The following is a 72,089-nucleotide window of genomic DNA, read 5'->3' as shown; positions in this document are numbered from 1 at the left end:
TTGGAATCGAAGATTTATACTTCGGTTCCGGTTCCTAAAAATAAGGAACTAAAATCGAAACCAAAGTCGGAACATGTTTAAATCGTTAAAAAATAAATTAAATAAATAAAAAATATATAATATAATGCACAATAATTGATACTTCAAAAAATAATTATGATTAAGATAAGAAGATTACAAATTCAAATGATAAGTGAACTAGGTGAATTTTGATTCATTTAAATCCCAAAAGAATATATAAACAACTTAATTTATATAAATTAAGTCTAATTTTTTTTTTTTTTATTAAATTGATTCGAACCAAAATCAAACCGTTTGAGAATTAGAACTAGAACCATCTATAATGGTTTGGTTCCAATTTTGGAACGTGGTCAAGCTTACCTAGACCAAGACAAGGAGGCATCTTTACCCAGTGCCCACCTCATGTTTTCGCTTGTCACCTCCACAAACCTCAATTCTCAATCTCATTAAGTGTAATAGACAATATGAAGTCTAAACTTTCTAATTATCTCTATCTATAATTATATGTTTCGAAACACCATTAAATATGCATAGGTTATGTGCTACAAAGTGTTCTTTAATTTTTCTCTTCTACCTCTTTTGCTACATTTTACTTGGTCTTACAAGGATACTTTTTCCATGATTTCGCCTGTTTCGACAAGCAAAAAACAATGGAGGTATGTTTCCTCCAGGAATATGTGGCCAAGCAGTACGAAGAGAATAGTCTTAACTTCCAGTCAAAGCACGCCCCTTCCGCCCACCAACTGTCCAGCGACTCACCGTCCTTTCAATACACATATTACTCAAAAAAGCCATTTTTAACATGAGATTCACAAGGAGGGGGATTGGAGCTGCGGGAAAATTAAAAATACAAGGCTTCCGCATGTGGCGCCGATTTAGACACCATGGATATAAAGAATACTTGCAGATGGGTGTAGGAGGGAGGACCAGCGAGAGAGCTTCCCTGGAGTGAAAAGGGTCAATATTGAATTGTCGCACAGAATGGGACATGCAAGTATCATCGGGAAGTATCAACTTAGTCGAACGCTTGGAGAAGGGAATTTCGCCAAGGTTAAGCTGGCTGTGAACACAGAAAATGGACAGTATGTTGCGATCAAGATCATTGATAAGCATATGGTCATGGAAAATGATCTCATGAGCCAGGTAAAATTCCAGCCATTTCTGACTCTGATCTAAGTTTCTACCACTAGACCAGGCTTAAAATTTGGTGTTATTCTTGTTGTTTGCATTGAACCATGGGACTGCATGTTTCTGAGACAAGGAACTTGGTTTAATTTCTAAGGTAAAGCAGGAAATAAGAACGATGAAGCTTCTGCGTCACCCAAACATTGTAAGGATACATGAGGTAAGTTAATTAGTTACAATATATGGATTTGATTTACTTCAAAAAAGATTCTTGAATTTGGAATTCATATAGTCGATGACAGGTTATTGGCACAAGGACAAAGATTTACATGATAATGGAGTACATATCAGGAGGGCAGCTATCTGACAAGATGGTGAGTTTCAGAAGGTACTCCGGAGTTTTAAGGTGAGGTTTGAGAGGTTAGAGACAATCCAATGACCTTGAAGCTTTTGTTGCTTTTTCCAGTCTTACGTCAAGAGGTTTGATGAAAGAGAGGCCAGGAAATACTTCCAGCAATTAGTTGATGCAGTAGATTATTGCCATTGCATGGGGGTTTATCATAGAGATCTAAAGGTCAGAACAAAAAAACTACTTTTTCACTATTCTTCACAGGGCAACTAGGGAAATTGACATGGATCCTGGTATTTCATGTACAGCCAGAAAACTTGCTTTTGGATAACAAAGGAAATGTAAAAGTATCAGATTTTGGACTTAGTGCTCTGCGAAAGGTAGAAACTTATAGTTTTGCTAAGTTGGATTTGTTTCTAGGTTTTTGAAGAGATTTCTCTGTATTCTTCGGGTTTCTTGCTAACGATAGGTGGCTTAACAGCCTGGACACCTGCTATCCACCGCCTGTGGCTCTCCTAGCTATGTTGCGCCAGAGGTGGGTAACAATGTTTCTGTTGGAATGGTATTTGTAACTCTCTCACCTTCATTAAAATTTTGTTCAAGAGGAGAAGGAAACAAGCAACTATTAAAGGAAACAGAAATGAGAGATGACTATACCTAACATGGAAAAAACGTGCATACCTAAATCCTCTCGAGTCAAATGGTTGATACTTCATTTTGGTGAACAGCTGCTAAAAAATAAGGGTTATGAGGGGGCAGCTGCAGATGTTTGGTCCTGCGGAGTAATCCTTTTTGAATTGCTTGCTGGTGATCTACCATTTGATGATCGTAATCTGATGAACCTGTATAGAAAGGTATTCCTCTGATATAGATTAGATAATATTCATGTTTCAGAAAATAGGAAATTGTGACAACTGATGAATGTGTCCTTTCAAAGATAACAAAAGCAGAATACACATTTCCAGAGTGGTTTACAGAGAGCCAAAAGAAACTGATCTCCAGGATACTTGATCCAGATCCCTTAAAGGTATTGGTCTAGATCATATACTTAAAACATAAACAAGTTGAATTAAAATGAGATTACAGGAACTCCTGGTTTTATCATTGCAGCGAATAACAATGGCAGAGATTATTGAAGACCAGTGGTTTCAAACAGATTATGAGCCTGCTAAACGAATTGAATCCGATGAAAATATCTGTTTGGATGATGTTCATGCAGCTTTCAACTCAATCAAGGTAACAAGCAAATAAGTTAACAAAATAGAGAGTTACATGAAGTCACATAAATATGTTGCTCCTTGTGTAGGAATGTGAGAGTGAGACTGAAACAAAAATATCCCTCGCTCCAAGCTTCATCAATGCTTTCCAGCTAATAGCAATGTCACATGACCTCGATTTGTCAGGACTATTTGAAGAACAGGTAAGTTTTACATATCTTAAACCAAAGTTCAATCGTTACAAATGCTTCTTTATCAAGTACAAAATCCCGGAATTTTGCTCCTATTTAGGATGACCAAAAGCAGAAAACAACTCTAGGAGCCAAGCATACAATCAATGAAGCAATAGAGAAAATTGAGGCTGCTGCAAAGGATGTCTCTCTCTCAGTTGAAAGGATGAATAACTCCAAGGTAGAATCTCCATAAATATGTTGGTTTTTATTTACCAAGTGGGATATACCATGTCCCTGATCAGCTAGTCCAATTCTTCTTGATAATCTCAGGTGAAAGTTTATCCTAAACAGAAGATGACTAGATGTTCAAGATCATGCTTTAACCTATCAGCAGAAGTAAGTAATTGTCATAATTTCACATCAAAAGCAGGATATCATATTCTCACAATTGTATGTGCAAAAATTTAGGTAATTGAGGTGGCACCCACACATTGTGTTATAGAAATATCAAAATCAACAGGGGAGCTGGGATTGTATAGAGAGGTAATAAGTCCTACATACAAATACGCACACTCTTTCTTACCAAGTACATAGATAAGCTTTTTCCTTTTTTTATTAAAGTTATAAGCCTATTAGAGAATTCAAGATCATTTATTTTGCTCATATTACTGATTTGAGCAGTTCTGCAAAAGTTTATCAAGTATGCTGACAGAAGAATCGGGGGTGTCAACCGAAACACAAGCACCTAGGGAAACAATTGTCAACATGAGAAATATTCATGGAAGTGAATGGTAGTCTACATCCTAATCTAAGATGGTATACAATGCATAACTTACTACCCACCTCACTAGCACTTTTAAATTGTGCATATTTGTACAGAAACATGAGATGGATAATAAAGAACTAGTGGTTATTCTTCCAGTTGATTGCTGACCTCTATCTCAACATTCTGTTTGAGCGGTTTTGGATGGGATTGGAAGGAAGTTGAAGAGAAATTGAAACTAATACAGAGCAACCATTACAGCAACATAAGAGGAGATAATGGGATGCAAGTTCCTCAGAAACCAAGTTTGAACTTGGATGTTCATAAGCAACAACAACAACTATGTTTGTGTGTGTGTGCATGAGCTTGTTTTTTGACTGAAAATATTTGGTCTTTTTACTATTTGTTCAAAGATAACAGGTAGTCATGTATGTTGTACTAAAAGATAGTGGATTGAGGAAGAATTTCTTCAGTTACTCAACTTTTCCACTTACGCCCTGAAGTCAGATTCCACTGGTCAGATTTATATCCAACCAGTCTCAAAATCATATATTGTCCCAAGGCAACCTCCGCCAGTCTTTTAAGTAGGACAATTTTCCTCAACAACGGTCAATGTTATGATAGGCTTTTCATAATATTAAGCATGGTTATTAAAACTGTACTGATCATCAAACTGGTTGGGTTACTGGTTCATCACTGGTCCAATCCGTGGCTCACTTGTCAAACCATTGGTTCAAAAATTCATATATTGAATATAATAAATTAATAATGCCACTATTCACTACGGTTCAGGTTATATGAACTCCAATTAAAATAACATTAAAAAAAACATAAAAACATGAATCAGTAACTAATTAAAAGCATGATCAAATTTCTTTGTTACAAAACTAATTAAAAGCACAAAAGATCAAATAAGATGTTCAAATCTCATTGTCACAACACGTGCAAATTGAGTTTGACATAAACTTTTAATACAACAATTCTTTCACCTAACTTGAGCTTTAAAAATCAAAACAGGTATTGTACCATGGATTCAAAGATTTTGACTCATCCTTCCTGCAAGGCTGTATGGTTGGATTGAGAATCAAAGATGATCTTTAGGAAGTATTGTTCCGTCTTCCTGGTTGCTTGAATTTCAATCTTCATTCTCCTCTTTTTGAATCTTTTTTTCACAAAAATTAATGGACTCTTCTATTAAAGAAAAAAATCTTTAAAATTTGCAAGGTGTTGGGAACTTTGGATAACAAAAAAAAAAAAAAAAAAAAAAAAAGATCTGTTGGTTATTTGGTTTTACTACTCGACTAATTCACAAAAAAAAAAAAGAAGAAGCCAGTTTTCATTGGTTTTGGCTGGTTTATACATCTCCCATCTTTTTCTTAAGCCAAATGAGTTCACAGTTCAATCAGTCTAACGGGCCAAACTGGTCCAGTTTGAATAACTAAATATTAAGCCATGAGCTTGTTTCTCAAAGGGTTTTCCTTAACTGGTTTGAGTGTCATGTTAGAGTTTTCATAATATTAAGGCAAGCAAAAGAATGCAAAATTCACATCCTCATACTTGCATCCAGCCAAATCTTTACATGTTAAATCTCTTTCTAATTCTATATATACTTCTATATATACTTGGGTCATTCTCACCCCAACTTCTTTCATCCTAAGCTGACATTTGTTTACTGTTGTTATTATCACCTAATTGAGAAAATTGAATTCATATAGTATTGGTAAGTTACACAAACAAATGAATGTAGTGAACTTACAGTTCAAACTAACTAAACCTACACATTAGCTAAAAAGAGAACAGAAATCATAGATCATAATCTAAAGAAACATATCAACCCTTGTCAAAATTAACAATAAACATCACAATTATAACATAGTTGCACCAATCATATAGTTCCACCAAATTCTTTCATTCTAAGCTGACATTTGTTTACTGTTGTTATTATCACCTAATTGAGAAAATTGAATTCATATAATATTGGTTAAGTTACACAAACAAATGAATGTAGTGAACTTACAGTTCAAACTAACTAAACCTACAACATTAGCTAAAAAAGAGAACAGAAATCATAGATCATAATCTAAAGAAACATATCACCCCTTGTCAAAATTAACAAAAAATATCACAATTATAACATAGTTGCACCAACCAGCATCAATGAAGTAAAATAATGGTCTCATAAAATCCTTATTACATGTTGTATTTTTCTGTATTTCTAGTATAGCTGGAAGTAGTAGTTTATGATTGTGCTGGTTAGTTTCTAATGCTGTTAGCTTCGCTATTATACCTATTTAGACTCTGGTTTTGGCCGATTATTCAAGAATGAGAATTGAAGGTATTTTTTCCTTACTTTCCTTCTCAATAATCCTAGCATATGGTTTGACTACTTTTGTCAAGTCTCTGGATCGAGACTTGAATTTCCGATGTTTAAGGGTAACGAGAAAGGAAATATTGGGAGGGAAAAAGAGATAGAATTTGGAGGGAGAATTAAGAGATAGAAATTGGAGGGAAAGAATTCAATGTTATTATCATGAATGAATTCCCATCCTCATGCATATAAGCCTTTTATAGGCCATGCATAGGCGGTAATAGCCTACACGTGAGGTATGACAGTCCTCACCCCTACAACAAATCAGTTAGTTACACTGCTACTTGCAAGAAATTTAAAAAATGACAATATAGACCCTTGGGTCGTGACACTCCCCTCCCCTTCAGTAGCATTCTTGTCCTCAAGAAGTCTTCAAAGTAGGCTTGCCGTTCTTGGAAACCTTTTCAGTAACTTTGACAGATATTCCCAAGTAGTATGGTTTGGCCGAAGGTGTGACCATCGGACCAAGACTTGGATGAGGGGAGATGTGCCTTGGTAAACCACCCTCCAGTCTAGTATAGCTCGGGGCTCTTTGTGTTCTTCCAGTTCATCTTCGACCTCAAATAGTTGAGGGCTTGTGGGTGCTCCTAGTTCAATGGACTTCTTAAGTAGAGACACGTGAAACACGGGATGCACCTGTATCCCTTCTGGTAGTTGTAACTTGTAAGCTACCTTCCCTACTTTAGCTTTTATGACATAGGGCCCGAAATATTTGGGATTGAGCTTGGATATTGGTGTGGAAGTGAAAGGTTGTTGCAGGAACCTGTTCACTTTCAAAAACACTTTGTCCCCCACCTCAAATTCTCTATCACTCCTCCTTCTGTCTGAAGCTTGCCTCATTATGTTTTGGGTGTTAGTTAGCTCTCTTTTCAGGATAGATAGCATTACTTGCCTCCGCTGTAAGTAGTGCTCCACCATCGACAGATTAGATGACCCGCTTGCTATAGCTGGTAGGAGAGGTGGCTTGTAACCAAACATTGCTTCGAAAGGGCTTCTCTTGATGGCACTACGAAAACAAGAGTTATACCACCATTGGGCCAGTGGTAACCATCTGTTCCAGCTCCTTGGTTTGGTGAAGCACATGCACCTCAAATAGGTTTTTAGGCACTGATTCACCCTCTTCGTTTGACCATCGGATTGAGGGTGGTAGGCAGTTGACAGGTGCAATCCTACTCCCAAATTCTTAAAGAGTTCCTGCCATAAATGGCTGGTAAAGATCCTATCCCTGTCGAACACAATGGTCTTTGGAACAACATGCAGTTTGACCACTGAATCTAGGAACACCCGGGCCATTTCTTGTGCCGAGAAGGGGTGCGTGGACTGAGGAAATGCCCAACCTTTGTCAATCTGTCAACGATCACTAAAATTACATCTTTACCTTCAGACTTAGGTAGGCCTTCCACAAAGTCCATGGAGATATCTTCCCATGCTTGCTCCGGTACTCCCAGAGGTTATAGCAGGCCCGGGTAAGGAACTTGTTCATGTTTGCACCATTGACATGTTTCACATGCTAGTACAAAATCTACTACATCCTGCTTTTGCTTCGGCCAAAAGAACAATTGTCTTTGTTGAGAATCCCACATCGCCTGGGCTATATATAAGGAGGAGGATCCCTCCACCTGTTAAGTTGGCTTTTCAGATTAGAGTTCTACCTCTAACTTCTCACATAGTATCAGAGTTAACCCTTGGCTGTCGTGGTCATGGACCAGTACCGTGCCCGATCACATGGGCATGTATCAGTTACTGGAGAAGCTTCGGCGTGGGGGGGAGTGTTGAGAATCCCACATCGCCTCCACAAGGGAGACTTGGGCTATATATAAGGAGGAGGATCCCTCCACCTGTTAAGATGGCTTTTTAGGTTGGAGTTCTACCTCTAACTTTTCATAGTCTTATTTTGTGATAGGTAGCCCGGATACCTGAGTGATCCCCTATGGGTGAGCAGTGTAGGGATTTCAGAATCTTCATCTTCAACTCCTTGTCGTCCCCTATCACTAGGCGCCCTTGGAATCTGAGGAGGCCATTAGATAGGGAGTAGCCCTTTTCTTCCCTTGTTTACACCGCTAATTTGGTCAAGAGAGACTGCACCCACCCGGTGTTTTCATAACTTTGCTCCACCTCCTTTACCCACTCTGGTACTACTGCAGTGATGCCATAACAATGACCCTCATTTTCTCTCATTTCTCTCCGAGACAGTGCGTCATCCACCATATTTTCTTTACCCTTCCGATAGAGGATAGTGTAGTCCAACCTCATTAGTTTAGACACCCCATTTCTTTGTAACTGAGATTGCAGCCTCTGTTGGGATAGAAATCTTAGGCTCTCATGGTTTGTCTTGATTATAAATGGATTGCTCTCTAGATAGTGTCTCCATTTATCCACCGCCTTCAATACTGCCAATAGCTCTTTGTCGTATACACTCCATCCCTAGTGTTTAGGCCCCAAAGCTTGGCTTATGTATGTGATAGGTCTCCCTTCTTGCGTTAATACGACCCCAACCCCTTTTTCACACGCATCCGTCTCCACCACAAATTGTTTGCTGAACTCTGGTAGGGCTAATATAAGGGCTTGTGTCATAACATTCTTTAGGTTTAAGAATGCTGCTTCTGCTTGGGGGTTCCAACCAAATCCTTCCTTCTTGAGCAAGTCCGTCAAAGGTCTGCTGATCAATCCGTAGTGCCTAATGAACTTGCGGTAGTAACCCGTTAATCCCAAGAATCCCCTTAATTCCCTCACTGTCCGAGGTTTAGGCCACTCCACCATTGCTGTGACCTTGCTAGGATCGGTTTTGACTCCTCCTGAAATGATATGCCCCAAGTAGCTTACTTCATCTTTGGCAAAAATACATTTGGATAGCTTGACATACAAATGGTTAGCTCTAAGGACCTCAAATGCAGTTTTAAGGTGGTTTAGGTGTTGGTCCATGTTTGGGCTGTATATGAGGATATTGTCAAAGAAGACTAGAATAAATTTTCGTAGATAGGGAGCCAATATCTGGTTTATAAGGGTTTGGAATGTGGCTGGGGCATTGGTAAGCCCAAAGGGCATAACAACAAATTCATAGAGGTCTTGGTGAGTGCGAAATGTAGTTTTTGGGATGTATGCTGGTTTCATCCGGATCTAATGGTATCTGGATCTCAGGTCTAGCTTAGAAAAAACCTTGGCCTCGGCCAGCTCGTCTAGTAGATCATCAATGAGGGGAATGGGAAATTTGTTTTTGATGGTATGTGAGTTGAGTTGGCGGTAGTTTGCACAAAATCTCCAAGTTTCATCCTTCTTTTTAACCAATAAAACAAGGGATGCGAACGAACTTTGGCTAGGTTGTATAAATGAGATGGCTAGCATGCTAGAGATCTGTTTTTCAATCTCTGCCTTTTGTGTAGGAGAGTATCGATAGGCTCTAATATTAACTGGAGTGGTTTGAGGTTTAAGGGTTATGGCATGATCCAAAGGCCTTTGTGGAGGTAGGGAGTTAGGTTCTTGGAAGAGGTACTTAAAGTTTTCCATTAGTACGTGCAAGCTATCTAAAGTAGTTACCTCTTGATGGGTGGCATGGGACACTCCCTTCTTTTCTGGTAGGTACTCATCTGTTTGATCTGCTTCTTCTCCTTCGATAGCATGTATCGAGTATAATTAAGATATCTGTCCCCTTTTCTTTATCAACAACTTCTGTAGCTTGTCTCCCTTGATCATTTTGCACTCCCTTTGTTCCAGACTTCCCACTAATGTTAACCGTTTGCCACCCATTTCTAGTATAACTTCCAGCTTGTTAAAATCGAAAGTTAGGGGGCTAACCATCCTCATCCAATCCACCCCTAGCACAATATCACAGCCGCCCAACTCTAGGATCCTCAGATCAACTTTGAACTCGTTACCCTGCATCATCCAAGCGAACCTCACACACATGCAGTGGCTATACATCTTATGTTTGTTGGCTACAGTTACTGACAAGGGGTTGGTGTGGATCAGCTTACATCCCAGTTCCTTGGCTGTAGCTTCATTGAGGAAGCTATGAGTACTTCCACTGTCTATTAGTACCATGAGTTTCTATTTCCCCCGTTGGCCCTTGACTTTAATTATCTTTCCCATCGGTCCCCCTTTCAAGGCGTGGAAAGAGATCTCCCCACCTTCTGGTCCTTGTTCTTCCTCCAGTATTTCTGATGGATGCTCCTCTTTCTTCTTGTCTTCTTCTTCCTCCTTATCCAACTCTTCTTCTTCATTCCCATCACCACCTTCTATCTTAAACAATTGTCTCCTACACTAATGCCCTGGGCTATACTTCTCACCGCACTTGAAACATAATCCCAGCATCCTCCTCTGGTCTAGAGTGGTGCTCCTGTTTGGCCCCGCGCTGAATCCTCATTTTTATCCCCCTGTGGTGACTACAAGCACCATAGCCTTTGAATTACCCCCATTGAAGGGACCTCCCATAGCGGATGATTTAGCCATGGACTTGTTCTTTTTGAAAATGGCTTCAAGCATTAGTTCTTGAAGCCTTACCTTCTCTACCGCCTCCATCACCGTAGCTGGCATCATCATCTTCACCATTGATTTCAATTCGTCTTTGAGGCTACTGATAAAGCTAGACATTAAGTATTGGTCGGTTAAGGTGGGCTGAGCACTCCACATGAGTGATCCCAATCCTCAAACTTCTCTTGGTACTCAGTCACGATTCCCTCCTGCCTTAACTTGTTAAATTCCTCAATTACATCAGCCATGTTTCTCTCCCCAAACCTCACACACATCTCTTCTGCAAAGTCTATCCATCTCGCCCCCATACCTCTCGATCTCGACCAACCTTGGTACCAACAATCGGCTACGTTGTTAAGATAAGCTGAAGCTATGGTGATCCGCTGATTCTCGGGAACGCTGCAAAATTGGAAGTATCTCTCACACCTCCGGATCCACCACCTCGGTTTAGATCCTTCAAACAGAGGTATCTCCAACCTTGGTACGGGTCCGTGATTACTTCTAGGGGAATTAAGATCCTTTACCTGATCGCATGTCTCTTCAGTGTGTACATTATCAGCCTCTCTCGCTCCTGGGGGCCTAGGAAGTATCCCTTGCCCCGAAGTTCTTGTCTCCGGTGTTGATCGAGGGGGAAATTCAGGTGGTAACCTGAATTGAGGAAGCGCGGACAACATGTTGATCACACTGCTAATCCACTGCTCCATTGATTCCCTTTGTCGGGCTAATTCTCTCATTATACCATCTTGGGAAGCTGCCATGTCCTGCTGCAATTCTTCTCTAATGGATTGAACCTTTTCTCGGCTCTGACTCACTGCTTCTTGCATTTGTGTCAACCTGAACTCCATTGCTTCCATTCGATTCTCCAGTTTCTTTGTTCACGTTCCTTCAGGCATTCTAAATTACGTCATCCAAGTCGCCTTCGATGATCGGCCACTAATCCGGAATCACAGCCTAAGACCACCAGCTTTGATACCAATTGTCAAGTCTCTGGATCGAGACTTGAATTTCCAATGTTTAAGGGTAACGAGAAAGGAAATATTGGGAGGGAAAGAGAGAGATAATTTGGAGGGAAATAATTCAATGTTATTATCATAAATGAATTCCCATCCTCATGCATATAAGCCTTTTATAGGCCATGCATAGGTGGTAACAACCTACACGTGAGGTATGACAGTCCTCACCCCCACAACAGATCAGTTAGTTACACTACTACTTGCAAGAAATTTAAAAAATGACAATAAAGACCCTTGGGTCGTGACAACTTTGAAATCACCAATAACCTGGACATATATATATATATATATATATATAACAAAATAAATTAAAAACACACACAGATAAGTGCAGAGAGAGAGTGAGAGAGAGAGAGAGAGAGATGTTGGAAGGAGAAAAGGGGAAAAAAAGATGAGGAGAGAGTGAATGAAAAGAGAGATCTCAATTAACTTGGAGGAGAAGCATTGTGGAGAGGAAAGAAAGAAAGAAAGAGTTATTTTTGCTTCAAACTCTTGTTTTGTTAATGCTCAAGCATCAGGATACTCTCAAGGCTAGAAACACATATACTTTTGAAGGCTGTTTGTTCTTTATACACTTGTATAGTTATCGAAATATAGTATGTTAAATTAAGACTTTAAAGTGAGTATGGTCTAGTAATTGACTTGAGATCTAAATTAACATGACATGAGACACTTATGGTTTTGTCCTGGATTATCCACATGATGCCGTATAAGATTATGCAAGTTGAGTCATGACAAAGTCAATACGGTTTCTAACTCTGGATAACATATCCTGCTACAATAGCATATGTCAAGAAACAGAAAAAAAAGGCTAAATATCCTGCTATAATATGTTTCAGATATTACTGATAGTAATTAGTTAGTTGTTACAAAATATAAAGGCTAACCTTAAGTTAAAGCTGCTGGATATAAACACCCAGCACATATTACGTCCACCAAAAAGTGTTATATTTATACTTTAGAGCTTGTTGAACTTCTGTAAAAATAAATCAACAGCCTGGAGTATATCATTCAGGCTATACTCTGATTGAGAGAAAAAGGAAAAAAGGAATATCCAGAAGAAAAAGTTGCTTCAGTGACTTGATGTTGGTGAGGAGTAATTTAGTGGGTCCTCGTGGAGAATTGCCATAATGGGATTCCAGTTTGTAGAAAATAGGAGAAGAACAGTGGAAAAAATTTATGTATTCTCATATCAATATGCACGGGATTACATTCCCTATTAATAGGGGAAATGACTAAAACTTTAGGAAAGTATAGATTAGGAAACTACAGCTTTTAGAAAACTACAAACAAATGGAAACATAATCTATACATTGTACAAGGAAACAAAAGATACAACACAAAATTAGGAAATCTCTAAAACTGAACAGCTTTCTAAATATGGAGAATAGTATTAGGACTGATTTTAGAAAGCTCATTCCATACTTTTGTGATTTGTATATCATTCCATACTTCTGTGGATTATTCAACACTCCTTAAACTGGTGAATGAATATCCATCATTCTCAGCTTGCTTATAATTTGTTAGTAAATCAGCTAGCTGATTTTTTTAGGAGACAAAATGTATACAAATCATCTTAGCTTCTATCTTTTCCTTGATAAAATGACGATCAATCTCAACATGTTTAGTGTGATCATGTTGCATCGAATTATGTGCAATGCTAATTGCTGATTGATTGTCACAAAGTAATTGCATAGGACCATTGATAGAAACCTTTAGATCATCCAGCACAATCTTCAACCAAAGTAACTCACATAAGCCAAGTGTCATTGCCTGAAACTCTACCTCAGTACTAGACTTGGTTACTACAGCCTATTTTTTACTTCTCCAAGACACCAAATTTCCTCCCAAAAACATACAGTAACCTGTAGTGGACCTCTATCCATAAGGGAGCCTCCATAATCAGCATCAATGTAGCCTAGGACCTCTAGTTCCTTCCCTGATTTGAATAATAGACCCTTTCCTGGAGTTGCTTTAAGATAACACAAAATTCTTCTAACAGCTAACATGTGTTCTTCAGTAGGATGATGCATGAATTGACTCACAAGACTAACAACAAATGCTATGTCAGGCCAAGTATAAGAACGGTAGATTAATCTACCTACTAACCTTTGGTATCTCCCCCGATCAACCACTGGATTGTCACTATGACCTAACTTCAAGTCAGGTTCCAAAGGTGTGCTAGCTGCTTTGCCACCAAGCGTCCTGGTCTATTCCAACAAATCCATAGTGTATTTTCTTTGGGAAAGAAATATACCTTCCTTAGAATAGGCAACCTCTATCCCCAAGAAGTACCCAAGTCTGCCAAGGTCCTTGATATCAAACACACGGGCTAATTCTCCATTAGTAACTTCTGTTCATCACAGTCATTTCCAGTGACAATTATGTCATTTACATACACAAGTATGGCTTTTAGAATACCTTTCTTGGAATGCTTGATGAATAGAGTGTGATCCCCTCTACTTTGCCAATACCCCATTTCTTTCATTGCTCTTGAGAATCGATCAAACTAGGCCCTAGGAGACTGCTTTAGCCCATAAGGGCTTTCTTTAATCTACAAACATAACCTACATCAACTCCATTAGTAAATCCTGGTGGGGGTTCCATAAAAACCTCTTCCTCTAGGTCACCATACAAGAAGGCATTTTTTACCTCTAATTGCATCAATTCCTAGCCAAATAGAGTAGAATCCTTACTATAGTCATCTTAGCCACGGGTGTAAAAGTTTCCAAATAATCTATATCGTAAGTTTGAGTGTAGCCCTTGGCTACCAATCGGCCTTTGTACCTTTCCAATGTTCCATCAACATTATATTTCACATTGAACACCCATCTGTACTCTACCAGTTGAACCCCCTTTGGTTTAGGCACCATTTCCCAAGTTTTATTCTTTTCCAAAGCCCTAATCTCCTCATGCATAGCTTGCACCCAATTCTAATATTGTAATGCCTCTTCTATAGTTTTAGGAATAGCTATGGAATCAAGAGAAGTCAGAAAACTCTTGTGATTTGGAGAAGCTTGTGATAGGAAATGAATTGGGCAGTAGGATGCTGTGCATAGCTCATTTTCTAAAAGCAATAGGCAGATCCAAATCAAAAGGTATAGGATTAGAATAATTAATGGATTGAGAATCTTTAGAGGGAAGAGTGAGTTCGAAACCTGACAGAGGAATAGATGATGGGCCCTGCTGAGCACATGGATTGGGTTGTTTCTCTTGTATACGAACGGTGAGCCCTTGAACTTGACAGGAGACATTTTGGTCTAAACAGAGGGTGGAGAAACAAGAGATGTTTGCTGGTCTCCTATTTATGCTGTCTTTGAATTAGAAGGAGTACATAAAGTTGAGAGATTGGGAGGAGAATGTGGTTGATATGGTTGAGACATTTCCATGATAGGTAAATCATGATCGCCAATAGCTGTAACCTCTCCCTTAGGACTAGAAGTAGAAGACTAGAAAAAAAACCAATTCTCCACAAAGGTGACATCCTTAGACACACGAACTTTTAGAGTAGGAGGGTGGTAGCACTTGTATCCTTTTTGGGTAGGAGAATACCCCAAAAAGACACATCTAAGGGCTTAGGGATCAAACTTATCCCTATGATGTTTAGAGACATGAACAAAAGCTAGACACTCAAATACTTAAGAGGAAGGGAGTATTGAAGATCAATTTCTGGGAAGTAGGAAGAAGGACACTAAAATGGGGTAAGCTGGTTTAGGACTCTTGAGGGAACCCTATTGAATAAGTAGGTTGCAGTCAGCACTGCCTTACCCCAGAAAGATTTAGGGACTGAATGTTGATGCAAGAGTGCCCTAGCAACATTTAGGAGATGCCTCATTTTCCTCTCAACAACTCCATTTTGCTAAGGGGTTTCAACACAAGAGGATTCATGAATAATTCCCTCTTGTCGGAAAAAGTGATTAAGATGATGATTAAAATAGTCTCTTGCATTATCAGTTTTGAATTTTTGATAGAGACCCTAAATTGAGTGAAAACCATCCTATGAAACAAGGGTAGGATGGTGTTGATGGCTGCTTTGTCTTTGAGTAAAAATACCCATGTTATCCTAGTGCAATCATCAATAAATGATACAAACCACTTAGCCCCAGAACAATTGGGAACTCTAGAAGGCCCCCACACTTCAGAATGTACTAAGGAAAAAGGAAAAAAAGAAAGTTTATTGCTAACAACATAAGGTATTCAATGGTGTTTAGATAGCTGACACACATCACTGAAAGGAATTGACATCAACACCTTTAAATAGATTTGAGAGCATGGTCTTTAAAAAAGTAAAAGGTGGGTGGCCTAATCTAAAATGCTGAAGCTATACATCGGAGTGAGTAGAGGAGAGCATAGAGGAGTGAGTAAGGTTGGAATGGTCTCTTGCAGATAGCCCTCTGCTTCTTTGTAGGTAGTACAACCCATTCAATGCCTTAACAACACCAATCATCTTCTCTGTTGTTAGATCTTGAAACACACAGCCATGAGGTGAGAAATTCACATTGCAATTAAGGATTTGGGTAAGCTTGTCAATAGAAAGTAGATTGGTGGAAAGGCTCGATACATGCAGGACATGTTGGGCAAGTAGAGATGCGTCCAAACAAACATTTCCTTGCCCAACTATAGGAATAGATTGGCCATTAGCAATAGTGATTTTTCTGGAGCCGGTTATTGGTTCATAGGTTTCAAAAAATTTCAGATTAGGTGACATGTGGTCAGTTGCTCCAGAATCTAAAATCCATAGTTCATCCCTAGCTATATATGAGGCAAGTGAAAGCTCAAAATTAAGGCACATACCTGCTTGAGTTAAGGAACATTCACCTTGGAGAGTTTTAAGGAAAGATTTCAGCTTCCCAATCTCTTATGCATTTAGTTCTCCTAGGTCTGAGAAGGCTGTAGAGTCAGCCTTTCCAGTTTTCTCCTTTGTTTCTTTAGCGGAGAGATAGGCTCTTCCCTGATTCTTTGGCTGCAAGTTCTTGAAACCTCCAAGTTTGTTTAGTACTGTCTCTTTACCATGCAATTTGAAGCATGGTATCTCTTGTATGTCCAGGCTTTTTGCAGGATGAGCACCAAAGCCCCTCCTTTGCCTGCTTTGATGAGGATTGCTCTCTGCCTTGTAGAGGCTTCATCCATGTCCCCTGCACCTTATTAGTCACCATAGCCGATCCCTCCATGCCATGATTAGAAAGCATGGCTGTTCAGGAAGAATAGGGAAGAAAGGTGCTGGGCAGGCCGAAAGAAAAATGGCAACGACACAGAAAGCAAGGTCAATTATTGGCAATGGAAACTGATTGAGAAAGAGCCCAAGAATGGCAATGAAGGCCAAATCAGCAAGGTGATGGTGATGAAGGCAAACAAGAAACAGTAGGAAGAGGTCAGTAATGAATGCTGACAGGAAAACAACAGACAATCATAAAACACTCTGATACCATGTAGAAAAATAGAAGAACAGTGGAAAAAATCTCTGCATTCTCATATCAATATGCACAGGATTACATTCCTTATTAATAGGGAAGAGGACTACAACTTTAGGAAACTATAGATTAGGAAACTACAGCTTTTAGGAAACTACAAACAAATGGAAACATAATCTATACACTGTACAAGGAAACAAAAGATACCAACCCCAAATTTGGAAATCTCTAAAACTGAACAGCTTTCTAAATATGGAGGATAGTATCAGGGCTGATTTTAGAAAGCTCATTCCATACTTCCGTGATTTGTATATCATTCCATACTTCCGTGGATTATTCAACACAGTTTGAGTTGTTAGATATGGCAACGAAGTCATCTGTGAGTGACTACTGTAATGGTTCAGAGGCAAATGAAGTACGACCCACAAAATCTGAAATGTGATCAGATAAAAGACAATAGGATAATACAAGTGGATCTAGTGCATTTACCATTAACCACAGCTTGTGAAATTTCTGATACATGTTCATACAGGAATAATTACACATTTAAATCTTCCCAAACTAGTTTTAAAGTTAAGATTAGAAGTCCATTAACTACTTATCAGCAAAAGAATCTCAAATACAAACATTTAATACTTGTCATTGAGTATAGAGATAATATTCACAAAATCAATTACTAAGTAGAGACAAAAAAAGATTGCAGCCTGAAGATCTATACTAAAAGAACAAAGGTTTCAAAATAATAATTATATAATAAATTGGGAAACAATTTGAGTTGAAAAGGTCATTGTCTCCAAACTCAAGATTGACATGTAATATACAGTGAAAGATCTTCATGTGTGAAAATATACAAAATGTACAAGGAACAAGCTAGAATTCATGTAGTAGAACCGACATGGTGGGATAAAGGCTTGAGATGTTGTTGCACAAGCTACAAAGGGCAAGCTAACTAGCTGATTCACTAATTACCAACCACAGGTCACCAATTTGCAGATGGTTACAGCAGGAAGTTATCTATCATGTGGAAAACCACGTCGGCACCATCAGAATTCAACCAATAGCTCTTAACCTGAATTCAGTGTAGCAAGAAAAACAAAATATGAAAAAAGAAAAAGGAAAACAAAAAGACAAGAGACAAAATAAAATGAAGAAAGATAGAACACATGGTATAATTAAGTAAGACGTGATGGTAACATGACAAATATCATGCACCAATTTGTTGAGTTACCATTGATCCTAAAATCTTAAGTTGGCCCCCCTTGGGGCAACAATGGCTTGTGCATGTGGACAGAATATACAACAGTGAAACCATTAAAGTTTAAAAGCTCACCTGAATGGTGCTGTGTGCAATATATCGTTGTTTACTTTCATGAAAGCTAATGTCAACACGCTGCCAAGGTACTTGAGTGAGGCCTCTAATCATCTCCTCTACACAAAAACATAAGGATGCTAATGAGGAACAGGGGGAACACTTACATCTAATAGTACTCAAAATAATGAACATTTTTGAAAAGCACAAAGATTGACAGTTAAGTTTGCTAACTCAACAATGACTGGATGTATATGCATGCATACAAAGTATCATGAACTTTATCAGAAAATTGAAATTATTTCACATCCTTTTCTCACAAAACTGCACAATAAGGATTAAGTTTGTGACAAGCAAAGGTAAATCAGGCCATCCTCGCAGCCCTTGTGTGGCTTGCCTAGGCTCTCATAAACTTATCACTATATGCCTCACACAAATGCCAGCACATGCAAGCATATTTTCAGCTAAGACATGAATGCTACCACACAAAATTATCAAGCATTACATGCCTAAGGTATGGGGCATTGTAAAAGCTAATAGAGTCGTGATGGTGCAAAAATGGAATTTTTTTTCCACATAAGCTTTAATGAGTAATTAAAAAACTCATCACTTTTATTACTTATTGAGACACAAGTAACTGAGGATTCTAGTTTATAAGTTGCACTAATTGGGCCCAATCAATTTATTAATGCTATGCTTGGAACAAAGATATAGCAGAAGAAAATAATAAAGAAAGGAAAAGATATTCTTATGTGCATCTAAAAATTGCACATACAAAATAAATTTCATTTTCTTTTCTATTGAAAGATTCTAGCTCCCAAAATAACGGAATTTCATTGACAGGGAAAGTCACTTGAAATTTGATACAATCCAATAAGCAATTCATTTTACAGGAAATCTGTACAGAAAAGATTAAATGAAATGATTCTCTCACGCGCATAAAGACCATCCCATGTTGGTTGAAATTCCAATGAACATTTAACAAGATTAATAAAATATAGTATCAACCTTCATTGGTTCTTCATAATAATATTATGCAACTCTCTCATGAGCACAAAGATAACAGAGCTGATTATGAATATGCAGAACTCCTGAACTAACCTATGAAGAATAGAAATAAGAATATATATCCAAATGATAAAGATGATGACCAAAAAACCTCCAAAAATGAGATTCTTCCTAAATGGAACATTTGATTGAGGGGTAGAATTTGAAATGCCTGCAATAACTAAATTATCATCACTTACTCCTTCCCTTTTTTTCTTTGTTTAATCATTCATGCCAGAGCCAGAATTTTCCAAACACTATGAATGCCACCACATTACCAATTAGGATTTCATTCTGTCGTTAGGCTTCCAGTAGGAAGTCTATTGAAAGGAATTAGGAACTAATAGAAATAAGATTGAACTTGCAAAGAGAGGAAAATAAATAAAATGGCATTTTTCCAAAAGAGTTCTCCAATTTTGACTCCGGAACCACATGCAGCTCAAAAATCAATTGAGTGTTAAGAGTTGGACAATAAATTTCCAAGGTGAAGTTTCACTCTCTTTGCTGATAGCATCTCTTTTGTCTCTCATGCCAAATCAATAAATTACATTAATAGCTTTTCAATGCCTTGTGCGCATTGAAACCCTGGAAGAGAGCCATTTTTGAATCTTGGATTAGGAGATGGACTAATCATTTTACATGCAGAACCTTTTAAAACAAGTACAGAAAATAACTGATTTACCAAGTTCAGACTTCAGCTTTACCCAATTCCAGCCAGGCAACCTCATTCGTAAAATATAAATAAGACAGCATGAAGATAAAATCCAGATAATTCAACATGTAAAATCCAGATAATTCTTCCTTTCATTCTAATACACTTTACTACTGCCGCATGTATAGATCATTTAACTTCCTTAGAGGACAAAATTCAGATACATTCTATCAGAAGAGACAGTGAACCTCATATGCATTTCCAACCTCCAAGGAACCAATAGTTTTTCCAGTCCACATAAGAACCCCACAAAATGCTCAGAGCAATTTTAACATGCAGGACAGGAAGATGGTTCATACTGTTACTGATACGGATTTGAAAGGGGAAAAAGAAAATCTCACAAACCTTCTAAATCAATCTTTTGCTTCCCAGTCATGGAAGATGCTACATTCGGAAATTTTTCAGTAGTTTCTCTTTCAACATACACGATATGTGGGTATTTCTTGTCCTTTACCAGAAGATTAGACTGTAAAACAAATTTTAAAGTATAAGTAAAAAGGGATTTGGTTCTAAGAAATATGGATGCTCTGACTGTAACATGAGCAAAGAAGTGAACAGACAGAAAACAAAATTAACCTCTGGAAGTTCATGTTGACGGCGGATTGATGATGTTCTCCACCCAACGACATCTTAAAGATAAGTGAAGCAAAAACAATAATTAAAATATTTGGCAAAAAGAAAGATTTTATGTTTGAAAAAGTACAAACTCTATCGTCAATGTGAAATAGGGAAGGATACAATCATAATTAGCATTTGCATATGCTACCCGACGCTTAAAAGAGCTTAAAGCTGACCTAAAGAGGTTACAAATCATGTCATTAGCAACAATATTTAGCTTTGTGAACTACTGAATGAACTTTTGGGAACGGGTAAATACTAACATAAATTTCAGGTCATCTGAGTCGTTAACCATTCGAAGGAGAAGGGGTGGTTTCCCTTCATCATGGTCAGTGAGAAAAAGATGCTTCCCAGACCTTCCAACAATCAAGTGTGCAGTTTGGGGGGCTCTTCTTTCCAGAAATGGAACACCACAAAGAAATGGGAGCTGGGGCAGCAATCAGACCAGAAAATTTGTAAGAAAAAGAATGAGAACAACTATATTCTGAATCATAGTTCAACCTAAAATAAACCAACTTTTTATAGGAAATAAAACCATAAATACAGGAGGAGTTTGAAGACTTCAGAAGTATATAACGAGTTGTGCAAATAAGTAGAAATCATAACTTCTCGTAAAAGAGAGGCACCTTAAGGGAGAAACTTGCACAAAGAAACAAAACTGACAGAAGGCAAAATATCTGCATGCATAAACGAACTATCCAATAACAACACCATAAAATTAATTCTAAAAGAAGCTTCGTCCCTCAACCATGGGGGAAATGGATATGAGGATGGTTCCCAACAAAAAAGAAATAGAATAATCCATTCTGGCAAAAACTATATTATTTATCTTGTGCCACAGGCCCCAAAGCACAAGAAAAAGGGTGATTAGCAATCGCATGCATGACTCCTGCCAATCAGGCATATATAAAATAATGAACTAATGTCATCATAGCCAACCAACACCAAAGGCTGGGGGAAAACAAGACAGTGCTTCAACCAGCATAATGAACAAAAAAAGTGATATTGTAACACCCGAATTTTTAGAAAGAGACAAATAAGAGGGAAAAGAAAATCCAAGAGGAAATGGAATTTCTAAAGCCATAATATATTGAAACTGAGTTCAGATTCTAAATGGAGATTGAGATAAAACGGATTATCCTATTTGTGAAGGGATTTAAATGGGGCTGGAAATTTGAACTAAACTATTGCGCAAACAGAGAGCAAATTGCGTGCACACACATTTTGATATCACTGAAAGCCTTTAGACCCAACAACAGAGACACAATCGGAAATGTAAAGCACAACCAGCAAAACACAAAAACTGATGGAAAGAAAATAACACAGAGAGATTTTTACCGTGGTTCACCCCAAATCGGGGCTACGTCTACATTGAGCTCTAGTAAGAAGAGCTCACTGCACTATACGAGAAATGGAGATTACACCCTCAAAAAAAGGTCACACAAAACTCTTCGTACAACACTGATTCGATAACCAAAAATGCCCAAGAATCACTAATACAGATTAGGGCTTAACCTATTGAACCAGAAAATAAAGACATAACATGTACAGAGCAAAACGAAGGAAGCCACAAGGCACCCTTGAGGAGACTCCCAACCCACTCACCTTTCCTTCTCCTTTCTTCTTTCTTTCTCGGACTTACCTCTCTTTGTCTCTGGTTTTTGATCGATATGACGCTCCAAATCCCGATGGTGAACTAAATAGCAGATTTGGATGGCTAGATAGGGCTTCAGAAAAGGTAAGATGAAAGGCTACGATTTGATCGTGTAGCACGATACATCTTCTCACGGAATGGAATAATCAGGCACCATCTGGAATGCCAGGATGGTTGCCATGTGGCCCTCCATCAGTTGCCATGAGGCAGCCCGAGGTTGCCAATTGTGGCCCTCCAACTCCTTGGCTCAATACTGCATCGTTTGATGCTTCACTAATAACAATCTCCACCTTGAAGCATCAAACTCTTGGGTGAACTCACACTCTCATATTTGTGCAGCATGCTATCATTCTCACCTTCATTGCTCGTGTTGGTTGTTTAATCAACCAACTCCGACATGCAGCAAGCCCAAACAGTGCTTGAACTTAGCTGCAGTCACTACCTTTGTTCCTACGTAGGCTGGATTGTTTTCAGTTGGCACTTTCTGAATTGTAACAGCTCCACCACTTACCTAATCTCTTACAAAATGATACTTCACATCCACATGTTTAGTTCTTTCTGATAAACAAGATTTTTACATAAGTGAATAGCACTCTGGCTATCAGTAAATACCTGGACCTTACCTTGTAGGAGATGGATTTCCTTTAAGAGACCTTGAAGCCAAATGGCTTCCTTGAAGGCATCAGTAACAACCACATATTACCTCAGTGGAAGACAGAGCAACCAAAGGGTGCAACTGTGACTTCCAACTAATGCAATTGCCTCTTAAGGTGAAAAAAAATGTTGTGGTGTACTTACGGGAGTCTCTATCTCCTGCAAAATCTGAGTCTACAAATCCCACTAGGTCAAGTGTATCGCCTCTTTTCTCAATTTAAATAAAAATTCAAAGAACCATTAATATATTTCAACACATGTTTTAAGGCTTCCCAATGAATTTTCCCAGGGTTAGACATAAACCCACTGAGTAGTGATATAGAATATGCAAGATCTGGCCTAGTACTTATTGTGGAAATCAGTGAAACCAAGCAGGAGAAATTCTCAATCTAAAATCATATATTAATCCATAGATTACATACCCTATTAATAGAGAAGAGAATACACTTATAGGAAAGTCTAAGAAAGGAAAAAGAAATATTCTACATAACATACAAGGAAACTATATATACAACAATAATTTAGGAAACATAATCACATCTTAACAGTTGGAAAGAATCCACCATATCTGTAATGACAGCTTATGGATCTCGATATCTTCCAACACTCCCCCTCAAGCTGGTGAATGAATATCTATCATTCTCAGTTTGCTTATAAGTGCTTCAAACCTCTTAATAGGCACGCCTTTTGTTAATACATCTGCAATCTGATTTGCTGAAGTGACAAAGGGTATGCAAACTTCCTTGGATTCCAATTTTTCTTTAATAAAGTGACGATCAATCTCCACGTGTTTGATCCTGCTATGTTGCACAGGATTGTGTGCAATGCTAATAGCGGACTGATTGTCGCAACACAACTTCATAGATCCATTACAAGATATCCTCAGGTCTTCCAACACTATCTTTAGCCTTAGTAGCTCACATAGACCTAAAGCCATCGCTCTAAACTCAGCCTCTACACTGGACCGGGCCACCACATTCTGTTTTTTGCTTCTCCAAGACACCAAGTTACCCCCAAGAAAGACACAGTATCCTGTAGTTGACCTCCTATCTACCAATGAGCCCCCATAGTCAGCATCCGTATATCCTACCACTTCCATTTCCTTTCCTGGTCTGAACAACAAGCCTTTTCCAGGAGTTGTTTTAAGGTAGCATAGGATTCTTCTCACCGCTTGCATATGCTCCTTAGTGGGATTATGCATGAACTGACTCACCAAGCTGACTGCAAATGCGATGTCAGGCCTGGTGTGAGATAAGTAAATCAGTCGTCCCACTAATTGCTGATACCTTCCTTTCTCCACAGCCGGACTATTAGAATTTCCCAATTTTAGATTAGGCTCTACAGGAGTGCCTGTTGTCCGACCACCAAGCATCCCTGTTTCCTTCAACAGATCCATGGTATATTTCCTTTGAGAAAGAAAAATACCATCTTTAGAGTAGGCCACTTCTATCTCCAAAAAATACTTAAGCTTACCCAGATCTTTGATATCAAATTCGCGAGCTAGATCTTTCTCTAGTTGTTGTTGCTCCTTAATGTCATTTCCTGTAACAATGATATTATCCACATATACCAACAAAATAGTCAAACAACCTTTCTGTGAGTGCTTGATAAAGAGGGTATGATCCCCCTTACTTTGCCTGTACCCCATAGATTTCATAGCCTTCGAAAATCTGCCAAACCAAGCCCTTGGAGACTGTTTCAGTCCATAAAGAGTTTTCTTCAGCTTGCAAACCTGTCCTGCAACACCCTTATTAAACCCCGGGGGTGGTTCCATAAAGATTTCCTCTTCTAGATTACCATGTAGGAAAGCATTTTTAACATCTAATTGCATCAATTGCTAACCATAACAGCTGGATAAGGATAGAAGGATTCTTACAGTATTCATTTTTGCCACTGGTGCAAAAGTCTCCAAATAATCAGTGTCATAGGTTTGAGTATATCCTTTGGCTACCAATCTTGTTTTATATCTTTCCAAAGTGCCATCAGCATTATACTTAACATTGAATACCCACCTACAGCCCACAGGTTGCACCCCCTTTGGTTTGGGCACCAAGTCCCATGTATGATTTTTCTCTAGGGCCCTCATTTCTTCTTGCATAGCATATACCCAATTTTGATCTTTTAATGCCTCGTCCAAAGTCTAAGGAATGGCTATAGAGTCAAGGGAAGAGATGAAACATTTATGCTTAGGAGACAAGCAATGATAGGAAATGCAGTTGGCTATAGGATGTTTAGTGCAGCTTCTGACTCTCTTTCTAATGGCAATAGGTAGGTCTAAGTCAGTGTGATCAGTAGTAGGTAAAGGTTTAATTGACTGAGAGAATTCCATACCTGACTGTGGAGAGGAAGTTGGTTCTTGCTGAGCACACTGAGTAGGCTGATTCCTTCTTTTATATACATAAGGTGACCCTCTGAACCTTGCAGGAGAATCTGGAATTGATGGAGGTATCTCTTGAGATGTTACCTTTGTAGGAACTAAGCCTGAGTCAAGATGAATAGGAGAGGAACAAGTGGGAAGAGAGGAATCAGTGGCAATGGGCAGAGAATCAGAGGTAACATTAGATTGAGTGGGAGATGGGGATGGCCGAAAAATTGATTCCAACATGGGCAAGACCTGGTCACCACCTAGACTCTCCCCCTGGTGACCAGAAGTAGAAGGACAAAAGAAAGCTTGGTTTTCAACAAAGGTGACATCCTTAGAGATAATCATTTTACGAGTAGAAGGATAATAGCATTTGTATCCCTTTTGAGTGGAAGAATATCCCAAGAAAACACAACGAAGGGCTCAAGGATCAAATTTGTCTCGATGTTGCTTAGAGACGTGCACAAAGGCTACACACCCAAAGACTTTAAGAGCAAGAGGTGAATGGAGAGTAAGATGTGGAAAATGAGTGGTGAGATGGTGAAAAGGACTAACATTGCCAATTACTCGAGAGGGGACCCAATTAATCAGGTGAGTAGCAATAAGCACGGCCTCACCCCAAAAATTTTTAAGAACATAACTCTAATGCAAAAGAGCTCGAGTCACATTGAGAAGATGCCTCATCTTTCTCTCAGCAACCCCATTTTGCTGAGGGGTGTCAACACGAGGATTCATGGAGAATGCCTCTTTGCTGAAAAAAATGATTTAGAGTTTGATTAAAATAATCTCGAGCATTGTCCGTTCTGAATTTTTGAATGGAGACTCCAAATTGGGTAAGGATCATCATATAAAAAGACTGCAAGACACTACTAAGGGCTGATTTTTCCTTTAATAAGTTGACCCAAGTCATGTGAGTGCAATCATTGATGAAAGATACAAACCATCTAGCCCCCGAACAATTGGGAATTTTTGAGGGTCCCCATACACCAGAATGCACCAATGAAAAAGGAAACAAGGATAGTTTGTGACTAATAGCATAGAGAACTCTATGATGTTTGGATATTTCACATACATCACAATGGAAATTGCTAACATTAAGACCGTGAAAGAGTTTAGGAAATGTAGATTTCAATAAAGGAAAAGGAGGATGCTCAAGTCGAAGATGATGAAGCCATACATCCTCTTTGTTGGAATTGAAATGAGACACATGGGAGAGAATCGGCTGTTCTCCTACAAAGAAATCATAGGGCTGCTGCTGCTGCAAGAAGTACAGCCCCTTGTGTGCCCTAGCAACTCCAATCATCCTCCCTGTTGTCAAGTCCTGAAACACACAGCCATGGGGTGAAAAGATCACACGCCAATTTAGGTCTTGGGTTAATTTATAGACTGAAAGAAGATTGGTAGAAAGGCTAGGAACATAAAGAACTTGCTGCACTTTGAAATTGGGGGTAAGACTCACTTTACCATGCCCAACAAAAGGAACAAGGTGGCCATTAGCTACTGTAATATTTCTAGAACTGTTCAAGGGTTCATATGTCTCAAAAAAATGTAGATTAGGAGTCATATGATCAGTTGCTCCAGAATCCAAGATTCATAACTCATTCCTAGGTATTTTGGAGGCAATAAAACTCTCAGAATTTAGGCATATACCTGCTTTGGCTAAGGAGCATGAATCTCCTTGAAGAGTCTGCAAGAAAGACTGCAACTTACTGATTTCCTTGCTGATGTCCTCAAGTTTCAGTCTCCCCGAAGTAGTGGAGTCCATAACCTCCTCTCTTCCAGCAGTATCTTCTCCTTCGTTAGTGGTTAGGTAGGCTCTCGTGGGTTGTTTGGACTGCAACTTACTGGTCTCCTTGGATCCACCTCCCATCTTGTTCAAGACTGCTTCTTTTCTATGTAATCGAAAGCATGTGTTGCGTTTGTGTCTAGGTTTCTTACAAAATGAACACCACAAGCTGTCCCTACCTTGTTTCATTGAAGACTGCTCCTTTCCGTGGGATGATTTAGGCCATGCCCCCTACATTCTGTTAGAAATCATAGCAGAACCTCCATATGATTATCACTAAGCATGGCAATCCTTCTATGTTCTTCACTCCGGACTATGAAGTAGGTCTCATTTAAGGATGGCAGTTTGTCTTGGCTAAGGATTTGTGCTCTAACTTGATCAAAATCAGTGTTGAGCCCGGCCAAAAATTCTACTATTCTACCCCTTTCAAGTATAGAGGTTATAATGATAGTATCTTCACTACACACCAGCTTAATGTCTTGGTAGTGATCTAACTCAAGCCAAAAACCATTCATCTTGTTATAGTATTCCGTCACACTCATAGCCCCTTGTCTTGTGCTACGAATTTTGGTCTTGATCTCATAAACAACAGATGCATCTTGCACCTTAGAGTATGTCCTTTTTACCGTCTCCCATATATCCCTAGCCGTAGATAAAAACATGTAATTTTTACTTACCTCGGGCTGCATTGATCCCCACAACCATGACATCAACATAGAATCTTCAATGTCCCAAGCTGTAAACAGAGGATCTGATGACTTGGGAGTTGTTCCAATAAGGTGAGAGATCTTCCCCCTTCCCTTCAAAAAGGTCCTCACCAGTTGAGACCATTGGAGATAATTGCTACCATCTAATCGATATGATGGATGCATGCTGGGTAACTCGCCAGGAGATGCGCCTCCAACTGCAGGTACATTCGGCATCGTCTCCTTCGCTGGCGTGGAAGATGTAGTCTCTGTGATTTCCGACATTCTGGAAATAATTGAGAAGAAGCAGAAGGCAAACAAAGGGAATGACGGCTGGAAGGACATAGCAAAGAACAGGCAATGAAGGCCGAGGGAAAAACAAAAAAACGATTTCAGAATTTCCTTAGGTTTGGCTCTGATACCATGTGGAAATCAATGAAACCAAGCAGGAGAAATTCTCAATCTAAAATCATATATTAATCCATAGATTACGTACCCTATTAATAGAGAAGAGAATACACTTATAGGAAAGTCTAAGAAAGGAAAAAGAAATATTCTACATAACATACAAGGAAACTATATATACAACAATGATTTAGGAAACATAATCACATCTTAACAGTTGGAAAGAATCTACCATATCTGTAATGACAGCTTGTGGATCTCGATATCTTCCAACACTTATCATTGAGTACATTATGGTTCCAATCACATTAGCATATGGTATGGTTTCCATTTTAAGAATTTCTGATTCAGATGACGGACACTGAGTTTTAGTCAAAATAAAATGTCCAGCTAAGGGAACATTAGAAGGTTTACACTCAGCCATGCCGAATTTTTGTACAGTTTTAAGCAAGTAGTCATGCTGGTGTATTTTCAGATTGTTTTTACTTCTATTTCTTTCTACTATCATTCCCAAGATTTTCTTAGCAGGTCCTAAGTCTTTCATATCAAAATTGGTATTTAACAGAGACTTTAATTCACATATTTTTTACTTAGACTTGCTAATTATCAAGATATCATCAACATACAATAGAAGATAAACTGGGATATTAGATAGTATATAGTAAAAACAACTATGATATTTACTTTGATTAAAACCAATCTCAACAGCAAAATTATCAAAGTTTTTGTACCATTGACTAGGAGATTGTTTTAATCTATACAATGATTTTTTAAGCAAATAGACATATTCAGGATAATGAATGTCAATATATCTAGTAGGTTGTTCCATGTAAATGATTTCATCAATGTCACCGTGTAAAAAAGCAGTTTTGACATCCAATTGTTCAAGTTCTAAGTCAAAATGCACTACAACAGCAAGCATCATATGTATAATTTTGAATTTAACTACAAGTGAAAAAATTTCAGTATAGTCTATTCCTTCCCTTTGTGAAAAACCTTTAGCTACTATTCTTGTTTTAAATCTTAAAGGGACAGATGGAGACATACCTTCTTTCAGTTTGAACAACCACTTACACTTAATCAACTTCTGCTTATCAGGCCTTGGAACCAATTTCCAAGTCTCATTAGCCTTCAAAGAGGCCATTTCATCATCCATTGCCTGTTGCCACTTAGTGCTGTCATGGGAGTTGACAGCCTCCTCGTAACAGGTAGGCTCACTGCCTTCATTTCCATTCCTGCCACTAAGACACAAAACACCAAGTCTAAGTATGCATATCTAACAGGAGGCCTGATAGACCTCCTAAGTCGGTCTCGAGTCAATTGATAATTGATGAGGTCTTGTTGAGGAGTGTCATACTCCTCAACCTCAAGGTCATCAAGTTGAGCCCCATGATCACTATCCTGATTAGAGGTTTCATCTTGAGTTGGGGACTCATCTTGAGTGTTGGGGGCTTGAGAGGTAGAAGCAGTAAGAGGATCCTATTGCTCCACCTCAATTTGAGTATTACCACCTATTACAAAATCATCAGGGGTGCTAGGTTTGGGGCCATCTTCAGTGTTACTAAGTTTGCATGGGAAAACTGATTCATTAAATATTACATCCCTGCTTATAATGATTTTAACTTCACCTGAGTTTCTGTCCCACAACCTATAACCCTTGGTTCCATCTTGATACCCAACAAAAACACATTTAATGGCCCTAGAATCTAATTTTCCTTCTGATTGGTCGGCATAAGCTTTACACCCAAAAACTCTCATATAGTTTAAGTTCATTTTTCTCACAGTCCATTTTTTCTCAAGACACCTAAGATTGGTTACTGTCAAAGGGCTCCTATTTACTAAGTGAGCTACAGTAGATAGAGCTTCTCCCTAAAAAGTTTTAAGCATTTCAGCGGTAAATAAAAGGCACCTAACCTTTTCTAATAGGGTTATGTTCATCCTCTCAGCAACTCCATTTTGTTGAGGGGTGATCCTCACTGTTTTGTGACTAAGTACGCTATGGATCTTGCAAAATTCATCAAACTCCTTATTGTAGAACTCCAGACCATTGTATGTTCTTAGTATTTTAATCTTCCTATCTGTTTGATTTTCAACTAAGGTCTTCCATGATCTAAATTTTTCTAGGGTCTAATCCTTGGTTTTCATTAGAAATATCCAAATCTTTCTAGTGAAATCATCAACAATAGACAAAAAATACTTGTTACCACCGTGCGAGGGAATTTGGGAGGGACCCCAAAGGTCTGCATGCAAGTATTCTAGGCATGCCTTTGCCAGGTGAGTTCCTTTTGGGAAGCTTAGCTTGTGTTGCTTGCCTAGAGTACATGGTTCACAGAAGCCTAAGAAGTCTGCAAACACTGGACCAAGGTAACCCTGGTTGGACAGTGCCTACAGCCCTTTCTGGCTCATATGGCCAAGTCTCAAGTGCCAAAGATCTATTCTATTAAATTTAGCTATGCATGCAAATGGTATATGACAATAATCATTCAAAACATATAAACCATGTTTCTTTGTACCAAAGAGAATAAGGTCATCATTTTTTAACACATACAGAAAATCATTTTCAGCTTTATAGGAAAACCCTAATTCATCTAAGGTGCCAAAAGAAATCAAATTTCTTTTTAAGCCAAGTACATATCTCACATCAGTTAACATTCTAATTTTATTATCATGTAATTTCAGAGAAATGTCACCTATGCCTTTAATACTACATGAATGATTATTTCTCATATAAATAGTACCTGTCTCTTTAGTGCTAAAGTTTTGAAACCATTCTATGTTTGGACACACGAGAAAAGAGCACCCTGAATCTATTATTCATTCATTAGCAGTTGAGGAACAAGATACATTTAAAACTTCAGCTAAGGTATTTGAGCTACTGGCAACTACTGTCACATTCCTCCCCTGTTTCTGTTTTTTGATGAAATCATAACAGTATTTTTTAATGTGACCTTCTTTCCTACAGTGGTAGCATTTCCATTTAGATTGCTTTTGTATTCCCTTCTTTCCATTTTGTTTACCCTTAGGTCCTGACCCCCCATTCTAATTAGTGTTAAAAACATTTTTCCCCTTTTCGAACTTTCCCTTAACAAATAGATTGTTACCAGGTCTTTTAGAAGTGTGTAGTTCTAATTCCCTAGCCTTAATTCCAGAGATTACAAGTTCTAGAGTAGGCACAACACCAGTGTACTATAAAACATGTTTAACTATATTATAATCATCAAGTGATGAATTTAACAATATCATTGCCTCACTAGTGTCACCTAGGGCTTGATCAGTGCCCCTTAACAACAATGTAAGTTTAGTAAATTCATCTATATTGTCATCCATAGATTTCGATGTATTCATTTTAAAATTGAATAGCATACCTTTCAAATAAACTAAATTAGAAGCAGAAACAACAGCATAAAGAGATTCAAGTCTGTTCCGTAGATCAAGGGGGTTAATCATACCGTCTACCTTTTTTATCACAGTATCCCCCAAATGGAGGAATATCAAGTTGAATTCCTCCTCCCTTATCTCATTGGTCCTAGTTGTTTGCTCATCGAACCATTTTCGATCATCTAGTTCTAGTGCAATAAGCATTTTATAATGAGAGAGTAAAACTTTCATCTTCTTTTTCCAACTACCGAAATCTCCCTTCCCATCAAATGTTCCGATTTTAAATCAGGTTGTTGTTATCTTTGCCTTGCACGAAGGTATCCTAAGAAAACCCTAGACACCGACAGAGACACATAGAAAACACCCGCTAACCGTGACTCTTCAGAAAACCCTAGATTCAAATTGTACCAACAGCGTGAAGACTAACCCTAGATTTGATCACACCGACTCTGAGAGGACTAAAAGACCTAAACTGTGCATATCAAAGAAATGGCTTTGATACCACTTGTTGCGCAAACAAAGAGCAAATCGCACACACACTTTGATATCACTAAAAGCCTTTAGACCCAACAACAGAGACACAATTGAAAATGTAAAGCACAACCAGCAAAACACAAAAACTGATTGAAAGAAAAATAACACAGAGAGATTTTTATCGTGGTTCACCCCAAATCGGGGCTACATCCACGTTGAGCTCTGTTGAGAAGAGCTCACTATACTATACGAGAAATGGAGATTACACCCTTAGAAAAGGTCACACAAAACTCTCTATACAGCACTGATTGGATAACCAAAAAGGCCCAAGAATCACTAATATAGATTAGGGCTTAACCTATTGAACCAGAAAATAAAGACATAACATGTACAGAGCTTACAGAGTAAAACAAAGGAAGCCACAAGGCACCCTCAAGGAGACTCCCGACCCGCTCACCTTTCCTTCTCCTTTCTTCTTTCTTTCTCGGACTTACCTCTCTTTGTCTCTTGTTTTTTATCGATATGACGCTCCAAATCCCGATGGTAAGCTAAATAGCAGATTTGGATGGCTGAATAGGGCTTCAGAAAAGGTAAGATGAAAGGCTACGATTTGATTGTGCAGCACGATATATCTTCGCACGGAATTGAATAATCAGGCGCCATCTGGAATGCTAGGATGGTTGCCACGTGGCCCTCCATCAGTCGCCATGAGGCAGCCCAAGGTTGTCGATCGTGGCCCTCCAACTCCTTGGCTCAATACGACATCATTTGATGCTTCACTAATAACATAAACTTAATTCAGTCTAGGATAAATAAGGAAAAATCATAATTATTATATATAATCAAGTCTAGGATAAATAAGAAAAAATCATAAATCATAATTATTATATATATATTATTGGAAAGTAATTTGGGAAGGATTGGGATTGACTCTAAGAGATAATTGAGAGATAAATCATAAACATATATGGATATGATCTTAATATGATTTAAGAAGGATTAGGAATAGCATAACGATTAGGATTAGTATTAACACTTATGGAATTGAAAATGAATCAATTCCTTGAAGAAGAGAAAATTATTCATCTAAAGTTTAGAGACAAACTAATTCCTTGTTGAAAAGGGATTAGGATTGGTAATGTAAATTTTGAGGATATATAGGAAGAAAAGCTTATGATTAGTTAGTTAGGATTTGAAAAGGATTATGGTTAATTGGGAATTAGAAATAAAAGAGGAAATTGAATCCAAAACCAAAAGGGATTTGGATAAAACCTAAAAGGCTTATAAATACAGGCTTAGAGGAGGATCGAAACATTAAACTTTGAGCTATGAGAATTAATGAGAAGCAAAGTCATTGGATCATTATGGATTTCCTCTTATAAAGGGGTTAGGTGAGTGGTGATTCTTGCATTAGTATGATTTCAAATAAATCCCATGCATGATGAAAATTATTTTGATACAATGAATGTTCTCAATTTTGTTGTGTGATATATATATATATATATATTCTTGAACTGTTGATTTGAAAATAAATTGAGAACAGTGATTTATCAAATCATTTTGGAAAGATATTGATGGTGCTAGCATGTTGTTAAAACTATTATGGAACCACTAGGTTGTCTAGGGGTTACTCTAACAATTAAAATTTGGCTAAATATACAGTTGCATTTTAGTTTCTCAATGGGAGGGGATGAAGTGATTATTTTGTCATGCTCCACCTGGTACTTAGGGGTGGATCCTAGGGAAGTTATTGGGTCCCTTTGTACATTGTTTGGATCCAGGGGCAACATTACCATTGAGATTTATTTAGATTTTAATTGATTATGGAATGATATTATGGTTCCCTTGGTCAATTGATGTTTTATAAATCATGGAAAATTGTAGCTACACCATCTGATTGATGTGATGTAACTATATTGATGATATTTGTTCCGTGGGGAATACTAGTGAACTTTTGACTTTGTTTTATTATATATGTATGAAATTCTTTATCTTGGTATTAATTTATTATGCAAGGTGACCTTCATTGGGCTTTAAGCTCACCACTCTCCCTACCATATTTTTCAGGTAAGCAAGAATAGGGGGCTAGACATGGACTCAGATTGGGGATTATCAGTAGACTCAGTTTGGGATGGTTTAGTTTTCAATTATTTTATGTTATTTCAATTATGTAAGTATGGAAGAATTTTAGGCTTTGTGAGCTTTGTGCCCTGGCTTAGGGTTCATGGCCGGTTACACAGCCCGTGGAGGGGGTTGTGATAGATATAGAGGGTAAAGGTGGTCCTAAGTTGAAGACCTCTCTATCAAATAAAAACTGTAGAGACACTATTAACCACATCACAAAAACAGTAAAATACACAACCCAATCTATCCTCCCTAATTTCTCCCCGAAACCATAGTTTCTATCACATGCACCAAGATTGCCTGACAAACATGATCACAAGCCTTTTGATGTTGAGGTTTAAAAATTCATAGGAGCAACACTATTCAAGCAGGAACTTAGACATTTGTTAGCTTCTAAGATTGCATCCAGAATTTTGATTACCATTCAAGCCAACATGACAGATCACCAACTTAAGCCACACTAATAAGACTTTAGCAATGATTTGTTTACCTTCATATCCTTTCTTAAAGATTTAAGCTATTAAAGAGGCATTCAAACTATTTTAAAACAAATTGGACTAAGGAAGAAACATACATGGTACCCACAACTTCTCTGGCCAACCAAGCAATGATGGAACAAAGCGAAATAGAAACCATATCCTAGAGCCTTATCTGCCTTCATGTCACTCAAAGCTCCTAACACCTGCCCTTTAAACGAGAACTGCTGCTGGAGAGTAGACCAAAACACCAAACCTGGTACAGGACAAAAGGCTCCTTTCAGAGCACCACACCTTATAGAACTCTGCCATACACCAAAACATCTTCTTCCTTAATCATGCCCCCATTGGTGAGCAACTAAACAAAACTTTATGCAGATGCATAAGCTTTCATGCAACCTATAATAATCCGTCCATTGTAATTCTAAAACCTCAGAAGCCACCAATATAGTGATTATTATGGTCGGGACACTAAATAATCACATTTTTAAACCTAAAAAAAACGTTAAACCAAGGAAAGAAAAGAGAAAGATAAGTACACAATCAACATTTTTCAGATTATCAAAAAATGATAATGCTAATATGAAGATCAAGGAAAATTGTATGTCAGAATTACGATCACCTGTTTATGACCCCTTGAACCAAGATGTGGTGTTGCAAATGTTATAAAATTAACAGGTTCCAATCCAGCAACTCTAGCTTCAAAACAATGTGTGGGGTCTTGTATTGGATCATTTAACTGCTCCTTACTTGAGAAGTTTCCAGAAAGACCCGTTGTTTCAACAATGGGGAAAAGTTCGTATAGCCTGCCAATAGCATACCTGGCCACAAGGCCACCTAAGGAGTGAGCCACAAAAGAGATCTTTCGCATCTCTGGCCAACGTTTGACAACATCTAACACCTGAGTCAATAAGTAATTATTCTCCAAACAGTTATTTTCAGCATTCATTTAGCTATTCCACAACAAAATTGTAGGTATGTTTAGCAGTGAATGTCAATGTCCAATGCAAGCCTGGAACCATGGGAATCAAAATGATAGTGCCAGTACCTCTCCGGCTAGCCTCTCCCCCATCAGGTCTACCCCATCAAAAGTCAGTTTTGAAGAATTGCACTCACTGCCTGCTCACAACAAGACTTAGTCAAAAGACACCCCTTGTTTGTTAATGAAAAGATACCAACATGAAGGCAAAGAATAAGTTCAAAAATATGGTTTAATTAATGCACAGAAGAATGCAGAACCTAGAAATTCTCAAAGAAAAGAATATGGCCAAACACCACAGAGGCGGTAAGGAGAGACTATCCTCACAGAAAATCCCATCACAGACATAACAAATGAGGGGAAAAATTAAAAAAAAAAAGAAAAGAAAAGATATCCCCAACATGAAATTAACTATGCTATTGGGATAAACATTAGTGTGTTATCACTTGTCTATCTCTAATGGTCTTAAATGAATACAATATATATGTGGAACAATAGCAAAAGAAATGTCTTAATTAGTTGATTACTGAAAAGTTTGACTCAAAACAAAAAGAAAGAAAAAAGAAAAAGACAATGTTGATTGTTTGAGAGTGATGGACTGACAGATTTTCTGATGAGAGCACAGATTAAATCCTAGATTTCCCATAGCATCACAGACCAAGGATCTAAGCATGTCTCAAATCCTACACTTTTTGGTCATGCCAACCCAATGCTTAATGTTTCAAAAATGTTTAATAGATTTTCCACAAGTTTTATTATGGATGAACTCAATAAACATATCCAGGCAAAGCTGCCCCGGTGTATGATATTTGTAGATGACATTGTGTTGGTGAGACAAAAGAAAGCACGAATGTAAAAATATAAGCATATTGAAAACTAATACATAGAATGTAAGTTTAATAAAAATATAAGTGTGGATTATGATAAAACTGGTCGATGAAGTCATGTTGTGGAAAGATTAGTACAAATATCTTGGATCAATCATCTAAAAAGATGGGGAGATTGATGAGGATGTTATTACTCATAGAATTATCATAGGATTGTTAAAATGAAAAAGGACATCTGGTATTTTATGTGATAATAAGATTCCATTAAAACTAAAAGAAAAATTTTATAAAACAACTATAAGACCAGTTGTGTTGTACGGTACAGAATATTGGGCAATAAAACAATAGAGGCTCATGTGAGAAGAATAGAAAGAATGGAACAAGTATCTAGCAAAAGCGATAGAGGAAGACCAAGAAAAACTTGGTGGGGGTTGTTAGATTCCTGATCTAACAAAGAAAATTCTCAATCGTTGAGAATGGCTATCGTGAGAGAATGTAGGGGGAAATTGACAGATCAACGAGAGAGAGAGAGAGAGAGAGAGAGAGGGAATGAGAATTGGGAAGGGGAGAGAATTGAGAGGGAAATTGATTTTCAAATTTCATTCAACATGTGGGATAGGCGTAGATCGGTTGCTTTTATATTGATCTATAGCCTAATTGGGTGCCAAAAATGGTTATCCCACCCGCTCGCTTTACAACTTGCCTAGTAGCATGCTGGAACATTCCTCCAGCTATGCCTATCCATGGGCCTTTACTTAAACAAGGCCTACAGCCTATTACATAGGGCCCAATATGCAACTAACGTAACAATCCCCTCCCCTTAAAGCATTTCTTGTCCTCAAAAAATGTGTAATAAGCTGGCAGAGTTGGGAAATTGCTAGAGAAGGTCTGGCAAATACTCCCAAGTATTATTATCCTCATGGAGGGATGACCATTTGACTAGGACCTGGATGAGGGGGGCTCCATTTCTGCGAACCACTCTTCTATCTAGGATGGCGATGGGCACTGCTTCCTCTTTGCCTTCTCTTGCCATGGGAGGAAGTGAGGTGTTGGATCTCTGTGCTCCTATAGCCTTCTTGAGGAAAGAGACGTGGAACACCAGGTGCATCTGTCTTTGATAGGCCTCTAGTGCTGCGGACCTACCAAAGGCGCTTCAGGAGTCAAGGGCAGGATGGTAACATAGCTAGGTTGCGTAACAGCTAGCAAGTGCTCCAAGGGTAGAATTGGAACTTGGTTGGTTTGTGTAACAAACCAGCATGTGCATAACCAGATGCGGTTATGGAGGGAGACTAACAACCTATAAATAGGGAATAGAAGAGAGAGAGAGATTGGAAGGAAATTGAGTAGACAATATAGGAGAGTTCTGGGCCTCTCGAATGCCCATTCTTTTACTTTCTTTTCCTTGTTTCTTGTAATCGAGAGTTGACAAACCAGTAGCAAATTCTTTAACTCATTCGAAATTCTATCCATTTTCTTGAGATTCTATCAGTCTCCTCTAGTAGGTGCAGCTTGTAGGCTACTGTCCCTATCTTCTCCACCATGCGGAATGACCCATAGTACTTAGGGCTTAGTTTGGAGATGGGCTGATGAGTTAAGGCCTCGAGATGTTGTTGTCCAAGTTTCAAGTAGACTTCTTCCCCCAACTGAAAATTCCCACTCACTCCTCTTCTTGTCAGCCAATTGCTTCATTCTGTTTTATGCCCTAGCTAATTCTGCTTTCACCAATCTCATAGCCTCCTATCTCTGTTACAAATAAGTCCCCACAGCCGCCACTATAGATTGTCCTCCAAGAGCTGGTAGGAGCCTTGGCTTGTAGCCATAGAGGGCCCCAAATGGTGTCATCTGGATTGAGTTGCGAAAACTTGAATTGTACTACCATTGGGTGATTGCCAACCATTTGTGCCATCCCCTTGGTTGTAGAAAACTAAAACACCTTAAGTACAACTCTAGGCATTGATTCACCCTCTCTAATTGGCCATCAGTTTCAGGGTGATAGGCAGTAGACATCAACAATTTAGTGCCTAACAGTCTCATCAGCTCCCTATAGAATAAGTTGGTAAATATTTTATCCTTGTCTGACACTATGAACTATGGTATGCCATGCAGTTTCACCACACTATCCATGAACGTTCTTGCTACTTCTTATGCTGTGTACGAGTGAGATAGGCCAATGAAGTGGCTGAACTTAGAGAATCTATCCATGACCACCATAATGTAGTCCTTCCCTTCCGATCTTGGTAGCCCTTCTATAAAATCCATAGTTACATTAGTTCACGCTTGGTCTGGTAGTGTTAAGGGTTGTAGGAGGCCTGGATGAGCCACGGTCTCATGTTTACATCTTTTGCACACATCACACTTCATCACATAGTCCCATAGATATTTCTTTAACTAAGGCCAAAAGAATACCTGCTACACCCTTCGGTAGGTATTTTGGATGCCCGAATGACCTCCAAAAGGGGACTCATATAGTGCAGGTAGGATTCTTCCCTTCAACTCTTCACTATCCCCAATTACCAACCTTCCTTTATACCTGATCACTTCATCGTTAAATGAGTAATCTGGCCTACTGTTGGCATTCACACTCAATTGTTCCAATAACCCCTTGGCCCATTCTCCTTGTTGATAGTTGTTTGTCACCTCTTGTAGCCAATCTAGGACTACTGCTGAAATGGCTGCACTAACTCCCTCTTCTTGGCAACGAGACAAGGCATCTGCTGCCTTTGCTACAATAGGAATTTTAGGCTCTCATGGTCCGTTTTTATAACAAATTTTCCCCCTTCCAAATAATGTCACCACTTTTCCACTACCATAAGGACTACCATCAATTCTTTCTCGTAGACACTGAGCCCTTGGTGTCTAGGGGCCAGGGATTGGCTCAAGAAGGCCAAGGGTCTGCCATCATGTGAAAGAACTGCCCATATCCCATGGTTGCTAGCATCAGTCTCTAACACGAATGGCATGCTAAAATTAGGTAGCCCTAGCACTAGGACTTCACTTAGGGCTCTCTTCAGCTTCTCAAAGGCCCCCTCAGTTTGAGAGTTCCATTTAAAATTGTCCTTCTTCAACATCTCAGTCAGTGGCTTGCTTATTGTCTCATAGTTCCTTACAAATCTCGTAGTACCCCGTGAGCCCTAGGAACCCTCTCAATGCCCTAATGCTGGTAGGTTTTGGCCATGCCACCACTGCCTCAATCTTCTTGGGATCTGTCCCCACTTCAGCCCCTGAAATGATATGCCCCAAATATTTCACTTGTTTTTGTGCAAAAGCACACTTTAACCTCTTGATGTACAATTTATTGAGCCTCAAGATCTCAAATGTAGCCCTAAGGTGGTCTAGGTGTTGATCAAAGGAGGGGCTATAGATTAGGATATCATCAAAGAAAACCAACACAAACTTTCTGAGATATGGCTCAAATATTTGGTTCATGAGGGCTTGGAATGTGGCTGGTGCGTTGGTTAGGCCTAAAGGCATGATAGTGAATTCAAAATGGCCATGATGTGTCTTGAAAGCTGTCTTAGGTATATCATTAGGATCCATTCTAATTTGATGGTATCCTGACCTTAGATTTAGATTAGAAAAGACAGAGGCGTGTTTGAGTTCATCCAAAAGATCCTCAATGATAGGAATGGAGAATTTATCTTTAATAGTAATGGCATTGAGCTGTCTATAATCAATGTAGAACCGCCATGTACCATTTTTTTCTTAACCAATAGGACGCGAGAAGCAAATGGGCTATGGTTGGGCCTGATCACAGATTGGTTTAGCATTTCTTTGATAAGTTTCTCAATCTCATATTTAAGTTTTGGGGGGTATCTATAGGACCTAATGTTCACTGGTTCAACATTAGGTAAAAAGGGTATGGTATGGTCCAAGGATCTTTGAGGAGGAAGGGCCTTATGCTCTACAAAGAGATCTTGGTATTCAATTAATAGCACATCAAGGAAAGCTAGTTCATGTACCTGCCAAGTGGTTGTAGGTGATTGGTCTCCCTGTTTAGAGCTTCCTTTAGCTTCCAACTCCAGTTGCTCAATAGCCTCAATTGAGAATAATTGGGCTATCTAGGACATCTTCTTCTTGAACAGCCTTTGTAATTTCTTCCCCTTGATCATCTTGCATGCCCCCACTTCCATATTCCCCTACAACACTACCCTCCTGCCATCCATCTCTAGAGTAACCTCCATCTTGTTGAAATCAAAGCTGATTGGACTTACTCCCCTCATCCAATCAACCCCGAGAACAATGTGGCATCCCCCTAACTTAATCAACCTTAGGTCAGCTTGGTAGTCTTCCCCTTGCATTTCCCAGCAAAATCCCAAGCATGCAAATTTGCTGCTATCCCTACTTCCATTAGCCATGGTTACAGACATTGGTTGTGTGCTAGCCAACGACCACTTCATCTTCTTAGCCATGCAATCTATGAAACTATGAGTACTCCCACTGTCAATTAAGACCATGAGGGTGCTATCTTGGACCTTACCCTCCACTTTAATAATCTTGCTACTGGCCATTCCTTTTATCACGTGTAAGGACATGCCCCCCCCCCCCCCCCTTCTTTCTTCTTCCACTTCTTTTTCCACAACTATCTCTTCCTCGTCTTCCCCTTCTGCTCCTTCCAGTAAGAGCAACTGTTTCTTGCATTGGTGCCCTAGGGTATATCTGTCCCCGCACCTAAAACACAAACCCACAATCATCCTCTGTTCAATGAGTTTGTCTCTCGATGGTAAGCTCGAGTCATGGGGTGCATTGGTCAAATTCTTCACCCCTGTTCCTCCTCTTAAATTCTCTTTGCTCTACACCCTTCCTTTGGACAACACTATTCCCGAATTCATTCCCTTGTTCTGCCCCCTTTGCTTCTTCATTAAAGCTTCAATGGTCAATTCTTGTAATAGCGCATCTTCGATTGCCTCTTGCACCGATCTTAGCCTCATCATCTCCACCATGGATTTGAGGTCATCACTCAATTCACTAATAAAGCTCGACACAAAATACTCCTCTGTCAAGTAGGGGTTTCTGTGGAGCATGAGTGACTTCAACTCTTTAAATTTGAGCAGATACTCGAGTATCGTCCCCAACTGTAGCCTTCCCTCACCCCTGACTAGCCTTGAAACCATATATCCCCTACATCATTTAGGTATGTTATGGCTAGATTAACTTTTTGGTCATCAGCCACCTGGTGGATATTGAATAACTTCTCACATCTCCTGATCCGCCACCTTGGTTTCGTCTCATCAAACACTGGCAACTCTAATTTGGGCACTAGAAAATTAGAGTAACCAAAATTCACCATGACTCTCGACCTCCTCTCAATTGCTTCTTCACCCATTCCCATCGAATCACCCCCTAATTCAGAAGATCTGACTACCCTATGACTCATGCCAATACCTGGAAGTATTGGATCCGAATGCTCACGAGGGGGGAAGTCAGGGGATATCCTTACCTGCGCCTAGTTCGAGATCATTAGCATGAATTACTGCATTTGGTCTCAAACCATATTGTTGTGCTCCCACATCTCCTCACGGATCTGGTTGCGCATATCTCCCCACAACCGATATGCCACATCTTCCAGCTTCTTATCTACCATCATTTCGATCGTATCCTCCATGTTTCCTACCCGTTGTTGCACCTCCATCACCATAGCAGTTACCTATTGTAGCTACATCTCCATCTACTTCATGCGAGGACCATCGACCATTGTATCTCAATCTCCGAAAACGTCGGCTAGGAAAGAGCTTTGATACCAATTTATCAGATTCCTGATCTAACAAGGAAAATTCTCAATCGCTGAGAATGGTTGTCGCAAGAGAATTGAGAGAATGTAAGGGGAAATTGAGATATATATATATATATATATATAGAAAGGGAACGAGAATTGGGAGGGAGAGAATTGAAAGGGAAACTGATTTCCAAATTTCATTCAACATGTAGGGTAGGCGTAGATCAATTGCTTTTATACTGATCTATGGCCTAATTGGGCGCCAAAAACGGTTATCCCACCCATTTGCTTTACAGCTTACCCAGTAGCATGCTAGAACATTCCTTCAGTTATGCCTATTCATGGGCCTTTATTTAAACAAGGCCCAATATGCAACTAACATAATAGGGGTTATTTAGATATGTGTCAAGCCCTTGAATTAGGGTTTGACAATGGCTGAAATTCCGAAAGGAATTTTCGTCTAAAACAAAAGGATAAGAAGAGAAAGAGAGAGAGAGAAAGAGGAAAGAGAAAATGAAGAGGCGGGAGAGTTTGTTATTTAATCCAAAACTGATTACTTCTTCTACAACAGCCTACTTATTGGCGTAGCTCCCTTATTGCCTTCCCTCCAATTACAACTACTTGCCTGTTAGTTATTTAACTACTCAAGTATTTATTACAATTATGCCCCGGGTCCTAACAAATCCCCCCCCCCCCCCCCCCCCCGACATAATTCTTGTCCTCAAGAATGTCAAAGAACAAAGAAGACTGATAACGCGGGGAAACTGCTTCAGTACATTTGGTAAGTACTCCCAAGTAGACTGGTTAGGAGGTAGGTGAGACCACCAAATCAATACTTGCGTAATAGGGGTTGTACCTTGATTAATCACTCTTCTGTCTACCATAGCCTGTGGTTCAACAACTACTTCCTCCTCCTCAACAGTTGGCAATACCAGGCTGACTTCCACTTCAGATTCACCCTCCAAATTAGGTAGCAAGGGACTGACTGGCACATGAGGACTGACTGCCTTCTTCAATAACGACACATGGAATACGGGTGAATCTTCACTTCCGCCGGTAATTGCAGCCTATATGCCACCTCACCGACCCTAACCAATATAGTATAGGGTCCAAAATACTTTGGCCCAAACTTAGACATAACACTCTTGATGAAAGTAGGCTGTAGAAAATGCTTCACCTTAAGGAACATCTGATCTCCTACTGCAAAAGTTCGCGCACTTCTCCTTTTATTAGAAAACTGTTCCATACGATTCCGAGCTGTTAAGAGCTCTCTCTTTAATTCAGCCAGAACTTCTTTCTGGTCCTGAAAGTAGTGCTCCACATCAGCCAAAGTAGCTGATGTTCCTGTAATAGTTGGTAGTAGGGGTGGACAATAGCTAAACGGAGCTTCAAAAGGAGATCGCTTAATTGCTATATGATAGGTGGAATTATACCACCATTGGGCTAGAGACAACCACTTATGCCAGCTCTTAGGTCTTGCAAAACACATGCATCGAAGATAACCTTCTAGACATTGATTCACACGTTCCGTTTGCCCATCCGTTTCCGAGGTGATAAGCCGTTGAGAAATGCAGCCCCACGCCCATACTCTTGAACAGTTCCTGCCAAAAGGAGCTTGTAAATATTTTATCCCTATCCGACACCACTCTCTTGGGAATTCCATGGAACTTTCCTACTGAATCCAAGAACACCCTGGCCACCTCTGAAGCTGAAAAAGGGTGTATGAGGCTTATGAAATGGGCAAATTTAGTCAACCTATCGACAATCACCAAAATTGTATCTTTACCCTCAAATTTAGGTAACCCTTCGATGAAATCCATCAAAATATCTTCCCATGCTTGCTCTGATATGGGAAATGGCTGTAGTAACCCCGGCACGACCACTGTTTCATGTTTACAACGTTGGCAAACTTCACACTGCAATACATATTTTACCACCTCCCTTTTCAGCCCTGGCCAATAGAAAACCCCCCTGATCCGATGACAAGTTGCCCGCACCCCTAAATGCCCCCCTTTAGTTGAATCATGCATGGCTTGCATGATTCTTGCTTTTAAATGCTCCTCATTTCCAATCACAATTCTGCCCTTGTAGCGAATGACTCCATTGGTTAGTGTATAGCCATTTTGATTATGGGGATGAACAGCCAATTGAGGTAGTAACTCCTGTAACCAAACTGTATTCACATAGCTATTCACAACCTCTTTAATCCACTCCAGAGTTACAGTTGTGACAGCTTTACAAGACCCCTTCTCTTCTCTTCTTGATAAAGCATCCGCTGACATATTCTCCTTCCCTTTCCTGTATTGGATTGTATAATCCAATCCTAGGAGCTTTGAGACCCCTTTCCTTTGCAAATGGGTGTGCAATCTTTGTTGAAGTAAGAATTGTAGACTCTCATGGTCAGTGCAGATTATAAAAGGATTATTTTCCAAGTAGTGCCGCCACCTATCTACTGCCACCAACACTGCAATTAACTCCTTATCATATACACTCAACCCCAAATGTTTAGGAGCCAGCCCTTGACTAATGTAAGCCAATGGCCGCCCCTCTTGCATCAACACCACCCCCACCCTACTGTCACATGCATCAGTTTCCACCACAAAGGTCTTCGAGAAATCTGATAATGCCAACACTGGCGATTGAGTCATGGCTTTTTTAAGAGCTCCAAAAGCTGCCTCAGCTCTAGGATTCCAATGGAAATTATCTTTACGCAACAACTCCGTTAAAAGCCAACTAATTATCCCATAATTTTGGACAAATTTTCTGTAATATCCAATCAATCCTAAAACCCCCCCTCAATTCTTTAACAGTTGCAGGTCTTGGCCACCTCACCATCGCTTCTATCTTCTTTGGGTCAATGCTGACTCCTTGTTCCGAAATAATATGGCCTAGGTATTCCACCTCTTTCTTATCAAATGTACACTTAGACAACTTGACATATAATTGATTAAACCTAAGGACTTCAAAGGCTATTCGAGGGCGGGCTAAGTGCTGGTCCAAATTTGGGTTGTAGACAAGTATATCGTCAAAGAAAACAAGTATAAATTTCTGCAAATAAGGGCTGAATATGTGGTTCATTAAGGATTGGAATGTGGCGGGAGCGTTAGTGAGGCCGAAAGGCATCACGGTAAATTCATAAAGGCCTTGATGTGTACGGAATGCTGTCTTAGGTATGTCGGATGGGTGCATCCTGATTTGATGGTACCCAACTCAAAGGTCTAATTTCGAAAAGATGGTTGCATCATTGAGTTCATCAAGCAAATCCTCAACGATGGGAATAGAAAATTTGTTTTTAATGGTGATGGAATTTAACTGTCTATAGTCCACACAGAAACGCCAAGTGCCATCCTTTTTTTTTTTACAAGGAGCACTGGTGAAGCATATGGACTGTGGCTGGGTTGAATTAGAGAATGGGCTAACTTATCTTTGACTTGGTTCTCAATTTCGATCTTTTGCACTGGTGCATAACAATAGGAACGGACATTTACAGGTTCAGCATTGGGTTTAATGTGTATGGCATGGTCAAAAGGTCATTGGGGTGGTAGGGATGTGGGTTCCGAGAATAAGTCCTTAAATTTAGTCAATAATAAGTGTAAGTTGTCACAAATGGTTACCTCATTCAGCAGTAAGTTCAATTTGACCTCCATATTGACTGCTTGATCCTCCACCTCTACACCTCTTAGAGAGTACAGATGGATGATTTGTCCACTGTCCTTCTGCATCAATTTCTGTAATCTCCTCCCCGAAATTAGCTTGCATTCTCCTTGTTCCAAATTCCCTGCCAAAGTTAGCTTTTTCCCCTCAACCTCCACTATAACCTCCAGCTTATTAAAGTTAGATGTTAACGGGCTAACCGTTTTCATCCAATCGACCCCCAAAACTATGACACATCCTCCTAACTCCAACACTCTAAGATCAGCCACAAACTCCACTCCTTGCATGACCCATGTAAAATTACAACATTTGTGGTGGCTATGCATCTTATTACCATTTGCTATAGTCACCGACAGGGGAATCGTTTCTGTCATCTTATAATTGAGTCCGGCTGCAGTAGCTTTACTTAGGAAGCCATGAGTGCTGCCACTATCGATTAACACTGCTAATCTCTTCTTCCCCACTTGACCTTTCACCTGGATAATCCTCCTAGTGGAGCCACCTTTTAAGGCATGGAAGGAGATCTGGCCACCCTCATCTCGATGACCTTCTTCTCCTATACGCTCCTCCTCCATTACTTCTTCCAACAGCTCCTCCTCTGCTTCATCGTTTTCTCCTGACCCTTCCATCCTCAACATCAATCTTCGACATTGATGTCCAGGGCAGTATTTTTCACCGCACTTGAAGCATAAACCCAGTTGTCGCCTCTGTTCCATTGTTACATTCTTAGTACTTCCCACATTCATACTATTCTTGGGTCCTCCTTGGCTACCTACTCCCACTGCCGACCTTGGATGTTCCCCCGCAAGAAAGCTTATACCCCTTCCTTGCTGTACTCCTAAGTGATTCCACAACCTGTTCTTCTTGAACACTGCTTCCCAAGTCAGTTCCTGCAAGCGGGCCTTCTCCGCCGCTTGTTTAACTATTGTCGGCACCAACATTTTCACTACTGATCGCAAGTCATCCTTCAGGCCACTGATAAAACTTGAAACGAAATAGGCCTCCAACAAACCAGGATAGGCTATTCCAATCACCGCCCTTAACTCCTCAAACCTCCTTAAGTAATCCTCTACTGCCCCTTGTTGCCACAGCTTATTGAATTCTTCTACCATGTCGCCCATATTCTTTTCTCCGAACTGGCCACACAATTCCTCTGCGAAAGTTCCCCACAACACTCGTGGCACTTCTGACTGCCTCCAATTCTGATACCATGCATCGACAACATCGTTGAGGTATGCTATTGCCATCACCACCTTTTGATCCTCCCTTACCCGGTACAATTCAAAGAACCGCTCATAGCGGCGAACCCACCACTCGGTTTTTCCCCTTCAAAGATCGGAATATCCAATCTTGGCACGGGCGCGTGGTTGTGGTTTGCCAACCCCATGTTCCTACCCTACGATTCGCGTTCATAGACTCCTCACTCGTCTGACATTTTAATCCCCTACGGCCTAGGCAAGATTCCATCCCTCTCCAAGATTGACCCGGTTCCCGATCTTGGAGGAAATTCTCTAGCTCCTTTGAACTGTGGCGCTAACAGCATACTGAACATACTGTCGATCTTTTGGCCGTAAAAATCAGCCCGTTCTTGGCCTCGTTCTAGCTCTCTGATGCTATCCCGAATGGCTGCAGCATCCTCCCTCTTGGCCGCCGCATCTTCCTAAACGCGTGTCATGCTCGCCTCCATACGCACCTCCATTTGTTTGAGACGAGTGCCTTCCGCCATGCAGCCGTCAGACTTTCACCCACAATTCCCTCATAGGAGAGCCCCCGAGGACCCACCTCTCTGATACCAAATTGTCAAGCCCTTGAATTAGGGTTTGACAATGGCTGAAATTCCGAAAGGAATTTCCGTCTAAAACAAAAAGATAAGAAGAGAAATAGAGAGAGAGAGAAAATGAAGAGGCGGGAGAGTTTGTTATTCAATCCAAAACTAATTACTTCTTCTACAACAACCTACTTATTGGCATAGCTCCCCTATTACCTTCCCTCCAATTACAACTACCTGCCCGTTAGTTATTTAACTACCCGAGTATTTATTACAATTATGCCCCGGGTCCTAACAATATGTTATGAGTTATAAGGGTTATACAAAAGATAAGGCCAATAGATTGAAATGACTAGTGAGCTAGAATATACATGTAGCTAACCCCATTTCCTTGTATTTTTTTGTAGACCTAGCATACTTGTTTAAACATATCAGATTGGTTTATATTACCAGTTGGATACATGTCTAGATGTTAGATCTAATGCACAAAGCTCTAACTTATAATGTTTTGAATAAAGAGTAGGCAAGCATTTTTAGCACCACTTCACAAGAAGATGTTCATTCACGACTTGAACTCATTCCATATTCCTAGCACATGCCAAAGCAGGAAGTTGGTACCTATAGCTAAATAATGTCTTCAATGCTCATATAATGGAAATAGGCCTCTTGGTAAGCATGGGGCTGTTTATTTGTGGAAAACACCCCAAATCCTTGGAAACTTACTCAATAGAAAATGGAATATTGGAAAACTTATTCAAATATATATATATATATATATGTAGATAAAGGAGATTTGGAAAACATGGTTCTCCAAAATTGAATTAAACGTGGAAAACTACTAAAAATGAGCTTTCTAAATTTCCTTATTAATTTGGAGAACAAGAAAACATGATTTTCCACAAGATTTTTCCTAAGCCATCTCCACCTTTTCTAACACAAGTTACGCTAAAACAAAAGAAAAAACTTTCTTCTTCTCTTTTTTTTAACATATGTTCAAATTTTCTAGATTTGAAATTAGTTTTCTGCATTTCTAACATTTGAGCGCGTTTTTTAAATTTTCTATGAAAAATAAAAACTAAAGATTTTACAGAAAATTTGAGATAGAAAACTGGGAAAAACTTTCCACAACTAAACCACCTGGAATATCTAGAATGTTTAAAATGGGAATAAAAGAAAACTGCACCTAAGTCTCTTACTTATACACGTGTTAGCTTCATTTTGTTCTCTGTCTAGCTATTTAATGATGGATGAACTCACAAAGCACCTCCATAAAGAGATGTCTTAATATAAAGTATTATATTTATAGATGATGTTATCATAGTGGATAAGACAAAGGAATGCATAAATAGCAAACCCCAAAATCTTCAAGTTAACCGGAGCAAAAAACAAATATATAAAATAAAAGTTTAAAAAATAATAAAAGTGTTGATGACAATGTGGTGAAACTTGAAGATCAAGTTATTTAAAAAAGGCCAAACTACCAAAAAAATTTCTAAACTTTGCCCCATGTATCAATTATATAATGAACACCATCAAATTTAAAATAACGGAGCAACATTCCATTAAAAAAATTATTTTTTTTTTTTTTTTGTGCAAAAATTCATCAAAAAATCAGAAAAATGAGAAAATTCAAAAAATAGTAAATTGCACTTAGACTCTCCATTACTAACTTCATCACTTAAACCCTAATTAAACTAAATTAAGTGATAATTAAGTAAAAATAAATCTAAATTTAACCAAACAAAATAAAAAAAAAAACAAGAGATGTAACAAAGAAAATGTCAAACAAACCTTTGGGTTGCCTGGTCGAAAAACAAGTTCTATTCTCCGGCATTTTTTGTGTTTAATTTTTTATTTTGTTTGGTTACATTTAGTTCTAATTTTACTTAATTATCATTTAATTAATTTAATATAGCTTAATTAGGGTTTAAGTGACAGAGTTAGTAATGGAGGGGGTTTTGGTGCAATTTACGAATTTTTTTGAGTTTTCTCATTTTTCTGAGTTTTTGATGAATTTTTGTAAAAAAAAAATAATAATTTTTGGATTGAAAGTTACTCTGTCAATTTAAATTTATATTTATAAAAGTTCAAGTATATTTTTGATAAAAGCTAAAGTTCATTATATAATTGATACATGAGTCAAAGTTTAAGAATTTTTTGGCAATTTTCCCTAAAATAAATATGTTTTTAGGTATTCCCAATCAATTGTTTAAAAATAAGGAAAAATAATTAAATATGTTACTTTCAAAAACAAGGGAGGGTGGTTAAAGTAACTTAGTACTTTCAATATATTATTGTGGTTGTAAAATTCCTTTAAATTTAAAAAAGAAATTATCAAAAAATATAATACTAATAGCGTTATAATAAAACATGGAACATTAGGCAATTCAGTATTAAGATATGCAAAAACAAAGCATAAGTTGGATTAAAATGTTAAAATAGATGTGCAACCATCCCAAAAAAATACAAAAGAGCAGAATTTGAAACAAAATAAGACGTATGAAACACAATTAATATGTTTTGAACATGTGAAAGAAAGGATTAATCAATGCACCTTTGAAAAGAGTAAATGAACTGGACAAGTTTGGAGCAAAAATGGTAGGGAGCCAAAGAAACTTGGGTCAAAAATGTTTTGTCCAAGGTAGCAAGAGAAAATGACCAAAGATTCATAACCATATCTTTTGTAACACTGTTATATCCTATGTCATGTAAAGATGATTAGTCATTGGAGACCTAGAATTCATGTAGTCAACCCACCTATTTGTTAAAATAATATGATCGGATCATATATAGCGGAAACAAAATCTGATTTTACAAGTATAACGTTTTTTAGATCATATAGTTTATAAAACTAAGACATAAACGAAAGGTACCTGGAAACCAAATTTGATTTCATTGTTGATAACCTGCTGTATATCTCCCACGTGTGAGATGTCGATTCGGTTCACCCGAAATCACATAGACTCCAAGAGACTTCGAGAAGAAAGGACACAGAATTTTCTGAAAATTCTTTTCTTTTTGGATTCAACTGAATGCACTTTTTCTCAATGATAGATTTAGGGCTTAATGGCCTATTTATAGGCAAAAAATCCTAAAACCCTAAATGCAGTCGGACTGAGCCTGATGTGCTAGCAAGAAGCCCAATCCAACTCGATAATTAAATAAATAATCATATTAATTATTTAATTATCCTTATTTATCCAATAAATAAATTGCACTATAATTAGTAATTCCATAATTACTAATTTGTCCTTTCTCTCTTTCAAACGATTTCTTATTGGGTGAGACTTTCTAGTTTCACAATTACATTGGCAACAAGAATTAATCAATTATTAACTCCCGTAAATCATGAGTGACTTCTAACAATATGTCATGATTACCTAATTTATGGTGGAGCAAGTAATGCGAACCTTACTCTATGATATCATGCAATACGGTCCTTCTATCATCCTATATCCCGACAAGATACGAGATCATAGTCAGTAGGTCAAATCTCTCAATCTCGTCATATGACCAAATCTAAAATCAATCTTGACTCATATAACACAACCTTTATGGAACATACATTCCATCGTCATATTACCTCGGCCAAAGATTTATCGTCAAGTGATTACTAGATCGCATAGGATATCCTCCTTATATATCTTGAGGTGATAGATTCTATGTCTGATGCACGCATACCCCATGTGTTACTAAACTAGGCACATAGATACGTATGGTCGTCCCTGATTATAACAACCATATAATATATTTGATATCCTAATTCACCAACACATGGATATCCATGTCATCTTAGATCTAAGGACTACTTGCAAATCCGTAGTTAATATTGAATCGATGACCTGTGAGATAAAACCCATGTGATTCAATATTAGCAGTCCCGTTCAATAAACTCGTTCCCTTAACGAGCATCCACTCATCTCCCTTCTATATCTCAAATAGAATGACACAAGACTCACCAACCTTATCATTCAGTATCTCATATCGAACAAGGAGAAAGATGATGTGCCGGTCTTTCGGAGTTGCTAATATTCAGGTTAGGAACTTTATGGACAGGAATTCATTTATAGCATAACATACTGTGAATTAACCGTCAAGGCTATTCTTAACATTTAAGAATGGTATCTACTCTTTATTATACTAAAGGACATTTATATGTTCAATTCAAACTATATTGCAATTTAAATTAAACATAAAACTTGCCATTAAATTGAATTTAAATAATTACAAGATCAAGCCCCTTTGTGTCACTATAATTGATCTTAAGGGCTTATATCTAACAATCTCCCACTAGCACTAAGACCATTCTGAATGGTATCTCATACCCCACCTATTTAGATGAAAATCTAGTTGTTTTTGGTTCATGGCCTTAGTCAGTGGATCTACTGCATTCTCTGACATATCTACTCTTTACACATTGACATCTCCTCTGCCAACGATCTCTCGAATGAGGTGGAAGCGTCTCTCAATGTGTTCGGACTTTTGGTGAGAGCTCGGTTCCTTAGCTTGCGCTATAGCTCCATTGTTGTCACAAAACAAGGGCACGACAGACTCAACAGAAAGAACCACTCCAAGTTCTGTCACAAACTGCTTGATCCAAACCGCTTCCTTTGCAGCATCTGATGTTGCGATATATTCAACTTCTGTAGTAGAATCGACGGTAGTATCCTGTTTGAAACTCTTCCAACTAAATACTCCTTCGTTACAGGTAAACACATAACTTGAGATAAACTTTCTATCATCAACATCTGATTGAAAATCAGAATTTGAGTAACCCTCCACTTTAAGTTCTCATGCCCCATAAGTAAGAATCAAATTCTTAGTCATTCTCAAGTACTTAAGGATGTTCTTAACAGCAATCCAGTGTTGTTTACCTGGATTGGACTGATATATGCTTGTATAATGACCGGTTAAGGGTCTAAATTATTTGGTGTTATTTTTATGTGTTATGCCTTAGCATAAATTAGTCTAATTTTGAAAATAAATAATGGGGTGTGTTTAGCGTTAAATTTAAATGAAATGAAGTGCATATGGGAAAGTTAAATTATGTGAGTGAATTATGTGGCATTTAAAAGGAAAATAAAGAAAGAAAGAAATTATATATAATTCTTATTTATTTAAAGGAATTATAGAAAGGATATGTGGGGGATTTGTTGCAAATAGTGAGGGGCAAATTTGGGGGGGGGGGGGGGGGGGGGGAAGGAAATAAGAGGAAGAATGTGGAAGCTTCGAGAATCACTTCTTCCCCTTTTGTTTCTTCATTTTCTTCTTTCTTCTTCTTCCACCGAGTCAACTCCTCTTCTTCCCTTTCTATCTTTTCTCTTCTAACCTCGATCTTGAAGCTTTTGGAGGTAAGGAATTGCATATCTGTAGTTATAATTGTCGGTTAAGCCGTCCAAACTGCCTAAGGCAAGTTCTTACTTCTCTTCTCTATTTTAATAGCAGATTCTTGAATTCTGACCTTACTGTACTCCTTGGGTCATAACTTCTTGTGGTTATATTCAAATCGAAATTCGCTTTTTGATCCAGAAACTAGACATCATAAGCTTCATTTTAGTCATATGAATCGAATTATTTGACTAAGATTTGAACCTGTAATAGCCCCGTGAATCACTGCATAAAATCTGAATTTTTCTGCTCTGTTTTCAGATAATCTGATATTACTTCGGTTTTTAGGGTATAACTTTCTATGGTTATATCCAATTTGAGATCCGTTTGTTTCTGTGTAAACTAGACTCGATAAGCTTTGTTTTTATATATGGCTTGAATCATTTGGTTTCAAATTGAACCTACAGTGGCCTTGTTAAACTCTACCAGAAAATTTGTCATGCTTACTGTAGCACGCAATCTGCCATGCTTCGATTTTTGAGGCACAACCTTTTATGATTATATCCAATTTGCAATCCATTTGTTACTCTATAAACTAGACATCATAGGCTTCGATTCGATATACGAATTGAATTAATTGGTTATGATTTGAGCCAGTTATAACCTCATTAATTTCGGTTTCAGTCTAAAATCTGAAATTTTTTGTTATGATTGAGATGGTATTTCTTGCCTACGTTACCATGTTTAATCTTGTTGATGTCCTTAAATACTTGATGTATTTTATTCAAAAGCCTTAATAAGGTTTCAATTCACCCTATATTTCCTAAGGAATAATGCATTTCTTGATTAGGGTGTAGTTTATGCAAGATATTGGTGTTGTCTTGCTTATAACTTTTATTGTCTTAATGTGGAAATACCTAAGTGTTGCATGATATATATATATATATATATTGGCGCACATATTATTTTGCACTACGACTTTTTTGTGTGGGGAAAAGGATATCCAAAAGCAAGCTTGGAAGGCATTTTCCTGTCCGTGGGAGCCTTGGTTCATAATGCTTGTTTGGTTTAAAGCCAGAGCGAGGGTGATCAATGGTTCACATTATACTTGTTTATATAAGGATAATATGGTTGTGGCACAAAAATTCGTAATTGTCTAATGTTACATAGAATGATACGTGTGTTACCAAATGGTGAATGATGAACAGGAAATTACGTGTTCATTTCAGGGAATTTATTTCCTTGCATATTTGATGCTCATATTTCCATTTCATATTTGATCAACTATTCCTTTTGTATATACTTGTTGGGTCTTGTGACTCACTTTGTTTACTCTGCATCATTACAGATAAAGGTAAAGCTAAAGAGAGAGCCAAGCCTAGTGGTGTATGAGTTCATGGGATAGGTTGTGTACAGAGTCGTTCCAACCAGAAGATCTCTGGGAGTTGGTTTTGAGGGCTTGCGGAGTAGAGTTTGTTTTGTTATTACACATTTATGTTGCCATTTTTATTTCGGGTAGTTAAGCCCTAACCAGAATTATGTAGTGAGTATTGTGGTATGTATATACCATGTGAGCCTGGTTAAAATAAATGAGATGTGTACAGTTGTTTATTTTTTAGTTGTTCTACATCATTCATTTCATGACTTCCTCACGGATCTCCTATGCTAGCGGGTGCTTCAAGTGGTGGGTCGTGACACCTTGTAACGCTTACAGCATGAGCGATATCAGGCCTAGTACATAACATCACATACATTAGGCTTCCTATTGCCGAAACATAAGCGATCTTACACATGCGATCTCTCTCTTCTTGTGTCTTAGGGCACATATCCCGGGAAAGGCGGATTCCATGTCGAAAGGGCAGCAAACCTCTCTTGGAATCCTCCATGTTGAACATCTTCAACACTCTTTCTATATACTTGGTTTGAAAAAGCCCTATCAATCTCTTGGTTATATCCCTATAGATTCGAATACCAAGAATGTAGGCTGCCTCTCCCAAGTCTTTCATGGAGAACGTACTTGACAACCATGTTTTTATCTTTGACAACAAACTTACATCATTCCCAATGAGTAGGATGTTATCAACATATAGGACCAAAAATGCAATCGCACTCCCACTAACCTTTTTATGCACACAGGGCTCATCAATGTTTTGAATGAAACCAAACGATTTGACTTCATTATCAAAATGGATGTTCTAATTCCTGGAGGCTTGCTTAAGACCATAAATGGATCTCTTAAGTTTGCACACCTTCCCTGCCTAATCTTTGCGTGTGAAGCCTTTTGCCTGTTCCATATAGATGTCCTGATCTATATAGCCATTCAGGAAAGTTGTCTTCACATCCAATTGCCATATCTCATAATTATAATGAGTGGCAATGGCTAGTAGAATCCTGATGGATTTAAGCATGACGACCGGGGATAAAGTTTCCTCATAGTTAACACTTTGCCTTTGACAGTAACCTTTCGCCACAAGTCTTGCTTTATAGATCTCTACCTTTCTATCTAAACCTATCTTCTTCTTGAAGACCCATTTGCATCCAATAGGTACTATACCTTTTGGTGGATCTACAAGAGTCCAGACCTGGTTCGTGTACATGGAATCCATTTCGGATTTCATAGCCTCTAGCCATCTATTTGAGTCGATATCTGATATTACCTCCTGGTAAGTGATAGGATCATCTAAATGATCACTGTCCCTTACAGTGAACAACTCTTGCTCACTTAGGAAACCATATCTCTTGGGTTGCCGAGGTATCCTCTCACTTCTTCTAATGGAAGGTGCAACACTTGGCCCTGACTCCTCGATAGGTACTTGGACGTCTCGTGGCATAGCTTCAGGTTCGGCGAATCCTTCGCCATGTTTTATTTTCCTTTCTTTGCCACTTTGAACAAACTTTTTTTCAAGAAAAATGGCGTTCCTGCTAACAACTGCTTGTTGCAGTTCAGGAATATAGAATTCATATCCTAAGGTATCCTTAGGATAACTTACGAAACTACCCTTCAAAGACCGTGTTTCAAATTTTTCTGAATTAAGCTTTTTCATAAAAGCTGTACATCCCCAAATCTTAACATGTTTAAGACTGGGCTTCCTATCAAACCATATCTTATGTGGTGTTGTAGGAACTAACTTGGAAGGAACTCTATTTAGGATATATATTGCAGTAAGAAGGGCATGATCCCACAGAAACATTGATAAGTTAGAATAACTCAACATGCTTTAGACCATATCTAATAGAATCCGGTTCTTCATTTCTAAAACTCCATTCAGTTGAAGTGTTCCTAGTGGACTATGTTGTGAAATAATACCTGAGACCCTAAGAAAATCTTTAAACTTGTTATTAAGATATTTGCTTCCACGATCCGATCGTAAGGCCTTTATCTTTTTACCAGTTTGATTTTCTACTTTAGCTTTAAAGTCTTTGAATATTTCAAAAGATTCAAATTTATATCTCATGAGATAAACATATCCATATCTAGACATATTATCTGTAAAAGTTGTGAAGTATTGATAATCTCCTCGAGCCATTACATTAATGGACCCACACACATCAGAATGTATGAGCCCCAATAATTCTGTAACCCTAACCCCTTATCCAACGAAGGATGACTTAGTCATTTTGCCAAGAATACAAGATTCACACATTGGATATGGGCAACTTAATGGGCCCAGAAGCCCATCTTTCTCCAACTTAGTGATTTTGTCATCCCCTATATGACCTAATCTATGATGACACATAATTTTGGGATTTGGGTTATCTCGTGGTATCTTATTGTTATTTGACACACACAGATGTTTACTATCATTAACCGTCACACTCAAAATGTAAAGACCATTGACAAAATTACCAGTAACAATCAATTTATTTCTAAAATAAATTTTACAAATATTATTTTTAAAAGAAAATTCATAATTTTCTTTCACCAATACAGAAATAGAAATAATATTCTTAAATGCTCCAAGTACACATAAACAATCATTTAAAACTAAACTATGTCCATGCGATAAAATTAAAGAAACAGTGTCGATAGTCGTGACTGCAACTTTTGCCCCGTTTGTCACTTTTAGCACAATCTCATCATCTGCGAGCCTTCTACTTTACCCCAGATCTTGTATAGAAGCACAAACATGAGTTGTCGCTTCAAAATCTAGAATCCATAAAGCAGAAGAATAAATAATAAAAAAATACTGGTGAACTATCATCATACCTATTAACAAAGGGAGACTGAGAAATGTTTTTTCTCTATGTATATTCACAAATACATGGATTCCTCTCTTGTATTTATAGAGGAAGAGTACAATATGAAAGGAAATAATAGTAAAAAGAAAGAAGAATATTCTTAGCATATTTTCTACAAATAGAATATTTCTACACTCCCCCTCAAGCTGGCTTGAAGATATCTTCCATGGCCAGCTTGCTCACTAATTTTTCAAACTGACTTTTGTGTAACCCCTTTGTAAGAATATCGGCAATTTGATCAATTGTTGGAATGTAGGGCATACAAATTACCCCATTATCAATTTTCTCCTTGATAAAGTATTTATCCACCTCTACATGCTTAGTCCTGTCATGGAGCACTGGGTTATGGGCGATGGAAATTGCAACTTTATTATCACAGTAAACTTTAGCCGGTACGGAAGCAGAGACCCTTAAATCCTCTAATAGTCTCTTTATCCACATGACCTCAGAAATCCCATGGGCAACTGAACGAAATTCAGCTTCAGCACTACTTTTGGCCACCACGTTTTGTTTTTTGCTCCTCCAAGTGACTAGATTACCTCCCACAAATATGCAGTAGCCCGATGTAGATCTCCTATCAGTAACACTGCCTGCCCAATCTGCATCTGTATAAGCCTCTATGTGAAGATGTCCATATTTTTTGAAGAGCAAACCTTTTCCAGGAGTTCCCTTTAGGTACCTTAGAATTCTATAGATAGCTTCAAAATGTTGTGAACCGGGTGAGTGCATATATTGACTTACTACACTTACTGCAAATGCTATATCAGGTCGAGTGTGAGATAGATAGATAGATGAGTCTACCCACAAGCCTTTGATATTTCTCCCTTTCTACCACATCTTTGGCTTCGACAAGTTGTAGCTTCAAATTAGGTTCGATGGGAGTTTCAGCTATCTTACACCCGAGCATTCCTGTTTCATTGAGTTTGAGTAAATCCAGAACATACTTATGTTGATTAACAAAGATTCCTTCCTTAGATCTTGCAAACTCCATTCTAAGGAAATACTTTAGAGGGCCCAAGTCCTTAATCTCGAACTCATGAGCTAGTTTCCTCTTAAGCTCGTCAATCTCTCCCCTGTCATCACCAGTCATTATTATGTCATCCACATAGACAATTAGAATAGTTTTCTTACCGTCATTAGAGTGTTTGAAAAACATTGTGTGATTTGCTTGGCTCTGAGTATAACCATAGCTTTTCATTGCCTTTCCAAACCTTTCAAACCATGCTCTTGGGGACTGTTTCAGACCATACAAGGATTTTTTTAGATTGCATACCCTGTTGGTACCGAGGCTCTTCTCAAATCCAGGTGTGAGGTCCATAAACACTTCTTCCTCCAAGTTGCCATTTAGGAAGGCATTTTTTACGTCGAATTGGTGAAGAGTCCAATCAAAATTCACTGCAAGTGATATGAGGATTCGAATAGAGTTTATCTTTGTCACTGGAGCAAATGTCTCTTGATAGTCGATGCCATATGTCTGGGTGAACCCCTTGGCAACAAGTCTTACCTTGTACCTCTCTATGCTCCTGTTTGCCTTACATTTTACAATGAAGACCCATTTGCAACCTACAGTTGTCTTGCCTTTCAGTAGCTCCACAATTTCCCAAGTGCCATTTTTTTTAAGAGCATTCATCTCCTCATTTACTGTTAACTTCCAATTCGGATCACCTAGGGCATCCTGAATTGTTCTTGGTACATGCAAGTTAGAAATATTTGAAAGAAATGCCTTGTGGCTATTGGACAATTTTTGATATGACAGGTATTTGGCGATAGGATGTTTAGTATAAGATCTTACTCCTTTTCTAGTGGCAATAGGGATATCAAGATCAGACAAATCAACTGCTCAGTTACTGGAAGGATATTCGGATCAATAGCATTTCCCTGAGATTTCCTTCTGATATAAAACTGAAGCTCAAGTTTCGGATTGTTTTGATCCGTTTGTAGTAATTCTCCCCCTGATTCTGATTCCATTATGATGCTTGGCACCTATGAACTAGATGCATCCTGTTCTTTATTATTTTGAGCACTAATTTCCTTGGATCGTTTATCAGAGTGGAGTGGAGTGTCAATCATATCTAACATATTTGGAAGAGATTCAGGAATTTTCAAAAAATTATCTTCTTCTACAGGTTTAGAAATTTGCAAAAATTTATCTTCTTCTATAATATTCTCCCCCTGAAGATAATTTTTGGTAAAATAGGGTTGATTTTCTATGAAAGACACATCCATACTTATGCGAGTTTTTTTTGTCAAAGGATTAAAGCATTTGTACCCTTTTTTTCTTGGAGCATAACCAACAAAAACACATTTTTCAGCCGTTGGATCTAATTTGGATCGAAAAATTTGTGAAATGTGAACAAAACAAGTGCATCCAAAAATTTTTAAAGGTAACTCAAAATACAGCCGGCACATAAGGAAAAAACTTTTTCATGGAATTTAAAGATGTCTCAAAGTTTAAGACTCGAGTGGGCATCCTATTGATTAGATAGCAAGCAATTAATACAGCATCTCTCCAGAGGTATTTTGGGACATTCATAGAAAACATAATAGCCCTAGTTACCTCAAGTAAATGTATTTTTTCGTTCAACTATGCCATTATGTTGGAGAGTTTCACGACATGTTGATTGATGTAAAATACCTTTCTCTTGCAGAAAACCCCCTAAACATGCATTAAAGTATTCTGTTCTATTATCAGATCGAAGAATACTAATTTTTGTTTGAAATTGGGTTTCGATCATGTAAAAGAAATCTTTGAAAACACTTGTTGCGTCGGATTTCTTATTAAGCAAGTAAACCCAACATAGTCTTGATCATCAATAAAAGTTATAAACCATCTTTTACAAGATAAAGTGGTAACTTTTGAGGGTCCCCAAACATCGCTGTGAATCAAATAAAATGGTTTTGAAGGACGGTAAGGTTTGGGAACAAATTTAACACAATGATTTTTAGACAAATGACAGCTTTCACATTGATACATAGAGCAATCCACTCCTTTAAACAATTTTGGAAATAAGTGTCTTAAATAAGGAAAGCTAGGATGGCCTAGCCTAAGATGCCATTGCCTAAGATGCTATTGCATTATTGGATCAGGAACAGAAATTGAACTCTTACCGCTCAATCCATGAGCTTTTTTATTACCGAAGAAATCCTCATTGACGTAGTAAAGTCCGTTTATCTCTCTAGCACTGCCAATTGTCTTCCCCGAGTTCTGGTCCTGAAATAGGCAATAAGAATCAAAGAATGTAATGCGGCAATTAGAATCTTTGGAAAGTTTGCTGACAGACAGAAGATTACAAGTAAGTTTAGGAACGCGAAGTACTTTCAGAGATTTTAATGAGGCATTTGCCAACAATAGAGGAAAAACTGTCATCTGCTATCCTTACTTTTTCACTACCTGAACAAGGATTATATGAATCGAATAGATTGGACAAGTTGGTCATGTGATCAGATGCCCCTGAATCAATGATCCATGGAGTAGATTTTAAGAAACTTGACAAGGCTAAAGGAGTTCTACCTAAATGAGCCAAAAAACAATTAAGTGTACCAGGTAATGAATCGGACTGTAGCAGTTTCATAATTTGATTAAGCTGCTCTTTTCTGAAGGGTCTTGTTTGTGGCTGATCAAATTTAGGTCAAATCTGGGCAAGAAAATAGATCTTGAATTGGTTGGCAGTCTATGACAGGACTGGAGCGGCCCAACGGGTTAAACCAAATCTGGATTAGATCTAAGTTCAAATCTGAGTTGGCTGAACAACCAGCAATGGCAAGCTAAAGATCTTCTGCCGACAGAAGAGAAGAGATGTACCTGATCAGCTAGGACAATACAACTGGCACGGACGTCGTCAACTGGCCGAACAGAACCCAAGGGCGGCGTCGACCTTAGAGCGAGGCAGCGACAGTGGGCGGAAGACCAGATCTAAGGAGGCGGCGCAGCAATGGAAGGCAGCGAAAAAGTGGTGATGATGGCCGGCAAATCTGGCGAAAAAGCGGCCAGCAGTGACTGGATATTGACGCAAAACAGTCGGATCTAATGGAAAAAGGCGGCCGGCGATGGTGCGACTGGAGCGATGGCTGCTGGGTGAACCACGACGGCCAGCGACAGCTACCGTCGGCCCTGTTCGCTGAACTTCTGGTGGCAGGGAAGTCCTCCTATTCGCTGAACTTCTGGTGGGCAGAGCAATGATCGATTCCGATAAAGGAACCCAAAAAGGCCCTTCGTTAAATGAGGGCAGGTTAGCCAGCGATGAAGGCTGGGAGATAGAACAAGCCCTAAGGCCTAGGAACTTAGCTCTGATACCATATTAACAAAGGGAGACTGAGAAATGTTTTTTCTCTATGTATATTCACAAATACATGGATTCCTCTCTTGTATTTATAGAGGAAGAGTACAATATGAAAGGAAATAATAGTAAAAAGAAAGAAGAATATTCTTAGCATATTTTCTACAAATAAAATATTTTTACAATACCAACTGCTTCATTTTTCAAGGAACAGGGGTAATCTTTACAGTTCCTCTTCCAGTACCCATCATTGCCACAATGGAAACACTTTCCTTTGGCGGCAGTTTTTCCCTTCTTCTTGCCAATCACTTTGGTTGTCTAGGTGGCCTTTTTCTTTCCTGTCCCCTTCCTAGTCTTACTAGAAGAGGACATGACCATCACAATGCCTGTCTTCATGTTGCCCTTGGTCGTTCCTAACATGTTCATAAGTTCCGCAAGAGAACACTTAATTTTGTTCATATAGAAGTTTGAAATAAAACTTCCATAAGAATCAGGCAAAGACTGAAGGATCAGATCTATCTAAAGATACTGATTTAGCTCAACATCCAAGTCCTTCAACTTCTCCATCCAAGATATCATTTTGAGAACATAGTCCCCAACTGATCCTTTAGGAGACATCTTTATTCGAAAGAGCGCTTTAGATATCTCATATCTTGCACTACAACTTTGCTCACCATACAACTCTTGTAAGCAAGGAATAATCACATACACATCCAGCATCTTATTATGCTGCCGCTGTAGCTCATTACTCGTAAAAGCTAATGTAACTCCTAGCGACAAGATCATCATCTCGCCACTTAGTGAGTGCGTCTTGCTCCTCCTGAGTGATGTGCTTAGTGGTCGGCTTAGGGATAGGCGCATCCAAAACATATGTGATTTTTTCCAAGTTCATAATCAGTTTTAAATTTAGAAGCCAACCATTAAAGTTTGGTCCAGTTAGCCGATTCGTGTCAAGAATTCTAGCAAGTGGATATAGTGAAGCCATTTGATGTATCCGCAGAAAATAAGTAAATTGTTAGATATCTTATCTTTCTTAACTATCTGATTTTGGTCTTTAAATCAAACAATATCTCCCACTAAGTTTTCCAGATTCCTTACTCCCAATGAAGGAAAATGTGAATTCACGTTGGCATGAATTCCAGTGGATATTTGGATTCTTATTAAACTTATTACTCATCACATAATAGGTTCTTGGAATAATAATTTTAATAAGTGGACAACTCTTACCCAATACATCTCATGTATGGCCCAAATATTTTATTTTGGCTCCTGGTCTAATGTACCTCACATAATAGTTTTTTGGCAATTGAATATAGTTAAATTATACCATGACAAGTTTGCATAGTAGAATATCGATTCCCTCACATAATAGTTTCTTGGGTCACAATATATGTGCATCCCCGTCTCATCAAATGTTAAATAGAAATCAAGACATTTTAACCAATGTGCAACCCCTATGTATCCATACCCAATCAACACACGAATCAAAATGCCCCAATTTCTACCGTGATGAAAACCCCGATTGGATTGTCTTAACTCTTAAGGTCCAACCTATTACAATTTAATTTTACAAATATGGAAGATTTTCGATCTTTAAATATTAGGTCTTACTTTTCACATGCAACGTTTTAACATACATCAACTATGTAAATAAACATTGCATAAAATAGTCAATATGGTCATGGACTCATACATGCATTCTAAGCACGATTCCAGCCATTGGAAACGTGTAGTGCATACGTGGGTGCAATAAAAGAAAACTACTTATAACTATTACAAGTATAACCCTTTTACATAGGATCTTCGTTTCCTCGATTGTTTTGCCTTTGACAACTCTACTCCATATCGTGTCTCCATCGATTAAATCTTTGCTTTTACATTCATTATAAACTACTTTTACAATAAAATAAAACAAAATAAATTTAATTTATTTTACAACCGTCATCCAAAAAAACGGCAAATCTTAGCACGCAGGCCGCCAAATAAAACAATCCATACATCCACACAACACATACATCATCTATGAAGTGTCCTAAGTCCATGACCAATATCGATATGCAACAAGGAATCCACAACATGCTATTAACAATTAAAAAAATATATTATAAATAACTTATATGATTATTGGACATGAGTATAACAATTATACCTTAAGTGTTTTTGAAAACACATTTTTTTAATAAATAAAATTGCCGAAAAATCAAAAAAATGGGGCATGGCAGCTGGCACGTGCATGCAACAACACACCTTGCGTGTGCACGCGCGTGACCAATTGCGCATGTGGGTAAGGCCACACAAGGTGGCCCAAACCCACACGCATGGCTCACGAATGAATTGTCGGCCAACCCAAACGTCCGGCCCAAGGACTCGCGAGCCTAACTCAAGTCATGAGTGCTCACGCCGCACGAAGCGGCCTTTGCACTCACGCCACCGCCCTGCACGGTGGTCTTCCCTCCATCCGGTGGCTGCCCAGCGACCTCCTCACCTTCAATGGCTGCTCGACAGTGCCCTCTTTGGCCGTTATTCGCGATAGCAACCGCCGCACCAAGCAGCGATCCCTTTGCCCAACCCTCCCCACCGTCGATCAACCAACGGTGCCGCCTAGCGATGCCTGCTCATGATCGACGACACCGCTTGGCAACGCGTGATCAAAGCTTTGGCGCCACCCAATCGCCCTCTTCGGCGTCGCCCAACAGCGTTGATTCAGCTTCCAAGCACTGCCAATAGTGTCAAATCTCATCTCCGACACCGCCCAACGATGCCAAATCAGATCTACAACGTTACCAGCACGCTGCCCAGGTTTGGATCTTATTTGACAAACCCTTTTGGTTTTTCAAAACATCAATTTATGTCCAACAATCACATAAAGAAACAATAAATTTGAAAAACAATGGCTCTAATACCATTGTTAAAATAATATGATCAGATCATATGCAGTGGAAACAAAACCTGATTTTACAGGTATCACGTTTTTCAGATCATACAGTTTATAAAACTAAGGCATAAACAAAAGGTACTTGGAAACCAAATCTGATTTCGTTGTCGATAACCAGTCGTACATCTCCCATGTGTGAGATGTTGAGTCGGTCCACCCAAAATCACCTAAACTCTAAGAGACTTCGAGAAGAAAGGACCCAGAATTTTTTGAAAATTCTTTTATTTCTGGATTCAAATGAATGCACTTTTTCTCAATGATGGATTCAGGGCTTAATGGCCTATTTATAGGCAAAAAATCCTAAAACCCTAAATGCAGTCAAACTGGGCTTTATGTGCTAGCAAGAAGCCCAATCCAACTCGATAATTAAATAAATAATCATATTAATTATTTAATTATCCTTATTTATCCAATAAATAAATTGCACTATAATTAGTAATAATTTGTCCTCTCTCTCTTTAAAATGATTTCTTATTGGGTGGGACTTTTTGGGTTCACAATTAAATTGGCAACGAGAATTAATCAATTATTAACTTCCGTAAATCATGAGTGACATCTAGCAATATGTCATGATTACCCAATTTAAGATGAAGCAGGTAATGCGAACCTTACACTACGATGCCATGCAATACGATCCCTCTATCATCCTATATCCCAACAAAATACAAGATCATAGTCAGCAGGTCAAATCTCTTAATCTCGCTATATGATCAAATCCAAAATCAATCTTGACTAATATAACACAACCTTTATGGAACACACATTCCATCATCATATTACCTCGATCAAGGATTTATCGTCAAGTGATTACTGGATCGCATAGGATATCCTCCTCGTATATCTCGAGGTGATAGATTCTATATCTGGTGAACACATACCCCATGTGTCATTGAACTAAGCACATAGATACATATGGTCGTCCCTGATTATAAAAATCATATAATATCGCTGATATCCTAATCCACCAACACACGAATATACATGTTATTTCAGGTCTAAGAACTAGTTGCAAATTCGTAATTAATATTGAATCGTTGACCCGTGAAATAAAACCCATGTGATTCAATATTAGCAATCCCGTTCAGTGAACTCGTTCCCTTAACAAGCACCCACTCATCACCCTTCTATATCTCATATAGAATGTGCCAACCTTTGCGAGTTGCTAATATCCAAGTTAGGAATTCTATGGCCAAGAACTCATTTATAGCATAACGTATTGTGGATAAACCGTTACGACTATTCTTAACATTTAAGAATGGTATCCACTCCTTATTATACTAAAGGACATTTATATGTTCAATTCAAACTATATTACAATTTAAATTAAACATAAAACTTGTCATTAAACTGAATTTAAAGAATTACAAGATCAAGTCCCTTTGTGTCACTAGAACTGGTCTTAAGAGCTTATATCTAACACTATTTGGATTAAGGCTTACAATTGTTGTTGTTATAGCTAAAGATTGATATGGCATAGAATGTTGAGCAATAAAGCACCAGCATGTGCAAAACACGCACATAGCAGAGATGAGAATGTTATGGATATAGTGTCATATAAGAAAAAATCATAAATGAGGTTATTTATAATAGGGTTGGAGTGGTTCCTATAGAAGATAAGATGCATAACATATGATTAAACTAGTTTGGTTATTTGAGAAGAAGACTAACATAGGCTCCTGTGAGGACAATGGATTGAATGGAAGGCTAGGAAAAACTTGGTGGAAGACTCTTTGGAATGATACAAATTATAAAAGCCTTACATAAGATAAAACCATAAAGAGAAATAATTGGTGAGCTAGAATTGAAGAATAATAGACAATTGATCTGCATTTTGTTTTTACCATAGTTGTTGTACCATTTTTTACCTATTTCATGTCTTTGTTATAAAAGAAACAATGTGTAATATTTCTGGCAACGTTTGTAACTTCGCAACAGATGCTAGGTACTTACTTCCACTAAAATAAATAAGCATTCCATTATTTTAATGCCCCCCTTGTCAACCTACCAATTAGTTAAACATCGAAAAAATTACAAATCAAATAAAGGATGAATTATAAATTGCAAAGCCCAGGTCTAAGATAAAAAATATCTAACTATCAACAACAAACACAGACATTGAATCCACGTTATACGTGTAACACATGAGCATTCTTAAAAGCCATGAAAATTTATTGAATAGTATACCATTAAAATGAACTATTTCTTAAGCATTTTATCAGCGATGCAATGACAACAAACCCAAAGCCCAAAACTTTTGAGGGCTACATATGATAATCAATTTAATGAACTTACAGTCATGTTTGAAACTAGTTTTCCAGTCAGTATCAATCCAAAGAATCAAAAGAAAGACTAGATCACTAATAGAACCAAATTAACAACACACATTCAAACATTACAAATTTAGCACACTCAATATGAGAAAATATATATCAGCAAAAAAGCATGGAAAAATTAATCATATAAAATAGATTTGAGATAAACCAGTCTTCTTAAGAAATGCAGTAGGTAAATGGTGGGTGTCTGCCACCAAATGATGTGGGAAGTGTGGTCGTTTGTTCTAAAAGATATAGCAGAACTTAAGTAACAATTTAGCACAAAAAGAATTTTATCCAGGGACCGAACAGAAAGGCAAGAGGATGCACGTAAAGCAAAAAATCTCACAGTGAACAATAACTTTATCAGGAAGCTTCTTCACAAACTGCTCAGCAGCATATCTCCAATCTGCAGCACTGAACATAATAGAGCCAAATGAATAACAACCTTTCACACAATTAATTGACAGGCATCATAACCAAATGATAGAAATGGTCCACAACATTAAGACAGATTTCATGTTTGATCAGAGGAAGAACAGGGATATCAGAACTAGAATCAAGCACAGAAAACATAATAGTGTTAATAAGATGTAGTTATACAATAGGACACTCCATTTCATCACATTTATTAAAAGTGCAAACATTTCTATTATACAGTAAAATATTAAACATTTCCAGTTTTGAGTACTTCAAATTGCAACTTAATTCAACTAGACTTCTTTTCCCATCAACTTGTGTAAGCTAAACCTTTTTTAAACCTATTCGGGATTGGGACGGACTTCTTTCTTTAATAAGATGCTCAAACCACTGTATATTATGTTTGTTATTATTATGCCAATTCAGTTAAATAAATCAATTTTAGAAAAATAATGAAACATTAATTACCTTTTCAGCTTGCCCGTGTACTTTAAAAGAATGATTCTTCACAGATTTCATAAAAACACAAAAATAATTGATGAATACATATGTAGTTTTCTTGGAAAATACATAACTCATTGTCATAAATATTTTGCAGGTTTAATTAACATATGAAATACATAAGCTTAGAGTTACATAAGTGTTTAATATAATAATTAATGTTTTCCTTTAGACCATAAATATAATGCGGTTACATATATAAACTATCGTCCAAAGTTCAGTGAGCTAAAAGCTAATAATTTCTTCACAAGAATCAACCCGAAAAATTTAAGAAATGCACATTCCAAACAACTAAAAATCCAAATATATCAAAACCATTTACCTCCCACCAATCCCATTAACCATGACGACGAGATGCTCTGGCCCCACCTTCGCCTCCGTTGAGGCGGCATCAAAAACTTCTTCACCGCCACTCACAGACTCGATCTCCAACTTCAACCCTTTCTTCCCTTTCTTCCTGTGATCCACAAAGCACCCTTTGCTCAACTTCCTAATTACTTCCATCACCTCAATCTTCCGACCCAACGAGAACGGCTTACTCTGTTCGGCGCCCTGTTCCGGCCCAAACCCTAGACAGAAACCGGCCACTCCGCCACACAACGGGCGGTTCGAGGTGGGTTTGGGGAGCAAAACAGTGGGTCGAAACGGGAATTTCGCGGCGGCAATCATAGAGGGCGGATCAAGTCAAAGACAACAAGCATGGAGAGGGAAACAGGGGATGTAAGAGAGTATGGAAAGAACAATTTGGAATTGGCCTTTTTTTTTTTTTTTAAGACTACTGCGTAAAGGAACGAACTTGCAGGTTTTTTTAGGAGCAGAACATTTTTTATTAATAGTCGGAGAGCAGAGGAAGATGAACAGCGAAAATTTTACTTGTGAAAAAGAGCATTTTTGCCAGTGTGGTGGTTTGTTTATCTGACAAATGGATGCCAACTGGCAAGCAAGCCCCCCCACCCCCTCAATCATATGGGCATTTAGGTCTCATCAAAATCCTCCTTTTTGGCTTCAAGCCAATGCAAGTGTCTCTTTAGGGTTATAGTGCAGAGTCGGTGAAACTTGAAAATCGAGTAACGGATTTTAAAAAATATTAATAGGTTGAATTGAACTAAATCGCTTTTCAATGATGAGTTGAACTAAATTAGTTTATCGTTTTGCTTCTAACTAAACCGATTCATTGATTGATTCTTAATTTTTTTATCAAATGGAATAGCTCGAGTCACTTAGATTAACATTGTTAAAAAGATATTGAAATATTGTCAGTTATTTTTATGTTAATTTTTTTTATATTTTTACTTATAAACTTAAAAGACATTCACTATCAGTCTTCAAGTACTTTTATAATTATACTTATTAGTAATGTGCCTTAATACTAAATTTAGATAACGTCTAAGATATATCATTAATTCATGTGATATATCTTTATATATTATATAATCAATAAAAAATAAGTTTATTATAATTCATTAAACTCTTTATATGAATGAATTCCTAAGGTTGCGTTCTCTTTACTGTTTTTAAATCATTTTTAGTTTTCAATTTTCTAAAATAATGAAAACGCGTTCTCTTTACTGTTTTTAAAAATACATTTTTGAAAACAAAAAAAAAAATTGTAAAGAAAACTCAAAACAACAAAAAATTGTTTTGAGTATTTTCATCCAAAACAAATTCTAAACTCAAAACACATTTATTTATTCATATTTTATTATTGTAATAGAAAAATATTATAAAATTCATTAACTTTAAAATGTATATATATTTTTAATAATATATTAACATTAAATATTTATAATTTACTTAATAATCAAAATTATTGAATAAATACATTATTAAAAAATATTTTCAAAATTTCAAAGAGAACGCGTTTTTTAATTTTCTATTTTGAAAAATAATTTTTCAAAATGACAAAAAGAACATGTTTTCAATTTTCTAAAAATAGACTACCAAAACAGAAAAATGAAAATAAATTAAAAACTCAAAATAAAAAATTGAAAAGTAAAGAGAACGCAACTTAAATTTTTTATTTTGAGTCTTATTCTTAAGACATTAAAAATATGTTACGAGATTCTCTGATAATGAGATTTTTTAAATATTCTTATTTCTTAGACTAATCATATAGGGATTTTGATTAGTCAATTATGGACTCACACGATGTTTACTACCTTAATTAGTATGAGATACTAATAGTTAAGGGTGGTGAGTCACATATCATATGATAAGGGGATGTTTCTAGTAAACTCATGGGTGGTTATTAGAGAACAATGCACTGAATGTGACACTGATAAATGATCACATGCCACTGTGAATAATAATCTTATCAAGTTGCGATCGTGTAACTGGTCCTTAGATTTGAACTGACACAATTGTCTTGTATATTGGTGTATGAGATTTGATAATGTGTTCAACTATCCAATTGCGAGGTGGGGACGTTCATCCATGTGGTTCCATATTGATGGTACATAGAGACAAGTGTTCAAGGATATGATCTGTCACTCTTATCATTATTGATGAGGCGAACGTCCTATGTGGTTTATTATTAGTGTGATGGAAAAGTCTTTGGCCAAGACAGTATGATTAATCAGGAAAGTGTTTTTTTAGGTGTCATTTAGTCACACTGGTAAGATTTGAGTGACGAAAGGATTATAGTACACGATAATCATCAACTATAATATGTTCACTTAAAATTAGATTTCATTATCTTTTATATTGTTTTGGACGGCTACTAAGTGTTTCCCAGGATCTTTCACATCATCATCGGAATATAGAAAGATTATTGTGATGGGTTAAGGTGTTTCGATCGGTGTCAAACGAGTTTTGGTGTTATATGTTTGCTAGTGAACGGTGAATTTAGAAAGTCACACACCATATAACATGGTATTTAATATCAACATTGTGCACCTGTTGTGTCTCGAACATCATTAATTGTTAATGATGGTTTTAAATATGTCGTTAAATTTTAATGACAATGGTTTGTTAAACATTAATGGGCCAGTTATGATTCGCTAATTGTTAGTGGATCAGGTTGCAGTTTCTTCTAGAAACAGTAACAGAGTCAACTGCCCTGAGGCTGGCAGTTGATTCTTGATGCTTCCAGACTATGTTGCACGGAAACGGGAAACGTTTCCGATAGGAAACGAAAATGTGGAAACGAACATTTTTTTAAAAAAAATAGGCATAAATAGGGTCTAAAACGGGAATTGGAAACGTTTCCGAAACGGGGAAACGACTCCTATGAGGTGTTTCTGTGCAACATAGCTTCCAGAACCAAGGTTAGTGTTGTCCACGTGGCACAAAATTGGAGGGGGTGGCGGAGGTAACCCGGGAAGATGAAATTGGATGGGAGAAATTAACAAAGGGAGTTGTACGCTTGGCTTCTGCTCTGTATAACTTAATTTTGTTTCTGTTTTTCGTAAATTTATAGAGCATAACTGTTATGCAGAAGAAAATTTTGGAGAGTTCGATGAGACACATAGGTGCTAGTAAATCAACGTCCTTAGGCTAGCACGGGACAATGATTGCGACGTGGTACCAGGTAATTGGCTAGATGTGGACAGATTAGGCCTATCACAACTTGAGGTGAAATTAGTCTCAATGTAGAAATAGTTTCTACACCTACTTGACATCGGACTACATGTATGTTATTTATAGTATCTCATATGATGAAATATTGTGTTATTTATATACTCAAACTGTATATGATGTGTGTATTTTTGACTTTCACTGTGCATGTTTATTGTGCAAAATTTTTTAAATTTAACTACATTGCCATATGTATATTCCAACAATACTAGTAATACATTATCTTAAAATTATGTATTATATTAATATATTTGATGATGTCAAATCCATTAAGAATCAAGTGGGATAGGCTTTGGGGACATCACTTGTGTATTTATAGATACTATCAAGGGGTCAAGGGTGGATCCAAGAATTTGTGCTGAGGGAGACTGAAATTTTAAAAAGTTAATGTAATAAAATTCTTATAACCAAAAAGTTAGTAAACAAATTTTCACTAAACTTGTGCTCGACAAGGTTTTGAAATAAAAAATTCACTAAATTGAAACCGTCCATTAAGGGGAGGATCCAGGAAATTGCACAGTAGCAATTGATCTAGATTCACTAGATTGATTTTGCCCACTAGAAATTGAAGTACTTTCACTAGTTTGACGATCTTTTTTCCTGAAAAAAAGGATAATAATGTTTTTTCTTTCTTCGCAGAAAGTTGTTGTAATTCAAAACAACAAACAGTCACCTTATATCCAGTTACAATTGACCAAAAAAGAAACCAAAGGAATCCCATAACCTATTAAACACAATTCCCTTAAGATCACCAAAGGCTTCTCAAATATTGAAATATACACAAAATCAATTAATAATTTGAAAAAATACAAGAAAAACAAAGAGGTTATTTTAAATAATAATAATAATAGAGGGATTACAAATATTGAAATATATACACAAAATCAATTGATAATTTAAGGGAAAACAAGAGCCACCATTCACCAATCATTCATTCATATAGAAAATTAAAAAAAAAATGTATGAAT

The 72,089-nt window shown here is 37.9% G+C and overlaps 2 protein-coding genes across 7 annotated transcripts; one reads left to right on the top strand and one right to left on the bottom strand.

Moving 5' to 3' along the window:
• Window positions 1-649: 649 nt before the first annotated feature.
• On the top strand, window positions 650-3,818 carry LOC127806908 (CBL-interacting serine/threonine-protein kinase 21). The gene is made up of 14 exons (XM_052344486.1): window positions 650-1,164; window positions 1,304-1,366; window positions 1,449-1,520; window positions 1,613-1,720; window positions 1,804-1,875; window positions 1,977-2,030; window positions 2,224-2,349; window positions 2,433-2,522; window positions 2,606-2,731; window positions 2,802-2,915; window positions 3,004-3,123; window positions 3,216-3,281; window positions 3,354-3,428; window positions 3,567-3,818. Exons 1-14 carry the CDS (start codon window positions 1,003-1,005, stop codon window positions 3,678-3,680), a joined length of 1,362 nt encoding a protein of 453 aa, XP_052200446.1. The 5' UTR covers window positions 650-1,002; the 3' UTR covers window positions 3,681-3,818.
• Window positions 3,819-15,688: 11,870 nt separating this feature from the next.
• On the bottom strand, window positions 15,689-68,475 carry LOC127806907 (uncharacterized). 6 transcript variants are annotated; one of them, XM_052344485.1, is made up of 12 exons: window positions 67,868-67,936; window positions 66,974-67,041; window positions 60,209-60,311; window positions 35,641-35,711; window positions 35,215-35,493; window positions 34,691-34,897; window positions 20,857-21,020; window positions 20,714-20,769; window positions 20,552-20,604; window positions 20,321-20,441; window positions 18,238-18,335; window positions 15,689-17,976 (listed from the first exon to the last, which is right to left on the bottom strand). In XM_052344485.1, exons 4-12 carry the CDS (start codon window positions 35,662-35,664, stop codon window positions 17,905-17,907), a joined length of 1,074 nt encoding a protein of 357 aa, XP_052200445.1. In that variant the 5' UTR covers window positions 35,665-35,711; window positions 60,209-60,311; window positions 66,974-67,041; window positions 67,868-67,936; the 3' UTR covers window positions 15,689-17,904. The 6 variants fall into 6 exon arrangements, 4 of the variants coding, with proteins under 4 accessions (XP_052200445.1, XP_052200444.1, XP_052200442.1 ...); XM_052344484.1 differs by lacking the exon at window positions 60,209-60,311 and having other exon boundaries at window positions 35,641-35,707; window positions 67,868-67,946; XM_052344482.1 differs by lacking the exon at window positions 60,209-60,311 and having other exon boundaries at window positions 15,779-17,976; window positions 67,868-68,470.
• Between the last annotated feature and the right edge of the window lie 3,614 nt (window positions 68,476-72,089).

The sequence above is a fragment of the Diospyros lotus genome, chromosome 7, assembly GCF_014633365.1.
Source record: "Diospyros lotus cultivar Yz01 chromosome 7, ASM1463336v1, whole genome shotgun sequence".
NCBI classification, from domain to species: Eukaryota; Viridiplantae; Streptophyta; class Magnoliopsida; order Ericales; family Ebenaceae; genus Diospyros; species Diospyros lotus.
The sequence above is the reverse complement of the archived record's forward strand: the minus strand, read 5'-3'. Positions and strand labels throughout refer to the sequence as shown.

What these genes read in the sequence shown, in the direction of transcription:
- LOC127806908 (XM_052344486.1), top strand. Translation starts at nt 1,003, where the DNA reads ATGGGACATGCAAGTATCATCGGGAAGTATCAACTTAGTCGAACGCTT. An exon ending in TGATGAACCTGTATAGAAAG is followed by an intron (nt 2,350 to 2,432) that starts GTATTCCTCTGA and finishes GTCCTTTCAAAG; the next exon opens with ATAACAAAAGCAGAATACAC. An exon ending in AGCTGGGATTGTATAGAGAG is followed by an intron (nt 3,429 to 3,566) that starts GTAATAAGTCCT and finishes TGATTTGAGCAG; the next exon opens with TTCTGCAAAAGTTTATCAAG.
- LOC127806907 (XM_052344482.1), bottom strand. Translation starts at nt 68,214, where the DNA reads ATGATTGCCGCCGCGAAATTCCCGTTTCGACCCACTGTTTTGCTCCCC. An exon ending in AGAGAAGTTGTGGGTACCAT is followed by an intron (nt 21,021 to 34,690) that starts GTATGTTTCTTC and finishes TTGCTGCCCCAG; the next exon opens with CTCCCATTTCTTTGTGGTGT. An exon ending in TCAGATGACCTGAAATTTAT is followed by an intron (nt 20,770 to 20,856) that starts GTTAGTATTTAC and finishes TAACCTCTTTAG; the next exon opens with GTCAGCTTTAAGCTCTTTTA.